Source organism: Pygocentrus nattereri, chromosome 13 (genome assembly GCF_015220715.1).
Source record: "Pygocentrus nattereri isolate fPygNat1 chromosome 13, fPygNat1.pri, whole genome shotgun sequence".
NCBI classification, from domain to species: Eukaryota; Metazoa; Chordata; class Actinopteri; order Characiformes; family Serrasalmidae; genus Pygocentrus; species Pygocentrus nattereri.
Window position 1 is genome coordinate 37238241 of NC_051223.1, and position 72089 is coordinate 37310329.

General features: G+C 44.1%; 4 long non-coding RNA genes across 4 annotated transcripts; all 4 read right to left on the reverse strand.

Annotated features, from left to right (window-relative positions):
* Positions 1 to 13430: 13430 nt before the first annotated feature.
* Positions 13431 to 15005, reverse strand: LOC119264951. Its single transcript, XR_005131294.1, has 4 exons — positions 14902 to 15005; positions 14349 to 14513; positions 13886 to 13953; positions 13431 to 13767 (listed from the first exon to the last, which is right to left on the reverse strand). It is a non-coding gene; the product is annotated as an uncharacterized LOC119264951 (long non-coding RNA).
* Positions 15006 to 36720: 21715 nt separating this feature from the next.
* LOC119264957 lies at positions 36721 to 37224 on the reverse strand. Its single transcript, XR_005131300.1, has 2 exons — positions 37157 to 37224; positions 36721 to 37039 (listed from the first exon to the last, which is right to left on the reverse strand). It is a non-coding gene; the product is annotated as an uncharacterized LOC119264957 (long non-coding RNA).
* An 8737-nt stretch (positions 37225 to 45961) lies between these two features.
* On the reverse strand, positions 45962 to 47877 carry LOC119264954. Its single transcript, XR_005131297.1, has 4 exons — positions 47804 to 47877; positions 47251 to 47415; positions 46400 to 46467; positions 45962 to 46282 (listed from the first exon to the last, which is right to left on the reverse strand). It is a non-coding gene; the product is annotated as an uncharacterized LOC119264954 (long non-coding RNA).
* A 17207-nt stretch (positions 47878 to 65084) lies between these two features.
* LOC119264955 lies at positions 65085 to 67002 on the reverse strand. The gene is made up of 4 exons (XR_005131298.1): positions 66929 to 67002; positions 66376 to 66540; positions 65522 to 65589; positions 65085 to 65405 (listed from the first exon to the last, which is right to left on the reverse strand). It is a non-coding gene; the product is annotated as an uncharacterized LOC119264955 (long non-coding RNA).
* Between the last annotated feature and the right edge of the window lie 5087 nt (positions 67003 to 72089).

Consider the following 72089-nt stretch of genomic DNA (forward strand, 5'->3'; position numbering starts at 1 on the left):
AAGTGGATATTTTGTACTTCTGCACTAATTACATGTCCCTTGTCTTACTGTGTGGAGAGAATGACTTGAAACAATTTGGAAGTGCCAAGGTTTTCTCAGAGATGTTGGAGGATTTAAAAGATTGGGAAGGAAATGGAATTACTGTAGGTGATAAAAACAGTCAAAGGGGCTCTGTGTTGTATTGCTGGTGATAATCTGGGTTCACACAACATTGGCGGGTTTACTGAAAACTTCATTCTCAGTACTTTTGCAGATACTGTAAAATCACACAAAGTGAGTTTCAGACTGATGATCCAAATGTGTGTGGTCCACAGCGCACCCCTAAAAGTTATGATTCTGCTGTTGGTGATCTACAGACTGAAGGTGGAGACAGTCAAGACATCAAAAGGCATAAAGGTAAGCTCTGTTTTCAATACTCTGGCATCATTTCATGTTTGCCTGCCTGGTCTTCCACCTTGTTTAGTTTGCTATGACCTATTTGAAGGCGTGTTATCCTATGATGTTGCACTGTACTTGAAGCATTTCATTGAGAAAAACAAATGGTTTACATATTCAATGTTGAACCAGCGCATCAAGCAGTTCAAGTACAAAGGATCTGATGCCCTTACAAAGCCATGCTCTGTCAACTCTGGGGTCGCCAATCTTTCGGGGCAAGCTATCCAGAACTGGAATTTCTGATTGCTGCCTGTATTAATTGGTGACAAAGTACAAAATCCAGAAGATGATGTGTGGAAGTTAATTCTCCAGCTTAAAGATCTGGTTGATATGATTTGTGCACAGAAGATTTGACACAAGTGGCCTATCTTGACATTTTAATCCAAGAATATTTGGAATCAAGAATGTTTTTCTTTTCAGAGAGTCCACTAAAACCAAAACATGTGACAAAACAGAGTTCAGGGCTGCAATGTCTTAATGTTAACGACTTGGTGGATTTTTATCCATTGCCATCATATGTCGTTAATGGACACAGTCATTCCACTGAAACATAGTGTGTTGTCCACTGTGGAGGAGAAACCAGATTAAAAATCACACGATACACAGAATTGATTTGAAACTCTGTACTGCTGACACACAGCTGGATATTAATATAATTACATAAATAAATGTGTCTTCTTAATAAATTGCTTGGTTATTGTATGCTCAAAGTAGAAGTTCCTCTTATCCGAAGTGCTACTTGACTAAATTTCTTTGAAAGTGAATTTTTCCATGGTTTCAGAAATGACCGACAAGATATTCTAGACTTCAAGACTTTACAGTCCATTGGGGAGGAAACTTTCCACCCCTGATTTTCAGTTTATTGAGGAAGCTGATTTGCTGTCAGTGTTGAGGCCAATTCAAGCCCGCAAAGTCCTGGCAGCTTGGAAGCGGAGAGATGTAAGTAAAGTGTTGCAGTACGGGATGTCACGATTGACCAAAAGGGTCAGCATTTAAGATCAATCTAAATCATTTGTTTGTTGTTTTGTTTTGCAGGCCAGACTCCTGAAACAAGTAGTTCCCCTGTTAGTGCCTCACCAGGACCGCCTGCATTCTTGCCATCAATTTCACCCAGAGGTTCATCCTCAGCCTCTTCCAGCAACTGCCAAAGCCCTGAAATAGGTTGGGTGGATAGCTTTATGATACCGTGGGATAAGTTCCCAGAAGAACTGATTCAGTTATTGGAGAGAGGAAAAAGGCCTAGTCTGCGCATGAGAAGAGAAATGGTCCAAATTGTGGTGCATGAGATGACGCGAAAGAGTTCTTGCATAAGTAAAAGGACCTCTACTGAAGTCAACAAAAAGATGGTAGCAAAATATCCCAAATCTCTACAGGACATAATAGAGGGAGAAGTGGTTGGGCCAGGGTACCACTCTCTTGTCAAGAGGTTGCAATATAGGGTGGAGAATGTAAAGCGGTCTACAGACGAAGTCCCTCCAGAAACAAGAGCAGCAATCCAGGACACATATGGGTGCATTAACTGGGATCTAAAATTTCTGCCCCTTGGAGAGACCCCAGAGAGCCAGCAAGAGAAGAAAAACTAAAGACGATGTTTCAGCAAACCAATGCAAATTCACAGGAGGTCAGATTTCTAATGAGAGCTACTTTCTACACACAGCGTAAACAAGTCAACCAGGGGGAAAATATCAAATATCTTCCGGGAGAGTGGCCGTTTTGGTTTCACGAACCTGACATGGCTATCCACTTTAGGTAACTCACCGGAATTGGGCTCGAAGAAACTTTCACACGAAATGTGGATCTGAAGGGGAAACGGCTCCTGAACTACATGAATACTGTGTGTGAGAACAAAAACAGAAGTTCCTCCAGGCTGTAACAAAGCGCAAAGTGATGAAGGGAGAGCTTAGTGGTTGCTCTGAAGATGTCAAGGAGATGGTGCTGCTTCTGCTGTCTTACTTCAGTGAGAAGGAAGATGTGATGTTCTCTTATGTGGAGGACACATGCCTGGCAGGGGGAGTACAAATGGACCAAGTTCAGCTGACTCCAACCATCGTTGTGTGTGGTAAGTTCTTTTTTTTTTCTTTTTTATATTCGGGTTAAATGCAAGTATTTTAACGTATTTTAATATGTTTGCATTCTCTCCCCTAAACTTGCACACACATTCATTTTTGTAAGGATGGTAACAGACCTTAAAAATTTAAAGTGCTGTATGATTTTGTTAAAACTGTCTTTGTTTGTGGTTTTTGTTTGTTTAGGGTGATCTGGCTGTTCTGCAGGAAGGTTCATGCTGAGATCGAGGCATTGACAACATCCCCTTCTTCATTTCTGCCCTGTGCATGATGATTTTGGAAGCTACATCCATTACCCGTCAGAGCTGGCGTCAACCCTGGAGTTTTTGCGGAGGTGTGGTGTCCCTTGACCAACTAATTTTTTTTTTTAATTGAAACAAAACAATTAGCAGCTGCAGTGACTTGTGGGTTAGAGGAGTTTAATATTAGTGCTTAAAACAGTTTGAATAAAGTAATAAAGGTTAATGGAAGTTTTTATTGCTAGTAAATCTGTTTTTAATTTGGTCATTTGTGTTTCTTCTATTTCTCAAGGTGTTTTTCTCTCCAACCCAGAGAAGGGCGCTAAGGTGGAGAAGACGACCATCTTCCTGTGAACCCTAGAGTGCTTACCTTGATTCAGGAACTTTCAGATCACGAGTGGCATGATGTCTGAATATGGACTGAACAGATTTATGGCATGTGACATGCTCCACTAAACATTTAGTTTCAGCTCAACTGCTTACTTCAAGCTTAAAGGAGAAGTCCAGTGTGAAATGGACTTGGGGTGTCCCCAGCATTTTGTCCCCAGCATTTTAAGGTTCCAGTCCTCTCACATCTGGTTATTTTGTAAACAATAGCTGTTTTGTTTGCTGGCTCTGCTTTTTGGTCTCCTGTCGACGAAGTGTTTTCACACCTAAAAGTCCATACTAAGGTTTGTGTGTTTGTTGCATTGTATAGGTTTATTCCGGTTAGTTTTGGTTTCACACTGGAGATTAGTGAGCAGAATAAAAAGCTTTACTACATTCTGTGGAGTCTCCCTGTATTTTACACTGATTTGTAGAACATGTGTACAGAAATTTGCCTTTTCGGCTATACTGAATGCTGCCTCCCTGACAGAATTCAACACTCCTTTGCATGTACATGCGTCTTGCAGCAGAATAAGCATCAAACTACCCTTGTATTTTTTTTTTTCTGTTAAGGTTTAATCTACCATTACAGTAGATACAGAAATGACCATACTGCTGCTTGATGTGCACGCCAAAGGAAATTTATGTTCAGCACAACAGATGTTCTTATTTTTCTTCTTTAGATACATGAATTTGGCCTTTAAAGCAAGTTTTAGACAAAAGTGAATGTGCATTTATTGATTAGTTTTATTGCTTATATCAAATCAAATCAAATCAAATTTATTTATATAGCGCTTTTTACAACTGATGTTGTCACAAAGCAGCTTTACAAAAATGGGAATCACAGCACAGAGAATCAGACAAAACACTGAACATAATATACAGAATATACAGAACCCCCGTGAGCGCTGAGGCAAGGAAAAACTCCCTCAGAGCTGGAGGAGGAAGAAACCTCGGGAGGACCAAGACTCACATCTAAAGGGGGGACCATCCTACCACTGGTCAGACAACTTATAAGTTAAACATTGAAAAGTCAATTTTACATCCACGCAGTTCTAATATATTCAGGTGTGTATAATCAACAGTGGAAACAATTAGAGTTCATATAGATTTGGATGTGATCTGTAGTGGAGAAGCTGCGTTCCAGAAACTTCCATCAGTCTGGTCAATCAGGGGGACAGGGGGACTTGAGGGTGGGACATCCATCAGTATTGGGCCGGACCGGTGGACAGTCAGTAACTCGGAGGAAGGAAAGATTTAGGAATTAGTTTAGACTGGATTTATGAAGAACAGAAAATGTAAAAAATTATCAGAGTGTGACTAATGACTCCGGCAGGTCTGAATATGACAGCCTAACTAAAGGGAGAGAGCCAGAAGGTAACATAGACACGGAGGCTCCCTGAGACACTGGCATTCACCCACTCCACCGTCCACAAACCTGAGTGACTGCATGTAGTGAGTGACAGCAGCACCAGCATCTCAGTTTACCCACAATTCACTATGTCCATGAACCCCTGGATCTGCAGCCTTATCTAAAGGGAATTAACATTAACTACCAAAAGCTAAACTAAACAAGTAAGTTTTTAGTCTAGACTTAAAGATTGAGACTGTGTCTGAGTCCCGAACATTATCGGGGAGATTATTCCAGAGTTGGGGCGCTTTATAAGAGAAAGCTCTTCCTCCTGCAGAGCTTCTCTGAATTTTGGGAACTACTAGGAAGCCAGCACCCTGTGATCTAAGTAATCGTGGTGGTTCATAATAGGAGATAAGGTCTCTCAGATACTCAGGAGCGAGCCCATGTAGGGCTTTATGCGTTAACAGGAGAATTTTATAGTCTATGCGGAATTTGACTGGAAGCCAGTGAAGAGCTGATAGGACTGGACTAATATGGTCAAATTTTCTAGTTTTAGTAAGGACCCTGGCTGCAGCATTTTGAACTAGCTGAAGTTTATTTAAGTTACTGCTAGAACATCCTGACAGTAGCGCATTACAGTAGTCTAGCCTTGACGTAATGAAGGCATGTACTAATTTTTCTGCGTCATGTAAGGATAAAGCATTTCTTAGCTTGGCGATGTTACGGAGATGTAGAAAAGCTGTTTTAGTAACATTAGATATGTGTTTATCAAATGCTAGATCTGAATCTATGATAACGCCAAGATTTTTAGCTGTTGAACCAGGTGTGACTGAGAAGTCGGCCAGATTCAACATTAGGTGTGATAATTTATTTCTAGCAGCTTTAGGGCCTAATAGAAGAACTTCTGTTTTATCACTATTTAATAGAAGAAAGTTGTGTGACATCCATGATTTCACATCTTTTACGCAATCCTCCATTTTCTTTATTCTCTGTTTGTCATCAGGTTTGGCTGATATGAAGAGCTGCGTGTCGTCTGCATAACAATGAAAATTAACATTATGTTTTCTAATAACTTTGCCCAGGGGGAGCATGTATAACGTAAATAATAACGGTCCTAAGATAGAGCCTTGTGGAACTCCATATCTAACCTTTGTATAATTGGAGGGTATATTATTTACCCTCACAAACTGAAAACGATCGGTCAAGTATGATTTGAACCATGATAAGGCAGTTCCAGTTATACCGACCATTTTCTCTAATCTTTCTAGGAGGATATTATGATCTATTGTATCAAAAGCTGCGCTCAGATCAAGAAGTACCAGTAAAGAAACGCAGCCTTGGTCAGCGGCAAGAAGCAGATCATTTGTTATCTTAACTAGAGCTGTCTCAGTGCTATGATGAGGCCTAAATCCAGATTGGAATTTTTCATAGATCTGGTTTCTTTGCAGATAAGAGCCAAGTTGTTGGGCCACGGCCTTTTCTAAAATCTTAGAAATAAATGGTAAATTTGAAATAGGTCTATAGTTAGATAGTACACTAGGATCAAGATTTGGTTTCTTGATCAAAGGTTTAATTACTGCTAGTTTAAAGGCTTTGGGAACATACCCCAGGTTTAATGATGAGTTTACTATTGTTAATAGTGGTTTAATTATGTCTGGTAATACCTGTTTTAATAGTTTTGTGGGAACTGCATCAAGTGTACAGGTTGTGCAGTTTGATGAGGAGATAATTTTCTCCAGTTCTAAATGATGTAGTGGGTTAAAAACTTCCAACCTGACTTCGGTAGCTGGATTTTGTTCTATATCAGCCACACCAGATGACAGACAAGCTGTGCTATTTATCTGTTGAATTTTGTCCCGAATATTTTCGATTTTATTATCAAAATAGTCCATAAAAGCATTGCTAGTGTGGATTGCTGGAATCTGAGGATCAGTACCTGCCTGATTTTTAGTCAGTTTAGAAATAACACTAAAGAGAACTCTAGGGTTGTTTTTATTAATCTCGATCTGAGAGGCCAGATACTCTGAGCGGGCTTTATTAATTTCTCTTCTATATTCAACAATACTGTCTTTCCAAGCAGAGTGGAATACTTCCAGTTTGGTTGATCGCCATTTTCGCTCAAAATTTCGTACTAATTGCTTTAAAGTACGAGTTTGGTCGTTATACCACAGCGCAAGTTTTTTCTGTCTCTCTTTTTTGTGTTTAAGTGGTGCTACACCATCTAAAGTAGACCGGAAGGTATTTTCTAAACAATCAGTTAGTTTGTCTAGTTCTGCTGGGTTACCTGGAGAGTACACTATGGTTGATAAATCAGGAAGGTTATCAGTAAATTGTTGAGCGGTAAAGGGCGTTATTGAACGTTTCATAGAGTAGCTGGGGGATGTACGTATATTATGACTAAGATGAAGTTTAAAAGAAATAAGATAATGATCTGAGATTACTGAGGTTTGAGAAAGAATATCTAGGTTATCTATGCTAACACCCAGGGTCAAAACCAGATCCAGAGTATGATTACAGTAATGCGTAGGTCCTGTTACATTTTGAGCAATACCAACTGAGTCTAGAATTGATGCAAAAGCCTTTTTTAATGAGTCATCAACTTTTTCAAAATGAATGTTGAAGTCTCCTACTATAATTACTTTATCACTACAAACTGCTAAATCTGCAGCGAAATCACTAAATTCTTTTAAAAATTCTACATAGGGTCCTGGTGGTCTGTAAATATTAATTAAAGAAAATGCATTCTGTTTTGTAATTGGATTAATTATATTGATGTAAAGAAGCTCAAAAGAAGTGAAATTATCATAGTGTTTCTGATTGACAGCTAGGGAATTTCTAAAAATTATGCAGACCCCGCCTCCTCTACCGGACGATCTGGGGTTGTGTATATAATTATAGCCTGCAGGGGTGGCTTCGTTTAATGCTAAATATTCATCGGGTCTAATCCAGGTTTCAGTGAGGCACAACACATCAAATTTCTGATCAGTTATGATTTCATATATTTCCTCATTCACATTTCAAACTGGGGTAGACAAGTGGTTGAAGACATTTGTTTGTATGTTCTAATGTAGTAATCTCTTGTTGATTTTATATGTGACCTAGGGCCATGTCTTGTTCGTCTCGGAATTCATCTGGAATTGAGGCGCTGGGTGGATCAGTGTGTGCCGGCGTAAGCGTGCTGCAGCACCGGGGAATGATCGCTCTGGGGTATTGAGAACGCAGAAGTTACCGAAAGTCAAGGACTGCGGCAGGTTGGTGCGATAAAGCGGACTGGAAGAACGATAGAGAAGCACTGCCTGAGATTGGGGTACCTCGTGCCACAATTTGGCGTAGTTGGTTTGACACTAGGCAGTTGGGGTCCCCGTGCCACATATAAATGGTTAATTGTTCTTATGACAGTTTCAGAAGGAATATCTAACTTTTTTTTAATGATTGTCATGTCTATAAGGCTCTATGAACATTCATGACATACTATAATGCATTCATAAGGTGTGTGTATATAATGTGTATGTTAAAATATATCTAATATAATAAGTATATATCTATCATTAATAATCTATGCCCATAATGAAAGTCTGTCACTTCATTTGGAGTGCACAGACATGTTGTAATACATCATAAATAATATTATACTCAAGTCTAATTCATGAGTGGTTAAAATAATAGCATTATACAGATTGTGTTTATCAGTAGCAATGTTTATAATGCCTTATGAATGCATTATGTGTTGTGAATGTGTTTGTAGTCTTGTATGCATGACATTTCTTAGAAGGTGTTACCGTAAGGTCTTTGATCAATTTCCTGCAGTGTCTTTTATTCCATCAGCTTTCGTCAGTTATTTGTTACTTTTCTCATCTTTATTACCTTTATTATCTCTTTTATAATCTTTATTATCCCTAATCTGTCACTGTAGTACATATGCTGAAGAACTGCAGATTGAGGAGCTGCTGTGAGGTCAACAAAATCTTGGAAAGGCAAGTTATTGCCTTCTGACCAAGATGGCGGCGCGTGAACAACGCGAGGCTCAGCGTCTCTCCAGAATCTGCTTTTTAACGGTTTTCTATCTACTTCTGACTGGACTATTTATCTCGAATTGCTCGGCGTTTCTGTTCTACAGCAGACAGGAGCTTCTGGACATCAATACTCAAACCTCCGACAGTTTTATCGCCGATCTCCGACTCATTCCAGAGATCTCCAGAACACCGGAGGCTGCATACTCCTCCCGGCCGGGCGGAAGTGCACGCAGACGGCGCCGAGAACGTAAACAAAGGCGAGGTAGGCGCGGAGGGCTACGAGCTAAGCTACGAGCTAAGCTAAAGCTTATACCACACCGGCTGCCCTTACCCAGCATTTTCCTCGCCAATGTTCGTTCTCTGGCTAACAAAATGGACGAAATACGGCTCTGCATCACCAACGACAGACGGATTATGGACTCAAACGTCATGATTTTCACCGAAACATGGCTAAACAACAGCTGCCCGGACAACGCTATTGAGTTAGCAGGACGACATATACACCGAGCTGATAGGATAGCAGAAGACTCCGGCAAGACCAGAGGTGGAGGTTTGTGCATTTATATTAACAAAGCTTGGTGCACAAACTCTGCTACTACCGAGAGTCAATGCTCACCTAATGTGGAATTTATAATGGTCAAATGCAGACCTCATTATCTCCCAAGAGAAATAAACTGCATCATAATCACTGTAGCGTATGTACCCCCGGACGCTAATGCTAAGCTGGCTATGAAAGAACTTCATGCAGCCATTAGCAAACAACAGACCAAACACCCTGAGGCTGCTTTTATTGTTGCTGGTGACTTCAACCACTCCAACCTGAAAACAGTCCTCCCCAGATTCCACCAACATGTCTCCTGCCATACCAGAGGGGACAAGACTTTGGACCATGTTTATTCCAACCTGCATGGGGCATACAAAGCAACACCCCTCCCCCACATTGGACAATCTGACCATCTCTCCCTTTTCCTCACACCTCAATACTCACCACTCATCCAACGCGTGAAACCCACTGTGAGAACAATAAAAGTGTGGCCAGAGGGGACAGACGCCGTGCTCCAGGACCGGTTTAAAAACACAGATTAGAATATGTTCTCTGACACAGACTTGGATCAGTACGCCTCATCTGTACTGGACCACATCTCCACCACTATAGACAGTGTCACCACCCAGAAACAGATCACCATGTACCCCAACCAAAAGCCTTGGATGAACCGGGATGTTCGTCTCCTGCTGAAGGCCCGCAACATCACCTTCAGGTCGGGAGATGCACAGGCCTACAGTGCAGCCAGGGCTGAGCTGAAGAAGGGCATCAAAAAGGCCAAACACCACTACAAAGGGAAGGTAGAAGAACACTTCTCCAACTCCGATCCCCGGCGTATGTGGCAAGGACTCCAGATTATGACAGATTACAAGACCACCAACCCCTCCCCCGCCTCCTCTGATGTTTCCAACAACTGCAACCAAGGCAGATGTGTCTGCAGACCACCAACCACTGACTCTTTCTCCCACCGACGTAGGAGTGGCGCTGGGCAGGATTAAAGCCCACAAGGCTGCGGGTCCTGATGGCATCCATGGACGTGTTCTCAGAACATGTTCTGGTGAGCTGGCAGGAGTGCTGACGGACATATTCAACCTGTCCTTGGCCCGTGCTGTGGTACCAAGCTGCTTCAAAACCACCTCCATCGTTCCGATACCCAAAAACTCCAAACCATCACGACTGAATGACTACCGCCCGGTAGCCCTCACCCCCATCATCACAAAGTGCTTTGAGCGGTTGGTCCTAGCACAGCTCCAATCCTGTCTCCCCCCCTCCCTGGACGCCCACCAATTTGCATACCGCCAGAACAGGAGCACAGAAGATGCAGTCTCCATAGCATTGCACTCTGTCCTCTCACACCTGGACAATAAAAATACCTCCATCAGGATGCTGTTCGTGGATCGTCTGGCTGAGTGGTGCGACACTAACAACCTTCTGCTCAACGCTGAGAAAACTAAGGAGCTCATTGTGGACTTCAGAAGGAATGCTGACCCACATCCACCCATCCACATCAAGGGGACGGCAGTGGAGCGTGTGAACAGCTTCAAGTTCCTTGGTGGCCACATCTCCAAGGATCTCACCTGGACAACCAGCTGCTCCAAGCTGGTAAAGAAGGCTCACCAGTGCCTCTTCTTTCTGAGGAGGCTGAGGATGAATCACCTGTCCTCAGACATCCTGGTGAACTTCTATCGCTGCACCTTTGAGAGCATCCTGACCAACTGCATCACAGTATGGTACGGGTGCTGCTCTGCCTCAGACCGGAAGGCGCTGCAAAGAGTGGTGAAAACTGCCCAGCGCATCATCGGTGCACCACTTCCTGCCATAGAGGACATCAACAGGAAGCGGTGTCTGAAGAGGGCTGGGAAAATCATCAAAGATCCCAGTCACCCAGCACACAGACTCTTCACCCCCCTGCCCTCTGGGAGGCGCTACAGGAGCCTCCGGACTAAGACCACCAGGTACCGGAATAGCTTCTTCCCAACAGCTGTCACACTCCTGAACTCTGCCTCCTGACATCTAAATAACAATGGACTGTACACACAGACTTACACACCACTCAACACACACTTACCGGCACTTACATCTGCTGTATATACTGCCCATTATTGTATATACTGTGTAAATACTCTACCTGTTCATAAGTACTTACTTATCCCCCTTCATATTTATAACCTGTTCACAGTACTTTATACCCCCTCATATTTATAACCTGTTCATAGTACTTATACCCCTCATATTTATAACCTGTACATTCTTGTTTATAACCTGTATAACCTCCTTCATGTTCATACCCCCTCATATTTTTTTTTAACCTGTATATACTATAATTACTGTACATTGTAAGATATATATTTATATTGCTGCTAAGCACTTCTGGATGGATGCAAACTGCATTTCGTTGCTTTGTACCTGTGACATATACGCAATGACAATAAAGTTGAATTCTATTCTATTCTATTCTATTGGTGTTTTTTTCACTATATTTTAAATGCTTAATCTGTTAACACTAGGTTGCATTTTTTACATTTTAGGTCATCAAATGTATATGAAGGCAGTGCACATCAGGTTTGCAATAGGCCTATTAGAAATATAACTACATTTTACTAAAAGAAATCTGTGTTTAGATGTTGTCACTGAAATTTTGCAATTAATAGACCAAAAAATTACATTAAATAATCCACTGTCAAGTAGCATTAGCAGAACATCAGTTAAATGACAGTGTTATGATGAAGATTTTACAGTTAAATAATGTTTGTTTTGTATTTTTCAGTGAAATTGAATAGAATAAATGCTTGTAAACAGCACTGAAAGAATTTGTCTAATAGCAGTGTAATTGTGCTAATTCAGCGAAAAAGGGCTGTTGAGTTTATTAGTTTAAAATGTACTTTTTTTGTAAAATAACCGTTTAAAACTGTACTATATACTGGTAGTACTGTAAAGTCATTTACATGTATGCTGTATTTTCTACAGAATTATCCTAGCAACCACAGCCGCCAAAATTTTGTAAAAACAAGTTTTGTTTTTTTTTACTGTGTGGATTCTGAGACATTCCAGCTAAACTCCTAACAATTCACCGTTACAAGAAACAAGCCATGAAATGATTGAGTTTTTTCCTAAAAATCTCCTGGAACCAGCACAATATTACAGAACCAAGAGGACCATTTTATTGCTCTAATGTTGATCCATGACGGTTTATACTGGATATAAAATGAGCATCTCAGAGAGGCGGAGTCTTTCAGAAGTAAAGATGAGGAGGGGTTTACCACACTATACTGCATGAGTAAATTGTGCAATAATTCAACAATATCGTTTCTCAACGTAAAATAGCAAAGAACTTTTGCTTTGCATTGTCTATGGTACATAAGATCACTAAAGAAACAGACATGATTCTGTAGTGGAAATCAATGCATGGGCTCAGGGACACTTCTGAAACCCATTGTCTGTGAAAACATCACTGCATCAACAAATGCAAGTTAAAACTCAAACACAAAAATGAAACCAGATATAAACAGAATCCAGAAACGCTGCCACCTTCTCTGGGCCCGAGCTCATTTAAAATGGGAAGAGGGAAGAGGCAACACCCGGTTAAACAGCAGGAGGTACCGTCACAATATTCCTAACTGCTTAAAGCAGTTTCCAAATGTTTCTATTTAGCCACAAATATCAATATAAAACTAAAGTGGTTTTAAAAAAAAGAGAAAAGAAAAAAACCCACTACACACACACACACACACACACACACACACACACACACACACACACACACCAACCTCTGTTTAGCTAAATAACAATGTTTTACATTGTTTTGATTACGTTTGAGTTTCAGCTGTATGTAATATTGGTTGCTTAGTAACAGAAATAACCAGATTATTGACCTTGAGTACTTTACGATTCCCTAAATCGTTGCCATGAGTAGTGATCGACTCTGCAGAAAGTTGGTGACCTCTGCGCATTATGCCCCTCAGCATCCGCTGACCCCGCTCTGTCATTTTACGTGGCCGACCTCTTCTTGGCTGAGTTGCTGTCGTTCCCAATCGCTTCCACTTTGTTATAATCCCACTGACAGTGGACTGTGGAATATTTAGTTGTGAGAAAATTTCACGACTGGACTTGTTGTACAGGTGGAGTCCGATCACGGTACCACACCGGCACAGACTGAGGTTGCAAGGCGACAGGAGGTCTTAGAGCTTCCTCAGCCATTTCAGAAAATTCAGACACTTCCCCAGATTGACACTTCAATTCAGCTAATCATCATCTCTCTTAAATGTGGCAGCACTTCATAAGACCACACCCCTTTAATTAGCAGACTATTCATGATCTCACTGCTTCTTAATGATGGAGGAAAACTCCATAATAGTTTGCATTACAATTATTATTCACCATTTGCTCAAAGACACAAATAAACAAAACCACTGGTGATGTTTTTCAGGAATGTTGTTTATTTAAGTGTAATGAGTAAAAGGGCCCAATTCATTACCAGAAAGATTCTGATTAGAGTTACTATAAAACCTATTAATAAAGAAACATGTATACATTATTAAGTAGCATGACAGTAAATTACTGCTTAATGTAAATGATACGAGGTCCCACAGACACCATGGAATAACACAGACACAATCCCTTCACTCTTTAATGGGTCTTTAAAAGTCAAAAACAACTGAGAGATCTGACATCACAGCAGGTGAAGCTGGAACTCAGCACTCGTGGTGTTTCTTCAGAAGTTCAGTATGAGTAATGAATTTTATTGGTGACCCTGATTAGAAAAAAAAGCGTTAATGAACAACACTAGTCACACATTGCTGAGTATTTGAATTGTAAAGGGATTTTTTTGTTTTTAATGTTTTTGTTTTAATTTTGACTTAATTACTTACCGGACTCGCCGGAGTCCAGAAGAAGTCTGCACAATGATCCACTTACTCTGCGTAACAGAAATTTCTGCCTGCACAGAGAGAGAGCGAGAGAGAGAGAGAGAAAGAAAGAGAGAGAATGAAAGAAAGAGAGTGAGAGGGGGGGTTGTAGAGAGAGAGAGAGAGGGAGGGAGAGAGAGAGAGAAAGAGCAAGAGAGAGAGAGAGAGAGGGAGAGAAAGAGAGGGGGTGGAGAGAGAGAAAAAAAAGAGAGAGAGAGAGGGGGAGAGACAGAGAGTAAGAGAGAAAGAGTGAGACAGAGAGAGAGAGAGAGAGAGTAACAGAAAGAGTGTGAGAGAGAGAGAGGGAGAGAGAGAGAGCGAGAGGGAGAGAGAGAGCGAGAGGGAGAGAGAGAGAGAGATTTTTCTTGATGAGTCAAGAGGGAAAATAAAGTTAGTCCTCCAGGTGAGTTTAGGTTAAAGAAATCACCTCCTCCTTGGGGTCGCTGAACATTTCTGACATCATGTTGGACGGTCCTGGCTGGCACACTTGCATTTGAGTGTTATATGGGACCATCATGCCTTCTTGTTGTTTTCCACCGCAATTGTGACAATGTGACACGTGACACTTGCAGAAGTTCATTTTTCTTTTGTTCTGTAAAGATGATTATAATAAAATATTTTAATCTACAAATCTGAAACGATGTGGGCAACACTGATCGTGCAGCATTCACGCACCAACATGACAGCATTTCTCAGGCAGTTTGATAAGATGAGGGACAAAACATTCAGTCTGTACAATAAAAAAACTGTTTCAAGTTTAAAAATAACGCTGAGATTTATGGTACACCTGCTGTTCGTTCTTCAGTGCTTGTGGCTGTTTCATATAAATGTTCTATTTCTTTCACAAAAGTACCTCAAAATCCGTCACACCTCAGTACAACTAGCCATCGTTCCGTTTCTTTCAAGGTGTTTCTGGTAATACAGACTATTTTACCCCTTGAGAGACACAAGATCCTTAAAACCTGAACAGAGACTCTTACCTGTATCAGCTCACCTGTGGCCACGGGAATGGAGTGTATGTGCAGGTTTTCACAGACTGCGCAGGATTTTATGCCTCGTCTTTTGCTTTCACTTCCTTTCAGGGTTGTTCATTCATACGTAGAAGTTCTTCTTTTTTACATGTGTGTTGGAAACATTCCAGCTGGCCGAGTTCTCACTGCAGTTCAGTCTGTAACGTGGGAATGAACACGTCACTCAAACACACTGGAGAATTCACATTCCACACGAGCTCTGCACCAAATATCAGAGATTAATGATCAAATGAAAGCAGCGTGATCGATGAAGTCTCTGAGATCTTCAGGGTAAATCAGCCTCGTGTGTCTTTCTGCTCTCAGAGCGGCTCATGTTGGACAGACCAACCCAGTTATGAGCTCATGATGTGAGTCAGCAGATCAACTAATTCACCTTGACTGGTGACTCCATCAGTGCCGGACAGCAGTCGAAATCTCTTTGTTTATCTCGCTCAGACTGGAGGACGGCTTCTAAAAAACTTGGTTGAATACTTTAAATATATAACATCCATCCATCCTAAGCAATGAGGCCCAGACCTCCCTTTCCCCAGCCACTTCCACTAGCTCTCCAAGGGGGATTCCGAGGCTCTCCCAGGCCAGCTGGGCGATATAGTCATGCCAGCGTGTCCTGGGTCTTCCCCGGGGTCTCCTTCCAGGTGGACTTGCCAGGAGGCATCCTAACCAGATGCCCGAACCACCTCAGCTGACTCCTCTCGACGTGAAGAAGCAGTGGCTCTACTCCGAGTTCCTCAAGGATAACCGAACTTCTCACCCTATCTTTAAGGGAGAGTCTAGACACCCTGCGGAGGAAACTCATTTCGGCCGATTGTATTCGCAATCTTATTCTTTCGGTCATTACCCAAAGCTACCCATAACCCACCAAACCGGACAGCCTCCATCCCCTGACTGCGCCTAGAAATTCTATCCATAAAAATTATGAATCGGTGACAAAGGGCAGCCCTGACGGAGTCCAAATCTCACTGGGAACGAGTCTGACTTACTGCAGGCTATGCGAACCAAACTCCAGCTTTGTTTGTACAGGGCCTGAACGGCTCATAGCACAGAGCCATGTACCCCATACTCCCGAAGCACCTCCCACAGAATACCCCGGAGAACACAGTCGAATGCCTTCTCCAGATCCACAAAGCACATGTGGACTGGTTGGGCAAACTCCTGTGAACCCTCCAGAATCCTGGAGAGGGTGAAGAGTTGGTCCAGTGTTCCACGACCAGGGCGGAACCCGCACTGCTCCTCCTGGATCCGAGGTTCGACTATAAGCCAGACTCTCTTCTCCAGTACCCCTGCATAGACCTTGCCAGGGAGGCTGAGGAGTGTGATTCCCCTGTAGTTGGAACACACCCTCCGCTCCCCTTTTTTAAAAAGAGCCACCACCACCCCAGTCTGCCAGTCCAGTGGCACCGCCCCAGATGTCCACGCAATGTTGAAAAGCCGTGTCAGCCAAGACAGCCCCACAAAATACAGAGCCTTGAGGAACTCAGGGCGGATCTCATCCACCCCTGGAGCATTGCCACCAAGGAGCTTCTTAACTACCTTCGTGACTTCGGCCTCAGTAATGGACAAGCCTATTCCCATGTCCCCAGACTCTGCCTCTTCACTGGAGAACATGTTGGTGGGATTGAGAAGGTCCTCAAAGTATTCCTTCCACCGCCCAATGACGTCTTCAGTCGAAGTCAGCAGCACACTATATATCTCCACTATATACAGTGCTTGTGGCACACTGCTTTCCCCTTCTGAGTTGCCTGACGGTTTGCCAGAATCAGAGGATTACCGCCCCGAAAGGCACCAACTACCTTACGGCCACAGCTACAGTCAGCCGCTTCAACAATGGAGGAACGGAACATGGCCCATTCTGAGTCAATGTCCCCCACCTACCCCGATATCTGGTCAAAGTTCTGACGGAGGTGTGAGTTGAAGATCAATCTGACAGGTTCTTCGGCGAGACGTTCCCAGCAAACCCTCACTATACGTTTGGGCTTGCTTGGTCTGACCGGCATCTTCCCCCACCACCTGATCCAACTCACCACCAGGTGGTGATCAGTTGACAGCTCAGCTCCCCTCTTTACCCGAGTGTCCAAAACACATGGCCGCAAGTCTGATGACACGACTACAAAGTCAATCATTGAACTACGGCCTAGGGTGTCCTGGTGCCATGTGCACTTATGGACATCCTTGTGTTCAAACATGGTGTTCGTGATGGACAAACTGTGGTTTGCACAGAAGTCCAAAAACTGAACACCACTCGGGTTCAGATCAGAGAGGCCATTCCTCCCAATCACACCCCTCCAGGTCTCACTGTCATTGCCCACGTGAGCGTTAAAGTCCCCCAGTAGGACAATAGAGTCTCCAGGAGGAGCACTTTCAAATCACCCTTCCCAAGGACTCTAAGAAGGCTGGGTACTCTGAACTGCTGTTCAGTGCATAAGCACAGACAGCAGTCAGGACCCGTTCCCCAACCCGAAGGCGTAGGGAAGCTACCCTCTCGTCCAACGGAGAAAACCCCAACATACAGGCACAGAGTCGAAGGGCTATGAGAAAGCCCACACCTGCCCGCCGCCACTCACCATGGGCAACTCCAGAAAAGAATAAAGTCCAGCCCCTCTCAAGGAGATTGGACCCAGAGCCCAAGCTGTGTGTTGAGGTGAGCCCGACTATATCTAGCCGGTATTTCTCAACCTCGCGCACCAACTCAGGCTCCTTCCCCGCCAGTGAGGTAACGTTCCAAAAGCCAGTTTCAGCAACCGAGGATCAGAACGCCAAGGCCCACGCCTTCGGACACTGCCCGAACCACAAAGCCCTACTACTGCCCCTCCCATTGGTTTTGGGTCGATGGGAGGGGGGACTCATGTAACTCCTTCGGGCTGGGCCCGGCCGGGCACCATGAGTAAATGCCCGGCCACCAGACACTCGCTGGAGTCATGATTCTCAACTGATAAAGGCATCATGATTCTCAACCGCTGCTTATTTAGTCAACCTCACTGAAGTCAATTTGTTTAAATCAACTGTTTTGCCTGTTCGTCCAACATTAAGCTGCCAATATCGTTTATTTCCAAAAGAGGAAATTTAGAAAGATATTCAGATGTAGCGTCTGAATTTTTGCCTAAGGACTTTTTTTCTTGTCCAAGCAGGGAATCAAACCCCATTCTGCTGTTTTACGTCTTGGTATTTAGAATTTTAAACATTTTTACACTGAACTTGACATTTTATCTAGTATGAATTAATGACTGTATAAGTTTAAGGGTTAACTAAACGCCTTCATGATCTTAATTATGAATTATGTGCTCATGCAAGCAGGAGATAAAAGCTCAACACGTCCATCTTCTAACACCGGACTAACGTGCAGGTCAGAAACAATGAGGGAATGTGGTGTTTCTGCTTATTATGGGGTGTTGCAGTATTTCTACAGGTCATTCTTTGAGCCTGCAGTGACGTCCACGTCATCACAGCGCTGACAAGAAGCAACGGCTGAGACCATCTGGACCTTTCAACACACGTTGAATAGCTTTCTGAAATATTTGTCAGATGTCTCTGCAAACGTTTCAGTTCCTGAGCAACTTCTAATGGTGTTTTTTAGTCTGCACTACTTTGAAACCTTGTGTTCATTTATTGAGGACGGCGTGTAATTTCAAATGATTTAGTTCATTTTTGACTGTCTCAGCCCTCGTCCCTCACACACACACACACACACACACACACACACACACACACACACCATCAACACCATCAACAACCTTTGGCTTTATCACCTTCTTGACTGTCAGACATGTGTAATGTGTCAAAGATTGTAGTTTATAGGTTATTTAAATTGTTAATAGTTATTTAAGCATTACTTCAAAAGTGTGTGTTGATCTCTTGAGCAGTGAACTGGTGTGTAAAATCAGTTAATTTAGTAGTTCATTCATTCTGCTTATGTTAAGTACAATAGAAAGCCCACAATATTGAAATGTTTTTGGCCGATATGCTTCCCCAATTAAACTCCTAATAAAGGTGACGATAAAATAAAATAAAAACATAACAAGGAATGCATTAAGTCCATCCATTCATTTTCTAAGCCGCTTCTCCTTCATGGTCGTGGGGGGGGTGGTTGGTGGTGGTGCCGGTGCCTATCCCAGCAGTCATAAGGCAGGATATACCAGGGACAGGTCACCAGTCCATCGCAGGGCAGACAGACAGTCACTCACACCCAGGGGCAGCTTAGCATGTCCAATTGGCCTGACTGCATGTCTTTGGACTGTGGGAGGAAACCAGAGGAAACCCACACAGACACGGGGTGAACATGCAAACACCACACAGAGAGGACCCCGGTCATCCAGCCAGGGAATCAAACCCAGGCCCTCCTCACTGTGAGGCGACAGCACCACGAACCACGCCACCGTGCTGCCCCTACTGCTCAAGTCGATTCTCTTGAAATATCGGTCTCAAATTTCAGAGTTTCACTAACTAAGGCAACAGAAAAAGTGCTTCCGATTGAAAAAAACAAAGTGCTGAAAAGTCACAAAGTGCAGTAGCTTCAGAAAAATAAAGATAATGCAGAACAAAGTATAAAAGCAAAAGTTATTAAAGTTAAGTTATTAAAAGGGAAAAGTCCATTTAAAAATCACCAGCACATTTGAAGCACATCTAAGACCGTCTGGCACTTTGTTCCAATCGTTTTGCAGCATGGCAGCTAAACGCTGCTACACCCTGCGATCACAGGTAGAGCAACATTCTTTGAGTAAGTCCCGATACATGATCATGTCTGGGAACTTCACCGATGTAATTGTTCAAAACTCGTGAAATCGTGATCAGGAAAAAGACATTTTAGAAAAATGTCAAAAATCAGTCAGAATGTTTGGCTCTTCTGATGTTTAAAGCTGCGGTCACTCTGGCGTTTTCCAGTTTGCATTGCCATATTGCTGCAGTTAGTAAGCCAACAGTGAGGGGCGTAACTAGACCTTTCAGAAAGGGGCAGCCAGGTGTGACCGTACGTTAGCGTACGTTGTCTCTGTGCATAACCAAGCCTTCCATTCATTTCCACAGGAGTAAAACGTTACATCAGTACCACTTTTGCCAAAAGTAAACAAAAACATGACATCACATGAAGGCATGATGTTCAATGCACATCATTAAGAAGAATATTTCATATAAACAGGCCATAGAAATTCATTTAGATTCATTTAGGTTGCCATCACTACAGGCTACACGTGAGTCTAACAATGAGAAGGCAGTGTATCAGGTAATATACAACACGTGTGTATTCAACACACACAAGCCACTTATCCTTCTGGGTCATGGGGGGAGCTGGAGCCTATCCCAGCTGTTATTGGAGGGAAGGCAGGATACACCCTGGACAGGTCGCCAGTCCATCACAGGGCAGACACACACACACACACACACACACACACAGAAACAAAGGGGCAATTTAGTATCTCCAATAAGCCTGACTGCATGTCTTTGGACGGTGTGAGGAAACCGGAGCACCCAGAGGAAACCAACACAGACACGGGGAGAACATCCTCCACACAGATAGGACCCTGGTAGCGACAGCGCTACCCACAGTGCCACCATGCCGCCCATTTATTCAACAGTAAAAAGTTAGTTAGCATGATAAACGAGTGTAGCAGACCAACTCATCTCATCATCGAATGGCCTGGTTTATAGTGTAGATCACAGAGCAGCTCTGCTAAAGGCACCCAGTGCACATTGGCTCAGCCGTTTGCCGAGTAAGCTGGCCCATCACCGCAGGATACACGAATTATGAAACACAGCATCATCAGACTCTCTTGATTGATTAAACACCCTGATGCATTTCTCATAATCCATGCTTCATTAAATCATGAACTGATGGCTGACTGTCTCTGGCCATACTTGCTTCCAGGTTGGCATTGGCCACCTTTAGCCATGCCATGGCTAAATCTGCTAACAGCGATGACAAATTGGGCATAATTATTTTAGATAATTATACTCCTGGGTGGGTAGCGCTGTCGCCTCACAGTGAGGAGGGCCTGGGATCGATTCCCCGGCCGGGTGACCAGGGTCCTCTCTGTGTGGAGTTCCCCCACGGGTTTCCTCCGGGTTCTCCGGTTTCCTCCCACAGTCCGAAGACATGCAGTCAGGCCGGTTGGAAATGCCCCTAGGTGTGAGTTATACAGATATTATACAGATAACTGGTGTGGTCGGCAATGATGGGGTGGCTCGTTACTTTTCCAGCTTTCAGAAACAGGCAGAGTATCGATCCCAGTGAGGCCTCCTGTGTTCGGTAACTCTTACAGCCGAAGCCAATGACGATTTACCAAATCCTTTACTGTTCCAGATGAATCCGCCAGCCTCTGTGCCTCAGAGTGTAAACCAGGATGGTATGTTGATGTGTTAATGGCTATTTTTAGATTTTTTTGTATTTATAGAGATTTCAACATTAATATTAGCTTCTAATAGCCTATCATTTATGCAAGTGGTCACAGAAAAAAAAAAGTGTTCATTTTTCACATTCAGCAGAGAATTGAAGTGTTTGATTCTAGTGGGACATCCAAATTACACGCTTTAGAGTAAACAAGACCATTAAGTCATTTAACATGGTCATCATTGATGAAGCAGAATTAGAGTCAGAGCCAGGATTAGAAAGGTAAGTACAGCTGGTTGATCTTTGGATCAGTTGTGACTTCTGTTTTAACCTTTAGCCGTTCTACTGAGAAGAGAGAGTGCTGTGCTTATTAAGTAACTGTCAGGCAGCATAAGAAGAAGTTCACTAAAGCTGGAACGTGATATTTATTAATATTGCAAAACAGTGGATTCATTTTTGAGATGTAATGTTTCCTAACTCTGCAGTTAAAACAGACACTGTACACACGCTCCTGTTCCCACTATACTGGCTGATGTTAATGAACAATTAAATGAAATATGACAGCGATGGCAGTGAATAGTGAAGAGAAAGAGTTGAATGTGTTGCTGTTTATTAGGATTGACAGTAGCGCAGCTTACGTGCTGTGTTTGGGAAAAGGCAAGTGGCAACACCCTGTTAAACAGCAGGAGGTACCGTCACAATATTCCTAACTGCTTAAAACAGTTTCCAAAAGTTTTTCACCACGCTACATATTGATTTTTTTTACAGTGATTAAAAATGAATAAATAAATATTAGGAGCTAAGTAACAATGTTCTACGTTGCTTTGATTGATTGTTTCAGCTGTGTGTAATATCGGTTGCTTAGTAACAGACATAACCAGATCATTGACCTCAAGTGCTTTACGATTTCCTAAATTGTTGCTGTAAGATCAGAAATAACTCCCACATGAAGATTTACTTCTTTAATACAAATGTAAAAAAAATATATTTATTTTTACCTATTTTGATCTTAAATGTAGGACAAAACATACGTTCCTGTAACACTGCCTCTGGACTGCGCAGCCTTCTGATTGGACTTCATTCACTGAAAGAAATTCAGTCCGAGCCGTGTTTAATCTGTATATGGGAAACAGGCTTATTGGATTAGCATATTTCATCAGTTCAACTGTAAATTTAGATCTATGCTGAACATCTGAAGTTGCTCAAATGCTGAAGTTTTGATCAGCAGAGAATGACGTCTCTGTGAAAGAATTCGGCCAAACCATTTATAAGAAACGGGTGGCTTCTTCTTGCCGCCTTATCTTGTCCTTTGCTTTTCGTTGTTCTGAAAGAATTTCTTGTGAAAGCTGCAACAGGCAGGTGTTGAAAGGCATCTTGTTTGTGTCTGTCTGTTCATAAATGACATGTGTCTTTTTGCTAGAATGAAAGTAAAAAAAACTTCTGATTTCTGAGAACCGACATCACCTCTCAGACGAGACACCACAGAGAAGAGTCTGTGCTAACGTTGAGCTGTACTGTAAAAAATGTCGGTGAAATTAACAGTTAAATGCAGTAAAATCATGACAATAAAACTAAGTTGAAACAGTAAAGTTGTGTGTAATTTACAGTTCACTGTAGTAAAATTCTAAACCAAACATAGCTGTAAATTTTACTGTAAAAACATGTAGAAAGAAGCAGATTTCTTTGTATACTTTACAGTTTACTGTGATTAAACACAGAAAACCTGTAATACAAAAAGCAATACAATACCGTTAAAATGACACTTTTTCCTGGTAGAATTTCTTTAGTACAGAACAAAATTGTATTACATTTTACATTAGATAAGCATATGTACAAATACAGTAAAAGTTCATGTGAAGTGTCAAAAACAGGTGAAACGGTTTAGTAAGTTAGTACAAAAAGATATATGAACTAGTTTTATTGCCTAATTAAAAAAACATTTCAGTGTTTAGTTTAAACCTGCACTTTACACACACAAGTGCATGTGACTGAAATGAACATGGAATATGTTGAGACAGATAAATATTACATTTAATATTAGGTAAATGAATATCATGGCAATGGCAATTAAGTTATTTTATCTTTTTAGATATTGATATATTTTTTTAATAAGGGTACTTTAAATAAAACCGTCTGTCCTACAATAATAAATGTATGATTTTTTTTTTAAACTAAATGAGCTCTGACTGGTCCAATTGCGGAGAAGTAGAGTTCATTTCTGCTGTTTTATTGGCTGTGTGATTATTGGCTGTGTGATTATGGTGGGAGCAGTCATTTTGTGGTAGAGGCTGAGTGTGAAGACGCAGAGAGAGTATTAACGATTCAGTTAGTTCAAACTTTAAATTCTTTAAATAGCTGTCGTTTGTAGGCAGACAAACACAAGCTTGTTGGTGGTGGAGGGGGTAGAGCAGGCTGACCGGGGTTAATTTAGTTTGGGGAGTATCCTGCTAGGCTAAATTAAGAGACCCTTATTAGTCCCACAACGGGGAAATTCCACCTCTGCATTTAATCCATCCGTGAAATGAAACACCACACACACTAGGGGGCAGTGAGCACACTTACCCAGAGCGGTAGGCAGCCCAATCCGCAGCGCCCAGGGAGCAGTTGGGGTTTAGGTGTCTTGCTCAAGGACACCTCAGTCGTGTGCTGTCGGCTCTGGGGATCGAACCAGCGACCTTCCAGTCATGAGGCTGGTCCCCTAACCTCCAGCCCACGACTGCCCCTTGTGGGCAGATGTGCTTTGGTATGTTTGGTAAATGCGCTTTGGTATGTTTTTTCATGCTGTTGAGGAGGCTAAAACATTAAAACTGGCAGATTAAAAGTGATTACCTGCCGTTTTTGTGGCAAATCACTTGGGACTTTGAAGGGTTATGTGCTGCACTGTAGTTAAACGAACCCCAATGTTTTTTGGCGCTGACTGCAAGTGGATATTTTGTACTTCTGCACTAATTACATGTCCCTTGTCTTACTGTGTGGAGAGAATGACTTGAAACAATTTGGAAGTGCCAAGGTTTTCTCAGAGATGTTGGAGGATTTAAAAGATTGGGAAGGAAATGGAATTACTGTAGGTGATAAAAACAGTCAAAGGGGCTCTGTGTTGTATTGCTGGTGATAATCTGGGTTCACACAACATTGGCGGGTTTACTGAAAACTTCATTCTCAGTACTTTTGCAGATACTGTAAAATCACACAAAGTGAGTTTCAGACTGATGATCCAAATGTGTGTGGTCCACAGCGCACCCCTAAAAGTTATGATTCTGCTGTTGGTGATCTACAGACTGAAGGTGGAGACAGTCAAGACATCAAAAAGCATAAAGGTAAGCTCTGTTTTCAATACTCTGGCATCATTTCATGTTTGCCTGCCTGGTCTTCCACCTTGTTTAGTTTGCTATGACCTATTTGAAGGCGTGTTATCCTATGATGTTGCACTGTACTTGAAGCATTTCATTGAGAAAAACAAATGGTTTACATATTCAATGTTGAACCAGCGCATCAAGCAGTTCAAGTACAAAGGATCTGATGCCCTTACAAAGCCATGCTCTGTCAACTCTGGGGTCGCCAATATTTCGGGGCAAGCTATCCAGAACTGGAATTTCTTAAGATTGCTGCCTGTATTAATTGGTGACAAAGTACAAAATCCAGAAGATGATGTGTGGAAGTTAATTCTCCAGCTTAAAGATATTGTTGATATGATTTGTGCACAGAAGATTTGACACAAGTGGCCTATCTTGACATTTTAATCCAAGAATATTTGGAATCAAGAATGTTTTTCTTTTCAGAGAGTCCACTAAAACCAAAACACCATTTCTTGCGTCACCATCCGGCACGGATTCTGAAATTTGGCCCCTTGAGCAGGTTGTTGACAATGCGCTTCGGAAGTAAACACAGTTACTTCAAGGAGGTGCACTAGGCATTTGAAAAACTTCAAAAACATCTGCCTAACGTTACCTGAAAGACATCAGCTGTTTCAGGCATTTCTTTTAGCTGGGCCAGGATGTAGTCAGCTTCTGCAAGTCAAAGACAGCTTTCTACCCCAACCTGTACAGTGATGCAATTACACATGCAGTGAGAGAGTTTGGCTTTTCAGAACACAATACTAGTGTTTCCACAGATGTGCAGTATAAGGGTACATCACATAAAAAAGGGCATTTCCTTGTGTCTGAAAATGATGAGCACATGGAGTTTGGAGAACTTCTCATTATTTTAATTCTGAATGATACAGCTGTGTATTTTGTGATGGAAATACATAAAGCTGACTTTATTTCTGAATACCATCTGTACTCTGTGACAAAACAGAGTTCAGGGCTGCAATGTCTTAATGTTAACGACTTGGTGGATTTTTATCCATTGCCATCATATGTCGTTAATGGACACAGTCATTCCACTGAAACATAGTGTGTTGTCCACTGTGGAGGAGAAACCAGATTAAAAATCACACGATACACAGAATTGATTTGAAACTCTGTACTGCTGACACACAGCTGGATATTAATATAATATATAATTATAATATAATATAAAATATAATAATATAATCATATAAATATAATGTCTTCTTAATAAATTGCTTGGTTATTGTATGCTCAAAGTAGAAGTTCCTCTTATCTGAAGTGCTACTTGACTAAATTTCTTTGAAAGTGTTTATTTTTCCATGGTTTCAGAAATGACCGACAAGATATTCTAGAAGAGACTTTACAGTCCATTGGGGTGGAAACATACCACCCCTGATTTTCAGTTTATTGAGGAAGCTGATTTGCTGTCAGTGTTGAGGCCAATTCAAGCCCTGCAAAGTCCTGGCAGCTTGGAAGCTGAGAGATGTAAGTAAAGTGGTTGCAGTAAGGATGTCACGATTGACCAAAAGGGTCAGCATTTAAGATCAATCTAAATCGTTGGTTTGTTGTTTTATTTTGCAGGCCAGACTCCTGAAACAAGTAGTTCCTCTGTTAGTGCCTCACCAGGATCGCATTGTAGGAAGCATTCTTGCCATCAATTTCACCCAGAGGTTCATCCTCAGCCTCTTCCAGCAGCTGCCAAAGCCCTGAAATAGGTTGGGTGGATAGCTTTATGATACCGTGGGATAAGTTCCCAGAAGAACTGATTCAGTTATTGGAGAGAGGAAAAAGGCCTAGTCTGCGCATGAGAAGAGAAATGGTCCAAATTGTGGTGCATGAGATGATGCGAAAGAGTTCTTGCATAAGTAAAAGGACCTCTACTGAAGTCAACAAAAAGATGGTAGCAAAATATCCCAAATCTCTACAGGACATAATAGAGGGAGAAGTGGTTGGGCCAGGGTACCACTCTCTTGTCAAGATGTTGCAATATAGGGTGGAGAATGTAAAGCGGTCTACAGACGAAGTCCCTCCAGAAACAAGAGCAGCAATCCAGGACACATATGGGTGCATTAACTGGGATCTAAAATTTCTGCCCCTTGGAGAGACCCCAGACAGCCAGCAAGAGAAGAAAAACTAAAGACGATGTTTCACCAAACCAATGACCGCACAGGAGGTCAGACTTCTAATGAGAGCTACTTTCTACACACAGCGTAAACAAGTCAACCAGGGGGAAATATCAAATATCTTCCGGGAGAGTGGCCGTTTCGGTTTGACGAACTTGGCATGGCTATCCACTTTAGGGAACTCACCGGAATTGGGCTCGAAGTAACTTTCACACGAAATGTGGATCTGAAGGGGAAACGGCTCTTGAACTACATGAATACTGTGTGTGAGAACAAAAACAGAAGTTCCTCCAGGCTGTAACAAAGCGCAAAGTGATGAAGGGAGAGCTTAGTGGTTGCTCTGAAGATGTCAAGGAGATGGTGCTGCTTCTGCTGTCTTACTTCAGTGAGAAGGAAGATGTGATGTTCTCTTACGTGGAGGACACATGCCTGGCAGGGGGAGTACAAATGGACCAAGTTCAGCTGACTCCAACCATCGTTGTGTGTGGTAAGTTCTTTTTTTTTCTTTTTTATATTCGGGTTAAATGCAAGTATTTTAACGTATTTTAATATGTTTGCATTCTCTCCCCTAAACTTCCACACACATTCATTTTTGTAAGTATGGTAACAGACCTTAAAAATTTAAAGTGCTGTATGATTTTGTTAAAACTGTCTTTGTTTGTGGTTTTTGTTTGTTTAGGGCGATCTTGCTGTTCTGCAGGAAGGTTCATGCTGAGATCGAGGCATTGACAACATCCCCTTCTTCATTTCTGCCCTGTGCATGATGATTTTGGAAGCTACATCCATTACACGGCAGAGCTGGCGTCAACCCTGGAGTTTTTGCGGAGGTGTGGTGTCCCTTGACCAACTAATAATTTATTTTTTTTAATTGAAACAAAACAATTAGCAGCTGCAGTGACTTGTGGGTTAGAGCAGTTTAATATTAGCGCTTAAAACAGTTTGAATAAAGTAATAAAGGTTAATGGAAGTTTTTATTGCTAGGAAATCTGTTTTTAATTTGGTCATGTGTGTTTCTTCTATTTCTCAAGGTGTTTTTCTCTCCAACGTAGAGAAGGGCGCTAAGGTGGAGAAGACGACCACCTTCCTGTGAACCCTAGAGTGCTTACCTTGATTCAGGAACTTTCAGATCACGAGTGGCGTGATGTCTGAATATGGACTGAACAGATTTATGGCACGTGACATGCTCCACTAAACATTTAGTTTCAGCTCAACTGCTTACTTCAAGCTTAAAGGAGAAGTCCAGTGTGAAATGGACTTGGGGTGTCCCCAGCATTTTGTCCCCAGCATTTTAAGGTTCCAGTCCTCTCACATCTGGTTATTTTGTAAACAATAGCTGTTTTGTTTGCTGGCTCTGCTTTTTGGTCTCCTGTCGACGAAGTGTTTTCACACCTAAAAGTCCAGACTAAGGTTTGTGTGTTTGTTGCATTGTATAGGTTTAGTCCGGTTAGTTTTGGTTTCACACTGGAGATTAGTGAGCAGAATAAAAAGCTTTACTACATTCTGTGGAGTCTCCCGGTATTTTACACTGATTTGTAGAACATGTGTACAGAAATTTGCCTTTTCGGCTATCCTGAATGCTGCCTCCCTGACAGAATTCAACACTCCTTTGCATGTACATGATTAAAAGTGATTACAAATCAAGTTTAGTTTTTAATAGGAAATTTGAATTTGATGAAATGTTTCAGTTGGGACAGGGACAAAAAAAAAAAATCATCTGGTGGTTAATTGGTAACAAGTCAGTAACATGACTAGGTATAAAATGAGCATCTCAGAGAGGCGGAGTCTTTCAGAAGTAAAGATGAGGAGGGGTTTACCACTCTATACTGCATGAGTAAATTGTGCAATAATTCAACAATATCGTTTCTCAACGTAAAATAGCAAAGAACTTTTGCTTTGCATTGTCTATGATACATAAGAGCACTAAAGAAACAGCCATGATTCTGTAGTGGATATCAATGCATGGGCTCAGGGACACTTCTGAAACCCATTGTCTGTGAAAACATCACTGCAACAAATGCAAGTTAAAACTCAAACACAAAAATGAAACCAGATATAAACAGAATCCAGAAACGCTGCCACCTTCTCTGGGCCTGAGCTCATTTAAAATGTACTGAGGGGAAGTGGAAAAGTGTCCTGTGGTCTGATCAATCAACAATTGAAATTCTTTGTGGAAATAATGGACACTCCTCCAGGCTAAAGACCACTCCGCTTATCAGCTCAGACTTCAAAAGGCAGTATTCATTATGGTATTAGATGGGGCATTAGTGCACATGACATGCACATCTGTAAAGGCATCATTAACACTGAATTATGTGTACATGTCTTGGCAACATATGCTGCCATCCAGATGACGTCTTTTTCAGGGAAGGGCTTGCTTATTTGGGTAAGATGCCAAACCACATTCATGCATTACAACAGTGTTGCTCTGTATTAAGAGTCTGGGTGCCAAGTTGGCTTATAAACACTAAAATGGGTCTATATTTTTCAAAAAAAGCAGTTTGAATATTTGTCTTGGAACTATGTTGAAAGGAACTATGTTGAATGAAAGAGTTTACATGATTTGCACATCACTGCATTTTGTTTACACTTTGCACAGCATCCCAACATTTTTGGAAATGGTTGTAAAAATATTGGTTCAAAGTTCACATTGACTAAACGTTTCTTGCCAGATGTGAGAAAAGTGGCTACAGCTGACCTAAAATGGTTAATGCAGAGCAAAGTAGGTCTGCGTTTTCATTAGATTTTTAGCCTGAACTGGAATGGACAGAAAACTTTGCGGCTCCCAAGGTGTCATTTTTGTTGAAAGGACAAAAGGCTCTTCCTAACATTTAGGTTGTGACGTCTGAGCCAAGCCTACTAGTAACACATGATCAGCACGGGACCGGTTGCTCAAACTGTCCGCAGCTTAGTCAGGACTGCACAATCGCCACCTGCCCAGTAAACGACCACGTTCTGTGGCTCAAATTTTGCCCGAATTGCCTGAAACCTGTAGCGAAAATTAATCACTATAGCTACACAAATCTGTAGGCACTACAGATATTAGCTACACTTCATAAAAGCACACAAATTGAGGCATTGCTAATTTAATCCCTGTATCTATCTTAAGTGTCTGCAATTCACAGTTCCTGCAACAGCAGTGGTTCTATACAAACTACCCACCTACAATCTGACAGCACTTCAAAGAAAGATGTTGGATTTGATCACCCATATGGACAGTCTGCCAGGAGGTGATTTGAATGATTTTTTTCCATAAATACAATTAGTCGTGTCACGCAGTGTCATGGATACACTCAAGTTGTATAAGATGCCACCACTGAAAGTGGCACCTTGAACAATCATGTATATAATCAAAAGGTATTGTCAGTGAGAAAGTCAGCTTTACCAAAATCAACCTATTTCAGCTGCTATGAATGTTTTACTAGACTGCCTTCATTTGATTTAGCACACAGAGACCCATCGTCCACTTAAGAAGAGTGGGATTCAGGGGTATACTTCTAATGGACGGCCCCTGTGGGTATGTCTCAGAGAGCTGAAGGTACAGTAGATAGGGTCCCAGAACTTGTACTACTCAGTCTACTCTTATTCAGTCATGTTGGTTGATCTGCAAGTGAATGTACACTACATTTCCAAAAGTATTCAGTCGTCATCTGCCTTCACACACATGAAACTGAGTGACATTCTTAATCCATAGGGTTTAATATGATGTCGGCCCACCCTTTGCAGCCATAACAGCTTCCACGCTTCTGGGAAGGCTTTCCACAAGGGTTAGGAGTGTGTTGATGGGAATTTTTTTTACCATTGTTCCAGAAGTACATTTGTGAGGTCAGACACTGATGTTGGACGAGAAGGCCTGGCTCACAGTCTCCGCTCTAATTCATCCCAAATGTGTTCTATCGGGTTGAGGTCAGGACTCTGTGCAGGCCAGTTAAGTTCTTCCTCACCAAACTCGCTCATCCATGTCTTTATGGACCTGCTTCGTGCACTGGTGCGCAGTCATGTTGGAACAGGAAGGGGCCGTCCCCAAACTGTTCCCACAAAGTTGGATGCATGAAATTGTCCAAAATCTCTTGGTGCTGAAGCTTTAAGAGTTCCTTTCACTGGAACTAAGGGGCCGAGCCCAACTCCTGAAAAACAACCCCACACCATAATCCCCCTGTCATATATATATATATATATATATATATATATATAAGTAATAAGAGTAAGAGCGCACTGTGAGCTGCTACCGTGTACTACAACTTTACGACACTGTATTGCTTTAAGGCGCTAGACTGCTTTATGGTAGATGAAACCCGCGAGCTGAGTGCACCGTGTGTTATGCCCATGCCATGCCAGCCTTGTTACTGTTGTTCTGCTAAATAAAGACACTTTATAGAATTAAACCATCACTCGATCATTCTACATGGTGTCAGAAGTGACCCGGACCTGACAGTCGCCAATTACAAAGAAGTATAAGCGGACTCGGAGCCATGGCAAAGTTTAATCCTCCCACGAACTTTCCTTTCGACAAGCCAACAGACTGGCCGGAGTGGAAACAGCGTTTTCAGCGCTACAGGATCGCTACTAAGCTTAACAAAGAAGACGGAGAGGTGCAGGTGAGCTGCCTCATTTATGCCATGGGCAATGACGCCGAGAACATTTTTAAGTCATTGACGTTTGCGGAGGGAGAGGACCGAAATGACATGACCGTAGTAATGGCGAAGTTCGATGACTACTTTTTCCCGTGGAGGAATGTTATACATGAAAGAGTATGCTTTCATCAGCGAGTCCAGCGGCCAGGCGAGAGAGCAGAAAGCTTTATACGAGCCCTGTATGAGTTATCCGAACACTGTGAGTTCGGGGCTTCCAGAGAGGAGCACATCCGCGACTGGATCGTGGTCGGGATACTGGATAGGGAACTCTCGCGCAGACTGCAGCTAATGTCGAACCTCACACTGGCGCTCACAATTCAGACCGTGAGGCAATCGGAGGAGGTAGCGGCGCAAGTGAGTTTGCAAGGGGACCCAGCGGCGTCCGTGCAGGAGGTGCGGACCAAACAAAAACACACAAACTGGAAACCTCAACAACGACAACAAGGCAAGTCACAAACAGGCAGAACATGGGGAGAGAGAAAAAATTGTGGTAAATGTGGCAAAACACAACACAGGGGAGATGAAAAGTGCCCAGCTTCAAAAGCTACATGTCATAACTGTCACAAAATGGGACATTGGGCCAAGGTGTGTCGTAACCGCAGGTAAGTGAATGAAGTCACAGAGACTGACAAAGGTGAGCAGACCTCATATTTTCTAGGCTCAGTGTGCAATGCAAAAGAGAAAAGTGAGGCGTGGACTGTGGTACTTAATGTAGATTCTGTTCCAGTGGAATTTAAAATTGACACGGGAGCTGATGTTAACGTCATAAATGAAGACACATTCCACAAAATTACCCCTGAAAGACCATTAAAACCATCAGATCTCCCTCTTAACAGCCCAGGTGGAGAGCTGTTGTGCCTCGGATGCTTTAATGTGACTGTAAGCTACAAAGGCAAAGAATATCTATCCAAAATGTATGTAGTCCGTGGGCACAAAGTCAATAACCTACTCAGTTGCTCCTTGTCAGTTGAGATGAATCTTGTGAGGCGAGTAGATGAGGTTACACCAAACCTAAGCAGGCACAAGCAGCCTTATGGGGAACATGGCACGCTAAAAACAGAACCAGTTGAGATACAGCTAAGAGAGGATGCAGTGCCTTATGTGGTGCACACTGCACGCCGTGTGCCTTTTCCCATGTTGCAAAAGGTAAAAGACGAACTACTCAGAATGGAAGAAAATGGTGTCATTGAAAGGGTGACACAACCCACTGAATGGTGTGCTCCCATGGTCCCTGTCCTAAAAAGACACACAGGCCAAGCAAGAATCTGTGTTGACCTCACAAAGCTAAACAAATCAGTCAAAAGAGAGCGCTATATCCTACCTACTTCGGATGAGATAACCTCCAAACTAAGTGGTGCAACAGTGTTCTCTTCCCTTGATGCTGCCAGCGGATTCTGGCAGATTCCCCTCCATCCCAACAGTTGCTTACTGACAACTTTTATAACACCGTTTGGCAGATATTGTTTTAAAAAAACTACCTTTCGGTATTACAAGTGCACCTGAAATCTTTCAGCGAAAGATGCTGGAGACCCTGGAAGGCTTGGAGGGTGTGGAAGTCTTCATGGATGACATCTTGGTCTATGGGGCCACCATGCAAGAACACGATGCTCGATTGGACAAAGTGCTAAGTCGTATAGAGTCTACTGGCCTCAAGCTTAACAAAGAAAAGTGCTCCTTGAGGCAGAGTCAATTAAGGTTCCTAGGTCATCTAATTGATCGCTCTGGAGTAAGGCCAGACCCTGAGAAAGTTGAGGCCATCAAACAGTTGCCCTCACCACAAAACGTGCAAGAGCTAAAAAGACTGCTAGGCATGGTCAATTATCTTGGCAAATACATCCCTGACCTTGCCACAGTTGGCCAACCCTTGTACGAACTGCTCAGGACTAAAAACGTATGGACCTGGGGCCACTCTCAACAGTCAGCCTTTGAGAACGTTAAAAGAAGGCTAACAACAGCACCAGTTCTCACATTTTATGACATCGCAAAGCCAACTACAGTGTCTGCCGACGCCAGTAGCTATGGTTTAGGAGCTGTGTTACTCCAACTCCATGGAGAACAGTGGAAACCAGTCGCCTACTGCTCCAGACGTCTCACTGAGGCCGAGACAAGATACGCCCAGATAGAGAAAGAGTGTCTGGCGAGTGTATGGGCGTGCGAAAAGTTCGATAAGTACCTGTGTGGCTTAGATCAGTTCAGACTGGAGACTGATCACAGACCGCTAGTGCCACTCGTTAACAGCCGGAGCTTAGACAATGTTCCCCTGAGGTGCCAGCGTCTCCTAATGCGGCTCATGAGATACAAACCAGAGGCTGTCTACGTTCCAGGTAAAACCCTTGTAGTAGCTGATGCCTTGTCACGTAGTCCACAGATTCACACCGAAGAAAAGACTGACACACATAGCGTGGTAGAGCATTACATAGCCACTGTAATGCAAAGCATCCCAGCTTCTCAGAGCCGAATGGACAGTATCAAAGCAGCCACCACAACAGATTGTGAACTACAAACCGTCATAAGGTACATAAGAAACGGATGGCCAGAATACAGAGATAAAGTTCCACTAGATGTCAGAGCATATGTGAAAGTGAAAAATGAACTATCAGAGACAAATGGCCTAGTCATACGAGGATGCAGAATTGTCATTCCAAAATCACTAAGAGCAGAGATTCTCAAGAAAATACATGATGGACACCAAGGACTTACAAAGTGCAGGGACCGGGCAAACTCCTCTGTATGGTGGCCGGGGCTCTCCGCTGAGCTCAAAGAGACTGTAATGCAATGCCACACTTGCCAAGAGCTAAGACGGACACAGCAAAAAGAGCCACTCATCTCAACACCTCTGCCTGGTCGACCCTGGAAACGTATTGCGCTAGATCTCTGTGAATACAACAAGAATGACTACCTCATAGTATCAGACTACTACTCTCGTTTCCTAGAGATACTGCACTTGCCTTCCACAACAAGTGCTCAGGTTATTCAGCGACTGAAAACAACCTTCGCTAGATTTGGGATCCCTGATGAGGTGGTGAGTGACAATGGACCTCAGTTTTCCAGTGCTGAATTCAAAGAACTAGCACAACAAATGGACTTTAAACATCTAACCTCAAGTCCTCACCATCCTCAGGGAAATGGTCATGCGGAGAGAGCAGTACAGACCGCTAAGAGAATCCTTAAACAGGAAGATCCACTCCTGGCTCTTATGTGTCATCGGTCAACGCCCTGTACTACAACAGGAGTCAGTCCAGCTGAACTCCTCATGGGGAGAAAGATCAGAACAACTCTCCCTATCCTGGAGAAAAATCTTCAGCCTAAATGGCCCAACAGAAAGGCTGTCATGCAAAAGGATGCCGTGGAAAAGGCCAAACAGGCTTTCTACTACAATCGCCGCCACGGGGCCAGACTACTTCCTCCACTACGACCAGGTGGCGCAGTTGTCACCAAGCTGGATCAGGAGAAAACTTGGGTGACACCTGCAGTTGTTTCCGCGGAATGTGTTACCCCAAGATCTTACCTCATCTGCACACCGCAGGGAGCAGTGTTCCGGAGGAATCGCCGCCATCTTCGTCAGGAGTATTCCCCACTGCCTGCCACTGCTTCCCTTCCTCCTCCAGCTGAGTGTACTGCGGTGGGACCGTCTCAGTCCGCAGGTACCCTCGCTCCTGAGACTGCCCCCTCTAACACTAGTCAGGATGTCACGCACACATCTATGGACTCACCGGTGCAAGTTCGTACCAGATCTGGACGTGTGTGCAAACCGGTTATGAGACTGGACCTTTAGACTTTATGCCGTCTGCTCTGTGGCCTTTGGGGGGTGGGTGAAAGAGAGACTTTACATGTTAATATGCTGTTCTTGAGATGCTTGACTGTAGAGTAATTAGTTGATAATAATAGAGTACCTTGATACCTGTACTGTGTTATACTTTAAATGGGTTTTATGTTAAAAGAAAAAGAAAAGCTTTAAGTTTGAAGGTGATACTTGGTACTGCATTTTGTTGTTGAGAGTTAACCCTGTTTTGTGGATTGCACATATATGTTTACAAGATCTGTTCACAAATGCTAGGAAAGCAAATTACATAGTCTACGTTTGAATAATAATAATCCAGTATGGTTGTGATTTATGCTAATTAACAGGAATTGTGTTGATCTGATACTGTTTGAACACACTTTTGATATGGGGAAGTAACGCAAAAAGGGCGGGGAGATGTCATATAAATATATATATATAAGTAATAAGAGTAAGAGCGCACTGTGAGATGCTACCGTGTACTACAACTTTACGACACTGTATTGCTTTAAGGCGCTAGACTGCTTTATGGTAGATGAAACCCGCGAGCTGAGTGCACCGTGTGTTATGCCCATGCCATGCCAGCCTTGTTACTGTTGTTCTGCTAAATAAAGACACTTTATAGAATTAAACCATCACTCGATCATTCTACACCCCCCTCCACCAAACTTTACACTAGGCACAATGCAGTCAGACAAGTACCGTTCTCATCTGTCGGATTGCCAGATGGAGAAGCGTGATTGGTCACACCAGAGAACACGTCTACACTGCTCTAGAGTCCATTGGTGGCGCTTTACACCACTGCATTCCACTCTTTGCATTGCTCTTGGTGATGTAAGGCTTGGAAGCAGCTGCTCGGCCATGGAAACCCATTCTCTCTATGCTGTTCTTGAGCAGATCTGAAGGCCACATGGAGTTTGGAGGTCTGTAGTGATAGACTCTGCAGAAAGTTGGTGACCTATGAAAGTTGGTGTGCACTATGACCCTCAGTATCCGCTGACCCCACTCTGTCATTTTATGTGGCAGACCTCTTCATGGCTGAGTTGCCGTCATTCCCAATCGCTTCCACTTTGTTATAATCCCACTCACAGTGGACTGTGGAATATTTAGTAGTGAGAAAATTTCACGACTGTACTTGTTGCACAGGTGGCGTCCGATCACGGTACCACGCTGGAATTCACTGAGCTCCTGAGAGCGACCCATTCTTTCACTAATGTCTGTAGAAGCAGTCTGCAATTTACAAACAGAACCCAAGACTGAGCACTGATGACCTTGAGGGGGCTCCTGAAGGTGGGCTTGGCCAGCTGTTCAGAGACTCCCTGACTGAGGTTGCAAGGCGGCAGGAGGTCTTAGAGCTTCCTCAGCGATTTCAGAAAATTCAGACACTTCCCCAGATTAACACTTCAATTCAGCTAATCATCATCTCTCTTAAATGTGGCAGCACTTCATAAGACCACACCCCTTTAATTAGCAGACTAATCATGATCTCACTGCTTCTTAATGATGGAGAAAAACTCCATAATAGTTTTGCATTACAATTATTATTCACCATTTGCTCAAAGACACAAATAAACAGAAACACTGGTGATGTTTTTCAGGAATGTTGTTTATTTAAGTGTAATGAGTAAAAGGGCCCGATTCATTACCAGAAAGATTCTGATTAGAGTTACTATAAAACCTATTAATAAAGAAACATGTATACATTATTAAGTAACATGACAGTAAAATACTGCTTAATGTAAATGATACGAGCTCCCACAGACACCATGGAATAACACAGACACAATCCCTTCACTCTTTAATGGGTCTTTAAAAGTCAAAAACAACTGAGATCTGACATCACAGCAGGTGAAGCTGGAACTTCTTCAGAAGATCAGGATTTTAAATGAAATTCATTGGTGACCCTGATTAGAAAAAAAAGCGTTAATGAACAACACTAGTCACACATTGCTGAGCATTTTAATTGTAAAGGGATTTTTTGTTTTTAATGTTTTTGTTTTAATTTGGACTTAATTACTTACCGGACTCGCCGGAGTCCAGAAGAAGTCTGCACAATGATCCACCCACTTTGCGTAATAGAAAATTCTGCCTGCACAGAGAGAGTGAGAGAGAGAGAGAGAGAGAGAGAGAGAGAGAGAGAAAGAGAGCGAGAGCGAGAGAGAGAGAGAGAGAGAGAATGAAAGCAAGAGAGAGGGGGGGTTGGAGAGAGAGAGAGAGAGTGAGAGAGAGAGAGAGAAAGAGAGAGCGAGAGAGAGAGAGAGTGAGAGAGAGAGAAAGAGAGAGAGAGAAAGAGAGAGAATGAAAGCGAGCGAGAGAGAGAGAGGGGGGTTGGAGAGAGAGAAGGGGGGAGAGAGAAAGAGAGCAAGAGACAGAGAGAGAGACAGAGCGAGCGTGAGAAAGAGAGAGAGAGCGAGAGAGAGCGAAAGGGAGAGAGAGAGGGAGAGAGAGAGAACGAGAGAGGGAGAGAGAGATAGAGGGAGAGAGAGAGAGAGCGAGAGAGAATGAAAGCGAGAGAGAGGGGGGGTTGGAGAGAGAGAGGGGGAGAGAGAAAGAGAGCAAGAGAGAGAGCGAGAGAGAGAGTGAGAGAGAGAGAGAAAGAGAGAGAGAATGAAAGCGAACGAGATAGAGAGAGCGGGGGTTGGAGAGAGAGAGAGGGGGGAGAAAGTGAGAGAGAGAGAGAAAGAGAGAGAGAAAGAGAGCGAGAGAGAGAAAGGGAGAGAGAAAGAGAGAGAGAGAAAGAGAGAAAGGGAGACAGAGCGAGAGAGAGAGCGAGAGGGAGAGATAGAGGGAGAGAGAGCGAGAGATAGAGGGAGAGAGAGAGAGAGAGAGAGCAAGAGAGAGAGAGAGGGAGAGAGAGAGCGAGAGGGAGATAGAGAGAGAGAGAGAGAGAGAGATTTTTCTTGATGAGTCGAGAGGGAAAATAAAGTTAGTCCTCCAGGTGAGTTTAGGTTAAAGAAATCACCTCCTCCTCAGGGTCGCTGAACATTTCTGACATCATGTCGTACAGTAGTCCTGGCTGCAACATTTGCATTTGAGTGTTATATGGGACCATCATTCCTTGTTGATGTTTGCAATTGTGACAACGTGACACCTGACACATGCAGAAGCTCATTTTTCTTTCGTTCTGTAAAGATGATTATAATAAAATATTTTAATCTACAAATCTGAAACGATGTGGGCAACACTGATCGTGCAGCATTCACGCACCAACATGACAGCATTTCTCAGGCAGTTTGATAAGATGAGGGACAAAACATTCAGTCTGTACAATAAAAAAACTGTTTCAAGTTTAAAAATAACGCTGAGATTTATGGTACACCTGCTGTTTGTTCTTCAGTGCTTGTGGCTGTTTCATATAAATGTTCTATTTCTTTCACAAAAGTACCTCAAAATCCGTCACACCGCAGTACAACTAGCAATCGTTCCGTTTCTTTCAAGGTGTTTCTGGTAATACAGACTATTTTACCCCTTGAGAGACACAAAATCCTTAAAACCTGAACAGAGACTCTTACCTGTATGAGCTCACCTGTGGCCACGGGACTGGAGTGTATGTGCAGGTTTTCACAGACTGCGCAGGATTTTATGCCTCGTCTTTTGCTTTCACTTCCTTTCAGGGTTGTTCATTCATACGTAGAAGTTCTTCTTTTTTACATGTGTGTTGGAAACATTCCAGCTGGCCGAGTTCTCACTGCAGTTCAGTCTGTAACGTGGGAATGAACACGTCACTCAAACACACTGGAGAATTCACATTCCACACGAGCTCTGCACCAAAGACCAGAGATTAATGATCAAATGAAAGCAGCGTGATCGATGAAGTTTCTGAGATCTTCAGGGTAAATCAGCCTCATGTGTCTTTCTGCTTTCAGAGCGGCTCATGTTGGACAGACCAACCCAGTTATGAGCTCATGATGTGAGTCAGCAGGTCGACTAATTCACCTTGACTGGTGACTCCATCAGTAAAGGACAGCAGTCGAAATCTCTTTGGTTATCTCGCTCAGACTGGAGGACGGCTTCTAAAAAACTTGGTTGAATACTTTAAATATATAACATCCATCCATCCTAAGCAATGAGGCCCAGACCTCCCTTTCCCCAGCCACTTCCACTAGCTCTCCAAGGGGGATTCCGAGGCGCTCCCAGGCCAGCTGGGCGATATAGTCATGCCAGCGTGTCCTGGGTCTTCCCCGGGGTCTCCTTCCAGGTGGACTTGCCAGGAGGCATCCTAACCAGATGCCCGAACCACCTCAGCTGACTCCTCTCGATGTGAAGAAGCAGTGGCTCTACTCCGAGTTCCTCAAGGATGACCAAACTTCTCACCCTATCTTTAAGGGAGAGTCTAGACACCCTGCGGAGGAAACTCATTTCGGCCGCTTGTATTCGCAATCTTATTCTTTCGGTCATTACCCAAAGCTCATGACCATAGGTGAGGGTGGGAACGTAGATCGACCGGTAAATCGAGAGCCTTGCCTTATGGCTCAGCTCTTTCTTTACCACAACAGACCGGTAAAGAGCCCGCATCACTGCTGACCCAGCACCAATCCGCCTGTCAATCTCCCGCTCCCTTGTACCATCACTTGTGAACAAGACCCCGAGATACTTGAACTCCTCCACTTCAGGCAAGAGCCTATCCCCGACCCAGAGAGGGCTCTCCACCCTTTTCCGCCTGAGAACCATGGTCTCGGATTTAGAGGTACTGATTCTCATCCCGGCCGCTTCATACTCGGCTGCAAACCGATCCAGCGAAAGCTGAAGTTTGCGGCCTGATGTCCCCAATAGGACCACATCATCTGCAAACAGCAGCGATGTGACCCTGAGGTCACCAAACTGGACAGCCTCCATCCCCTGACTGCGCCTAGAAATTCTATCCAAAAAAATTCTGAATTGGTGACAAAGGGCAGCCCTGACGGAGTCCAACTCTCACTGGGTACAAGTCTGACTTACTGCCGGCCATGCGGACCAAACTCCAGCTTTGTTTGTACAGGGCCTGAATGGCTCGTAGCAAAGAGCCATGTACCCCGTACTCCAGAAGCACCTCCCACAGAATACCCCGGGGAACACAGTCGATTGCCTTCTCCAGATCCACAAAGCACATGTGGACTGGTTGGGCAAACTCCCGTGAACCCTCCAGAATCCTGGAGAGGGTGAAGAGTTGGTCCAGTGTTCCACGACCAGGGCGGAACCCGCACTGCTCCTCCTGGATCCGAGGTTCGACTATAAGCCGGACTCTCTTCTCCAGTACCCCTGCATAGACCTTACCAGGGAGGCTGAGGAGTGTGATTCCCCTGTAGTTGGAACACACCCTCCGCTCCCCTTTTTTAAAAAGAGTCACCACCACCCCAGTCTGCCAGTCCAGTGGCACCGCCCCAGATGTCCACGCAATGTTGAAAAGCCGTGTGAGCCAAGACAGCCCCACAAAATACAGAGCCTTGAGGAACTCAGGGCGGATCTCATCCACCCCTGGAGCATTGCCACCAAGGAGCTTCTTAACTACCTTCGTGTCTTCGGCCTCAGTAATGGACAAACCTATTCCCATGTCCCCAGACTCTGCCTCTTCACTGGAGAACATGTTGGTGGGATTGAGAAGGTCCTCAAAGTATTCCTTCCACCGCCCAATGACGTCTTCAGTCGAAGTCAGCAGCACACTATATATCTCCACTATATACAGTGCTTGTGGCACACTGCTTTCCCCTTCTGAGTCGCCTGACGGTTTGCCAGAATCTTTTCGGAGCTGACTTAAATTCACTTTCCAAGGCCTCACCGAACTCCTCCCATACACGGGTTTTTGCCTTGGCGATGACTGAAGCCGCAGATCGCTTGGCCTATCGATACCTGCCAGCTGTCTCTGGTGTCCCACAGGCCAACCATGCCTGGTAGGACTCCTTCTTCAGCTTGACGGCATCTCTCACCTGGGGTGTCCACCACCGGGTTCGAGGATTACCGCCCCGAAAGGCACCAACTACCTTACGGCCACAGCTACAGTCAGCCGCTTCAACAATGGAGGAACGGAACATGGCCCATTCTGAGTCAATGTCCCCCACCTCCCCCGATATCTGGTCAAAGTTCTGACGGAGGTGTGAGTTGAAGGTCAATCTGACAGGTTCTTCGGCGAGACGTTCCCAGCAAACCCTCACTATACGTTTGGGCTTGCTTGGTCTGACCGGCATCTTCCCCCACCACCTGATCCAACTCACCACCAGGTGGTGATCAGTTGACAGCTCAGCTCCCCTCTTTACCCGAGTGTCCAAAACACATGGCCGCAAGTCTGATGACACGACTACAAAGTCAATCATTGAACTACGGCCTAGGGTGTCCTGGTGCCATGTGCACTTATTGACATCCTTGTGTTCAAACATGGTGTTCGTGATGGACAAACTGTGGTTTGCACAGAAGTCCAAAAACTGAACACCACCTGGGTTCAGATCAGAGAGGCCATTCCTCCCAATCACAACCCTCCAGGTCTCACTGTCATTGCCCACGTGAGCGTTAAAGTCCCCCAGTAGGACAATAGAGTCTCCAGGAGGAGATCTTTCAAATCACCCTTCCCAAGGACTCTAAGAAGGCTGGGTACTCTGAACTGCTGTTCGGTGCATAAGCACAGACAGCAGTCAGGACCCGTTCCCCAACCCAAAGGCGTAGAGAAGCAACCCTCTCGTCCACCGGAGAAAACCCCAACATACAGGCACAGAGTCAAGGGGCTATGAGAAAGCCCACACCTGCCCGCCGCCACTCACCATGGGCAACTCCAGAAAAGAATAAAGTCCAGCCCCTCTCAAGGAGATTGGACCCAGAGCCCAAGCTGTGTGTTGAGGTGAGCCCGACTATATCTAGCCAGTATCTCTCAACCTCGCGCACTAACTCAGGCTCCTTCCCCGCCAGTGAGGTAACGTTCCAAGTTCCAAAAGCCAGTTTCAGCAACCGAGGATCAGAACGCCAAGGCCCACGCCTTCGGACACTGCCCGATCCACAAAGCCCTACTACTGCCCCTCCCATTGGTGGTGGGTCGATGGGAGGGGGGACTCATGTAACTCCTTCGGGCTGGGCCCGGCCGGGCACCATGAGTAAATGCCCGGCCACCAGACGCTCGCTGGAGTCATGATTCTCAACTGATAAAGGCATCATGATTCTCAACCGCTGCTTATTTAGTCAACCTCACTGAAGTCAATTTGTTTAAATCAACTGTTTTGCCTGTTCGTCCAACATTAAGCTGCCAATATCGTTTATTTCCAAAAGAGGAAATTTAGAAAGATATTCAGATGTAGCGTCTGAATTTTTGCCTAAGGACTATTTTTCTTGTCCAAGCAGGGAATCAAACCCTATTCTGCTGTTTTACGTCTTGGTATTTAGAATTTTAAACATTTTTACACTGAACCTGACATTTTATCTAGTATGAATTAATGACTGTATAAGTTTAAGGGTTAACTAAACGCCTTCATGATCTTAATTATGAATTATGTGCTCATGCAAGCAGGAGATAAAAGCTCAACACGTCCATCTTCTAACACCGGACTAACATGCAGGTCAGAAACAATGAGGGAATGTGGTGTTTCTGCTTATTATGGGGTGTTGCGGTATTTCTACAGGTCATTCTTTGAGCCTGCAGTGACGTCCACGTCATCACAGCGCTGACGAGAAGCGACGGCTGAGACCGTCTGGACCTTTCAACACACGTTGAATAGCTTTCTGAAATATTTGTCAGATGTCTCTGCAAACGTTTCAGTTCCTGAGCAACTTCTAATGGTGTTTTTTAGTCTGCACTACTTTGAAAGCTTGTGTTCATTTATTGAGGACGGCGTGTAATTTCAAATGATTTAGTTCATTTTTGACTGTCTCAGCCCTCGTCCCTCACACACACACACGCACACACACACACACACACACACACACACACACACACACACACACACACCATCAACACCATCAACAACCTTTGGCTTTATCACCTTCTTGACTGTCAGACATGTGTAAAGTGTCAAAGATTGTAGTTTATAGGTTATTTAAATTGTTAATAGTTATTTAAGCATTACTTCAAAAGTGTGTGTTGATCTCTTGAGCAGTGAACTGGTGTGTAATATCAGTTAATTTAGTAGTTCATCCATTCTGCTTATGTTAAGTACAATAGAAAGCCCACAATATTGAAATATTTTTGGCCGATTTGCTTCCCCAATTAAACTCCTAATAAAGGTGAAGATAAAATAAAATAAAAACATAACAAGAAATGCATTAAGTCCATCCATTCATTTTCTAAGCTGCTTCTCCTTCATGGTCGTGGGGAGCGGGGGTTGGTGGTGGTGCCGGTGCCTATCCCAGCAGTCATAAGGCAGGATACACCAGGGACAGGTCACCAGTCCATCGCAGGGCAGACAGACAGTCACTCACACCCAGGGGCAGCTTAGCATGTCCAATTGGCCTGACTGCATGTCTTTGGACTGTGGGAGGAAACCAGAGGAAACCCACACAGACACGGGGTGAACATGCAAACACCACACAGAGAGGACCCCGGTCACCCGGCCAGGGAATCAAACCCAGGCCCTCCTCACTGTGAGGCGACAGCACCACGAACCACGCCACCGTGCTGCCTCTTCAGAAAAATAAAGATAATGCAGAACAAAGTATATAAGCAAAAGTTATTAAAGTTAAGTTAAGTTATTAAAAGGGAAAAGTCCATTTAAAAATCACCAGCACATTTGAAGCACATCTAAGACCGTCTGGCACTTTGTACCAATCGTTTTGCAGCATGGCAGCTAAACGCTGCTACACCCTGCGATCACAGGTAGAGCAACATTCTTTGAGTAAGTCCCGATACATGATCATGTCTGGGAACTTCACCGATGTAATTGTTCAAAACTCGTGAAATCGTGATCAGGAAAAAGACATTTTATAAAAATGTCAAAAATCAGTCAGAATGTTTGGCTCTTCTGATGTTTAAAGCTGCGGTCACTCTGGCGTTTTCCAGTTTGCATTGCCATGTTGCTGCAGTTAGTAAGCCAACAGTGAGGGGCGTAACTAGACCTTTCAGAAAGGGGCAGCCAGGTGTGACCGTACGTTAGCGTACGTCGTCTCTGTGCATAACCAAGCCTTCCATTCATTTCCACAGGAGTAAAACGTTACATCAGTACCACTTTTGCCAAAAGTAAACAAAAACATGACATCACATGAAGGCATGATGTTCAATGCACATCATTAAGAAGAATATTTCATATAAACAGGCCATAGAAATTCATTTAGATTCATTTAGGTTTCCATCACTACAGGCTACACGTGAGTCTAACAATGAGAAGGCAGTGTATCAGGTAATATACAACACGTGTGTATTCAACACACACAAGCCGCTTATCCTTCTGGGTCATGGGGGGAGCTGGAGCCTATCCCAGCTGTTATTGGAGGGAAGGCAGGATACACCCTGGACAGGTCGCCAGTCCATCACAGGGCAGACACACACACACACACACACAAACACAGAAACAAAGGGGCAATTTAGTATCTCCAATAAGCCTGACTGCATGTCTTTGGACGGTGTGAGGAAACCGGAGCACCCAGAGGAAACCAACACAGACACGGGGAGAACATCCTCCACACAGATAGGACCCTGCTAGCGATAGCGCTACCCACAGCTCCACCATGCCACCCATTTATTCAACAGTAAAAAGTTAGTTAGCATGATAAACGAGTGTAGCAGACCAACTCATCTCATCATCGAATGGCCTGGTTTATAGTGTAGATCACAGAGCAGCTCTGCTAAAGGGACCCAGTGCACATTGGCTCAGCCGTTTGCCGAGTAAGCTGGCCCATCACCACAGGATACACAAATTATTAAACACAGCATCATCAGACTCTCTTGATTGATTAAACACCCTGATGCATTTTTCATAATCCATGCTTCATTAAATCATGAACTGATGGCTGACTTTCTCTGTCCATACTTCCTTCCAGGTTGGCATTGGCCACCTTTAGCCACGCCATGGCTACATCTGCTAATATTAGCTTCTAATAGCCTATCATTTATGCAAGTGGTCACAGAAAAAAAAAGTGTTCATTTTTCACATTCAGCAGAGAATTGAAGTGTTTGATTCTAGTGGGACTTCCAAATTACACGCTTTAGAGTAAACAAGACCATTAAGTCATTTAACATGGTCATCATTGATGAAGCAGAATTGATCTGATCTGAAGGCCACATGGAGTTTGGAGGTCTGTAGTGATTGACTCTGCAGAAAGTTGGTGACCTCTATGCACTATGACCCTCAGCATCCGCTGACCCCACTCTGTCATTTTACATGGCCGACCTCTTCATGGCTGAGTTGCTGTTGCTCCCAATTGCTTCCACTTTTTTATAATCCCACTGACAGTGGACTGTGGAATATTTAGTAGTGAGGAAATTTCACGACTGGACTTGTTGCACAGGTGGCGTCTGATCACGGTACCACGCTGGAATTCACTGAGCTCATTCTTTCACTACTGTCTGTAGTGCAGAAGCAGTCTGCACTTTACAAACAGAACCCAAGACTGAGCACTGATGACCTCGAGGGGGCTCCTGAAGGTGGGCTTGGCCAGCTGTTCAGAGACTCCCTGACTGAGGTTGCAAGGCGACAGGAGGTCTTAGAGCTTCCTCAGCCATTTCAGAAAATTCAGACACTTCCCCAGATTGACACTTCAATTCAGCTAATCATCATCTCTCTTAAATGTGGCAGCACCTCATAAGACCACACCCCTTTAATTAGCAGACTAATCATGATCTCACTGCTTCTTAATGATGGAGGAAAACTCCATAATAGTTGTGCATTACAATTATTATTCACCATTTGCTCAAAGACACAAATAAACAGAAACACTGGTGATGTTTTTCAGGAATGTTGTTTATTTAAGTGTAATGAGTAAAAGGGCCCGATTCATTACCAGAAAGATTCTGATTAGAGTTACTATAAAACCTATTAATAAAGAAACATGTATACATTATTAAGTAACATGACAGTAAATTACTGCTTAATGTAAATGATACGAGCTCCCACAGACACCATGGAATAACACAGACACAATCCCTTCACTCTTTAATGGGTCTTTAAAAGTCAAAAACAACTGAGAGATCTGACATCACAGCAGGTGAAGCTGGAACTTCTTCAGAAGATCAGGATTTTAAATGAAATTCATTGGTGACCCTGATTAGAAAAAAAAGCTTTAATGAACAACACTAGTCACACTTTGCTGAGTATTTTAATTGTAAAGGGATTTTTTGTTTTTAATGTTTTTGTTTTAATTTTGACTTAATTACTTACCGGACTCGCCGGAGTCCAGAAGAAGTCAGCACAATGATCCACCCACTTTGCGTAATAGAAAATTCTGCCTGCACAGAGAGAGAGAGAGAGAGAGAGAGAGAGAGAGAGAGAGAAAGAGAGAGAGAGAGAGAGAGAGAGAGAATGAAAGTAGGAGAGAGGGGGGGTTGGAGAGAGAGAGAGAGAGAGAGAGTGAGAGAGAGAGAGAAAGAGAGAGAGAGAAAGAGAGAGAATGAAAGCGAGCGAGAGAGAGAGAGGGGGATTGGAGAGAGAGAAGGGGGGAGAGAGAAAGAGAGCAAGAGACAGAGAGAGAGACAGCGAGCGTGAGAAAGAGAGAGAGAGCGAGAGAGAGCGAAAGGGAGAGGGAGAGAGAGAGGGAGAGAGAGAGAACGAGAGAGGGAGAGAGAGATAGAGGGAGAGAGAGAGAGAGCGAGAGAGAATGAAAGCGAGAGAGAGGGGGGGTTGGAGAGAGAGAGGGGGAGAGAGAAAGAGAGCAAGAGAGAGAGCGAGAGAGAGAGTGAGAGAGAGAGAAAGAGAGAGAGAATGAAAGCGAACGAGATAGAGAGAGCGGGGGTTGGAGAGAGAGAGAGGGGGGAGAAAGTGAGAGAGAGAGAGAGAAAGAGAGAGAGAAAGAGAGCGAGAGAGAGAAAGGGAGAGAGAAAGAGAGAGAGAGAAAGAGAGAGAGGGAGACAGAGCGAGAGAGAGAGCGAGAGGGAGAGATAGAGGGAGAGAGAGCGAGAGATAGAGGGAGAGAGAGAGAGAGCGAGAGGGAGAGAGAGAGAGAGATTTTTCTTGATGAGTCGAGAGGGAAAATAAAGTTAGTCCTCCAGGTGAGTTTAGGTTAAAGAAATCACCTCCTCCTCAGGGTCGCTGAACATTTCTGACATCATGTCGTACAGTAGTCCTGGCTGCAACCTTTGCATTTGAGTGTTATATGGGACCATCATTCCTTGTTGTTTGCCACCGCAATTGTGACAACGTGACACCTGACACATGCAGAAGCTCATTTTTCTTTCGTTCTGTAAAGATGATTATAATAAAATATTTTAATCTACAAATCTGAAACGATGTGGGCAACACTGATCGTGCAGCATTCACGCACCAACATGACAGCATTTCTCAGGCAGTTTGATAAGATGAGGGACAAAACATTCAGTCTGTACAATAAAAAAACTGTTTCAAGTTTAAAAATAACGCTGAGATTTATGGTACACCTGCTGTTCGTTCTTCAGTGCTTGTGGCTGTTTCATATAAATGTTCTATTTCTTTCTCAAAAGTACCTCAAAATCCGTCACACCGCAGTACAACTAGCCATCGTTCCGTTTCTTTCAAGGTGTTTCTGGTAATACAGACTATTTTACCCCTTGAGAGACACAAAATCCTTAAAACCTGAACAGAGACTCTTACCTGTATCAGCTCACCTGTGGCCACGGGACTGGAGTGTATGTGCAGGTTTTCACAGACTGCGCAGGATTTTATGCCTCGTCTTTTGCTTTCACTTCCTTTCAGGGTTGTTCATTCATACGTAGAAGTTCTTCTTTTTTACATGTGTGTTGGAAACATTCCAGCTGGCCGAGTTCTCACTGCAGTTCAGTCTGTAACGTGGGAATGAACATGTCACTCAAACACACTGGAGAATTCACATTCCACACGAGCTCTGCACCAAATATCAGAGATTAATGATCAAATGAAAGCAGCGTGATCGGTGAAGTCTCTGAGATCTTCAGGGTAAATCAGCCTCGTGTGTCTTTCTGCTTTCAGAGCGGCTCATGTTGGACAGACCAACCCAGTTATGAGCTCATGATGTGAGTCAGCAGGTCGACTAATTCACCTTGACTGGTGACTCCATCAGTGCCGGACAGCAGCCGAAATCTCTTTGGTTATCTCGCTCAGACTGGAGGACGGCATCTAAAAAACTTGGTTGAATACTTTAAATATATAACATCCATCCATCCTAAGCAATGAGGCCCAGACCTCCCTTTCCCCAGCCACTTCCACTAGCTCTCCAAGGGGGATTCCGAGGCGCTCCCAGGCCAGCTGGGCGATATAGTCATGCCAGCGTGTCCTGGGTCTTCCCCGGGGTCTCCTTCCAGGTGGACTTGCCAGGAGGCATCCTAACCAGATGCCCGAACCACCTCAGCTGACTCCTCTCGACGTGAAGAAGCAGTGGCTCTACTCCGAGTTCCTCAAGGATGACCGAACTTCTCACCCTATCTTTAAGGGAGAGTCTAGACACCCTGCGGAGGAAACTCATTTCGGCCGCTTGTATTCGCAATATTATTCTTTCGGTCATTACCCAAAGCTCATGATCATAGGTGAGGGTGGGAACGTAGATCGACCGGTAAATCGAGAGCCTTGCCTTATGGCTCAGCTCTTTCTTTACCACAACAGACCGGTAAAGAGCCCGCATCACTGCTGACCCAGCACCAATCCGCTTGTCAATCTCCCGCTCCCTTGTACCATCACTTGTGAACAAGACCCCGAGATACTTGAACTCCTCCACTTCAGGCAAGAGCCTATCCCCGACCCAGAGAGGGCTCTCCACCCTTTTCCGCCTGAGAACCATGATCTCGGATTTAGAGGTACTGATTCTCATCCCGGCCGCTTCACACTCGGCTGCAAACTGATCCAGCGAAAGCTGAAGTTCGTGGCCTGATGTCCCCAATAGGACCACATCATCTGCAAACAGCAGCGATGTGACCCTGAGGTCACCAAACCGGACAGCCTCCATCCCCTGACTGCGCCTAGAAATTCTATCCATAAAAATTACGAATCGGTGACAAAGGGCAGCCCTGACGGAGTCCAACTCTCACTGTGTACAAGTCTGACTTACTGCCGGCCATGCGGACCAAACTCCAGCTTTGTTTGTACAGGGCCTGAATGGCTCATAGCAAAGAGGCATGTACCCCGTACTCCAGAAGCACCTCCCACAGAATACCCCGGGGAACACAGTCGATTGCCTTCTCCAGATCCACAAAGCACATGTGGACTGGTTGGGCAAACTCCCGTGAACCCTCCAGAATCCTGGAGAGGGTGAAGAGTTGGTCCAGTGTTCCACGACCAGGGCGGAACCCGCACTGCTCCTCCTGGATCCGAGGTTCGACTATAAGCCGGACTCTCTTCTCCAGTACCCCTGCATAGACCTTACCAGGTAGGCTGAGGAGTGTGATTCCCCTGTAGTTGGAACACACCCTCCGCTCCCCTTTTTTAAAAAGAGTCACCACCACCCCAGTCTGCCAGTCCAGTGGCACCGCCCCAGATGTCCACGCAATGTTGAAAAGCCGTGTCAGCCAAGACAGCCCCACAAAATACAGAGCCTTGAGGAACTCAGGACGGATCTCATCCACCCCTGGAGCATTGCCACCAAGGAGCTTCTTAACTACCTTCGCGACTTCGGCCTCAGTAATGGACAATTCTTTTCCCATGTCCCCAGACTCTGCCTCTTCACTGGAGAACATGTTGGTGGGATTGAGAAGGTCCTCAAAGTATTCCTTCCACCGCCCAATGACGTCTTCAGTCGAAGTCAGCAGCACACTATATATCTCCACTATATACAGTGCTTGTGGCACACTGCTTTCCCCTTCTGAGTCGCCTGACGGTTTGCCAGAATCTTTTCAGAGCCGACTTAAAGTCACTTTCCAAGGCCTCACCGAACTCCTCCCATACACGGGTTTTTGCCTTGGCGATGACTGAAGCCGCAGATCGCTTGGCCTATCGATACCTGCCAGCTGCCTCTGGTGTCCCACAGGCCAACCATGCCTGGTAGGACTCCTTCTTCAGCTTGACGGCATCTCTCACCTGGGGTGTCCACCACCGGGTTCGAGGATTACCGCCCCGAAAGGCACCAACTACCTTATGGCCACAGCTACAGTCAGCTGCTTCAACAATGGAGGAACGAAACATGGCCCATTCTGAGTCAATGTCCCCCACCTCCCCCGATATCTGGTCAAAGTTCTGACGGAGGTGTGAGTTGAAGATCAATCTGACAGGTTCTTCGGCGAGACGTTCCCAGCAAACCCTCACTATATGTTTGGGCTTGCTTGGTCTGACCGGCATCTTCCCCCACCACCTGATCCAATTCACCACCAGGTGGTGATCAGTTGACAGCTCAGCTCCCCTCTTTACCCGAGTGTCCAAAACACATGGCCGCAAGTCTGATGACACGACTACAAAGTCAATCATTGAACTACGGCCTAGGGTGTCCTGGTGCCATGTGCACTTATGGACATCCTTGTGTTCAAACATGGTGTTCATGATGGACAAACTGTGGTTTGCACAGAAGTCAAAAAACTGAACACCCCTCGGGTTCAGATCAGAGAGGCCATTCCTCCCAATCACACCCCTCCAGGTCTCACTGTCATTGCCCACGTGAGCGTTAAAGTCCCCCAGTAGGACAATAGAGTCTCCAGGAGGAGCACTTTCAAATCACCCTTCCCAAGGACTCTAAGAAGGCTGGGTACTCTGAACTGCTGTTCGGTGCATAAGCACAGACAGCAGTCAGGACCCGTCCCCCAACCCAAAGGCGTAGGGAAGCTACCCTCTCGTCCACCGGAGAAAACCCCAACATACAGGCACAGAGTCGAGGGGCTATGAGAAAGCCCACACCTGCCCGCCGCTGCTCACCATGGGCAACTCCAGAAAAGAATAAAGTCCAGCCCCTCTCAAGGAGATTGGACCCAAAGCCCAAGCTGTGTGTTGAGGTGAGCCCGACTATATCTAGCCGGTATCTCTCAACCTCGCGCACCAACTCAGGCTCCTTCCCCGCCAGTGAGGTAACGTTCCAAGTTCCAAAAGCCAGTTTCAGCAACCGAGGATCAGAACGCCAAGGCCCACGCCTTCGGACACTGCCCGATCCACAAAGCTCTACTACTGCCCCTCCCATTGGTGGTGGGTCGATGGGAGGGGGGACTCATGTAACTCCTTCGGGCTGGGCCCGGCCAGGCACCATGAGTAAATGCCCGGTCACCAGACGCTCGCTGGAGTCATGATTCTCAACTGATAAAGGCATCATGATTCTCAACCGCTGCTTATTTAGTCAACCTCACTGAAGTCAATTTGTTTAAATCAACTGTTTTGCCTGTTCGTCCAACATTAAGCTGCCAATATCGTTCATTTACAAAAGAGGAAATTTAGAAAGATATTCAGATGTAGCGTCTGAATTTTTGCCTAAGGACTTTTTTTCTTGTCCAAGCAGGGAATCAAACCCCATTCTGCTGTTTTACGTCTTGGTATTTAGAATCCATCCATCCATCCATCCATCCATCCATGTTCTAAGCCGCTTCTCCGTCAGGGTCGCGGGGGGGATGCTGGAGCCTATCCCAGCAGTCTTCGGGCGAAAGGCAGGATACACCCTGGACAGGTCGCCAGTCCATCGCAGGGCAGACAGACAGACACAGACAGTCACTCACACACTCCTAGGGGCAATTTAGCACGTCCAATTGGCCTGACTGCATGTCTTTGGACTGTGGGAGGAAACCGGAGAACCCAGAGGAAACCCACGCAGACACGGGGAGAACATGCAAACTCCACACAGAGAGGACCCTGGCCGCCCGGCCGGGGAATCGAACCCATGCCCTCCTCACTGTGAGGCGACAGCGCTACCCACCACGCCACCGTGCCGCCCGGTATTTAGAATTTTAAACATTTTTACACTGAACTTGACATTTTATCTAGTATGAATTAATGACTGTATAAGTTTAAGGGTTAACTAAATGCCTTCATGATCTTAATTATGAATTATGTGCTCATGCAGCAGGTGATAAAAGCTCAACACATCCATCTTCTAACACCGGTCTAACGTGCAGGTCAGAAACAATGAGGGAATGTGGTGTTTCTGCTTATTATGGGGTGTTGCAGTATTTCTACAGGTCATTCTTTGAGCCTGCAGTGACGTCCACGTCATCACAGCGCTGACGAGAAGTGACAGCTGAGACCGTCTGGACCTTTCAACACACGTTGAATAGCTTTCTGAAATATTTGTCAGATGTCTCTGCAAACGTTTCAGTTCCTGAGCAACTTCTAATGGTGGTTTTTAGTCTGCACTACTTTGAAAGCTTGTGTTCAAATGATTTAGTTCATTTTTGACTGTCTCAGCCCTCGTCCCTCACACACACACACACACACACACACACACACACACACACCATCAACACCATCAACAACCTTTGGCTTTATCACCTTCTTGACTGTCAGACATGTGTAATGTGTCAAAGATTGTAGTTTATAGGTTATTTAAATTGTTAATAGTTATTTAAGCATTACTTCAAAAGTGTGTGTTGATCTCTTGAGCAGTGAACTGGTGTGTAATATCAGTTAATTTAGTAGTTCATCCATTCTGCTTATGTTAAGTACAATAGAAAGCCCACAATATTGAAATGTTTTTGGCCGATATGCTTCCCCAATTAAACTCCTAATAAAGGCGAAGATAAAATAAAATAAAAACATAACAAGTCCATCCATTCATTTTCTAAGCCGCTTCTCCTTCATGGTCGTGGGCAGACATCGCAGGGCAGACAGACAGTCACTCACACCCAGGGGCAGCTTAGCATGTCCAATTGGCCTGACTGCATGTCTTTGGGAGGAAACCAGAGGAAACTCACACAGACACGGGGTGAACATGCAAACACCACACAGAGAGGACCCCGGTCACCTGGCCAGGGAATCAAACCCAGGCCCTCCTCACTGTGAGGCGACAGCACCACGAACCACGCCACCGTGCTGCCCCTACTGCTCAAGTCAATTCTCTTGAAATATTGGTCTCAAATTTCAGAGTTTCACTAACTAAGGCAACAGAAAAAGTGCTTCCGATTGAAAAAAACAAAGTGCTGATAAGTCACAAAGTGCAGTAGCTTCAGAAAAATAAAGATAATGCAGAACAAAGTATAAAAGCAAAAGTTATTAAAGTTAAGTTATTAAAAGGGAAAAGTCCATTTAAAAATCACCAGCACATTTGAAGCACATCTAAGACCGTCTGGCACTTTGTTCCAATCGTTTTGCAGCATGGCAGCTAAACGCTGCTACACCCTGCGATCACAGGTAGAGCAACATTCTTTGAGTAAGTCCCGATACATGAACATGTCTGGGAACTTCACCGATGTAATTGTTCAAAACTCGTGAAATCGTGATCAGGAAAAAGACATTTTATAAAAATGTCAAAAATCAGTCAGAATGTTTGGCTCTTCTGATGTTTAAAGCTGTGGTCACTCTGGCGTTTTCCAGTTTGCATTGCCATGTTTCTGCAGTTAGTAAGCCAACAGTGAGGGGCGTAACTAGACCTTTCAGAAAGGGGCAGCCAGGTGTGACCGTACGTTAGCGTACGTCGTCTCTGTGCATAACCAAGCCTTCCATTCATTTCCACAGGAGTAAAACGTTACATCAGTACCACTTTTGCCAAAAGTAAACAAAAACATGACATCACATGAAGGCATGATGTTCAATGCACATTATTAAGAAGAATATTTCATATAAACAGGCCATAGAAATTCATTTAGATTCATTTAGGTTGCCATCACTACAGGCTACACGTGAGTCTAACAATGAGAAGGCAGTGTATCAGGTAATATACAACACGTGTGTATTCAACACACACAAGCCGCTTATCTTTCTGGGTCATGGGGGGAGCTGGAGCCTATCCCAGCTGTTATTGGGGGGAAGGCAGGATACACCCTGGACAGGTCGCCAGTCCATCACAGGGCAGACACACACACACACACACACAAACACAGAAACAAAGGGGCAATTTAGTATCTCCAATAAGCCTGACTGCATGTCTTTGGACGGTGTGAGGAAACCGGAGCACCTAGAGGAAACCAACACAGACACGGGGAGAACATCCTCCACACAAATAGGACCCTGGTAGCGACAGCGCTACCCACAGCGCCACCATGCCGCCCATTTATTCAACAGTAAAAAGTTAGTTAGCATGATAAACGAGTGTAGCAGACCAACTCATCTCATCATCGAATGGCCTGGTTTATAGTGTAGATCACAGAGCAGCTCTGCTAAAGGGACCCAGTGCACATTGGCTCAGGTGATGGGCCGAGTAAGCTGGCCCATCACCACAGGATACACGAATTATTAAACACAGCATCATCAGACTCTCTTGATTGATTAAACACCCTGATGCATTTTTCATAATCCATGCTTCATTAAATCATGAACTGATGGCTGACTGTCTCTGGCCATACTTCCTTCCAGGTTGGCATTGGCCACCTTTAGCCACGATATGGCTACATCTGCTAATATTAGCTTCTAATAGCCTATCATTTATGCAAGTGGTCACAGAAAAAAAAAGTGTTCATTTTTCACATTCAGCAGAGAATTGAAGTGTTTGATTCTAGTGGGACATCCAAATTACACGCTTTAGAGTAAACAAGAGCATTAAGTCATTTAACATGGTCATCATTGATGAAGCAGAATTAGAGTCAGAGCCAGGATTAGAAAGGTAAGTACAGCTGGTTGATCTTTGGATCAGTTGTGACTTCTGTTTTAACCTTTAGCCGTTCTACTGAGAAGAGAGAGTGCTGTGCTTATTAAGTAACTGTCAGGCAGCATAAGAAGAAGTTCACTAAAGCTGGAACGTGATATTTATTAATATTGCAAAACAGTGGATTCATTTTTGAGATGTAATGTTTCCTAACTCTGCAGTTAAAACAGACACTGTACACACGCTCCTGTTCCCACTATACTGGCTGATGTTAATGAACAATTAAATGAAATGTGACAGCGATGGCAGTGAATAGTGAAGAGAAAGAGTTGAATATGTTGCTGTTTATTAGGATTGACAGTAGCGCAGCTTACGTGCTGTGTTTGGGAAAAGGCAAGTGGCAACACCCTGTTAAACAGCAGGAGGTACCGTCACAATATTCCTAACTGCTTAAAACAGTTTCCAAAAGTTTTTCCCCACGCTTCATATCGATTTCTTTTTAGTGATTAAAAATGAATAAATAAATATTAGGAGCTCAGTAACAATGTTCTACGTTGCTTTGATTGATTGTTTCAGCTGTGTGTAATATCGGTTGCTTAGTAACAGACATAACCAGATCATTGACCTCAAGTGCTTTACGATTTCCTAAATTGTTGCTGTAAGATCAGAAATAACTCCCACATGAAGATTTACTTCTTTAATACAAATGTAAAAAAATATATTTATTTTTACCTATTTTGATCTTAAATTTAGGACAAAACATACGTTCCTGTAACACTGCCTCTGGACTGCGCAGCCTTCTGATTGGACTTCATTCACTGAAAGAAATTCAGTCCGAGCCGTGTTTAATCTCTATATGGGAAACAGGCTTATTGGATTAGCATATTTCATCAGTTCAACTGTAAATTTAGATCTATGCTGAACATCTGAAGTTGCTCAAATGCTGAAGTTTTGATCAGCAGAGAATGACGTCTCTGTGAAAGAATTCGGCCAAACCATTTATAAGAAACGGGTGGCTTCTTCTTGCCGCCTTATCTTGTCCTTTGCTTTTCATTGTTCTGAAAGAATTTCTTGTAAAAGCTGCAACAGGCAGGTGTTGAAAGGCATCTTGTTTGTGTCTGTCTGTTCATAAATGACATGTGTCTTTTTGCTAGAATGAAAGTAAAAGAAAACTTCTGATTTCTGAGAACCGACATCACCGCTCAGACGAGACACCACAGAGAAGAGTCTGTGTTAACGTTGAGCTGCACTGTAAAAAATGTCGGTGAAATTAACAGTTAAATGCAGTAAAATCATGACAATAAAACTAAGTTGAAACAGTAAAGTTGTGTGTAATTTACAGTTCATTGTAGTAAAATTCTAAACCAAACATAGCTGTAAATTTTACTGTAAAAACATGTAGAAAGAAGCAGATTTCTTTGTATACTTTACAGTTTACTGTGATTAAACACAGAAAACCTGTAATACAAAAAGCAATACAATACCGTTAAAATGACACTTTTTCCTGGTAGAATTTCTTTAGTACAGAACAAATTGTATTACATTTTACATTAGATAAGCATATGTACAAATACAGTAAAAGTTCATGTGAAGTGTCAAAAACAGGTGAAACGTGTTTAGTAAGTTCGTACAAAAAGATATATGAACTAGTTTTATTGCATAATTTAAAAACATTTGAGTAATTAGTTTAAACCTGCACTTTACACACACAAGTGCATGTGATTGAAATGAACATGGAATATGTTGAGACAGATAAATATTACATTTAATATTAGGTAAATGAATATCATGGCAATGGCAATTAAGTTATTTTATCTTTTTAGATATTGAAAGAAAAATCAACATTATTGCCCCATTGCTTTTTAAGTTCTTTATTTTTGCATCATATTAATTGCTAAACAACTGGCAATGATGAAATAAAAAGGTTCATTTTTCATAACTGAATAATGTAATTTCATATATTTTTTTAATAAGGGTACTTTAAATAAAACCGTCTTTCCTGCAAAAATAAATGTATGATTTTTATTTTAAAACTAAATGAGCTCTGACTGGTCCAATTGCGGAGAAGTAGAGTTTGTTTCTGCTGTTTTATTGGCTGTGTGATTATTGGCTGTGTGATTATGGAGGGAGCAGTCATTTTGTGGTAGAGGCTGAGTGTGAAGACGCAGAGAGAGTATTAACGATTCAGTTACTTCAAACTTTAAATTCTTTAAATAGCTGTCGTTTGTAGGCAGACAAACACCAGCTTGTTGGTGGTGGAGGGGGTAGAGCGGGCTGACCGGGGTTAATTTAGTTTGGGGAGTATCCTGCTAGGCTAAATTAAGAGACCCTTATTAGTCCCACAACGAGGAAATTCCACCTCTGCATTTAATCCATCTGTGAAATGAAACACCACACACACTAGGGGGCAGTGAGCACACTTGCCCAGAGCGGTGGGCAGCCCAATCCACAGCACCCAGGGAGCAGTTGGGAATTAGGTGTCTTGCTCAAGGACACCTCAGTCGTGTGCTGTCGGCTCTGGGGATCGAACCAGCGACCTTCCGGTCATGAGGCTGGTTCCCTAACCTCCAGCCCACGACTGCCCCTTGTGGGCAGATGTGCTTTGGTATGTTTGGTAAATGCGCTTTGGTATGTTTTTTCATGCTGTTGAGGAGGCTAAAACATTAAAACTGGCAGATTAAAAGTGATTACCTGCCGTTTTTGTGGCAAATCACTTGGGACTTTGAAGGGTTATGTGCTGCACTGTAGTTAAACGAACCCCAATGTTTTTTGGCGCTGACTGCAAGCGGATATTTTGTACTTCTGCACTAATTACATGTCCCTTGTCTTACTGTGTGGAGAGAATGACTTGAAACAATTTGGAAGTGCCAAGGTTTTCTCAGAGATGTTGGAGGATTTAAAAGATTGGGAAGGAAATGGAATTACTGTAGGTGATAAAAACAGTCAAAGGGGCTCTGTGTTGTATTGCTGGTGATAATCTGGGTTCACACAACATTGGCGGGTTTACTTAAAACTTCATTCTCAGTACTTTTGCAGATACTGTAAAATCACACAAAGTGAGTTTCAGACTGATGATCCAAATGTGTGTGGTCCACAGCGCACCCCTAAAAGTTATGATTCTGCTGTTGGTGATCTACAGACTGAAGGTGGAGACAGTCAAGACATCAAAAGGCATAAAGGTAAGCTCTGTTTTCAATACTCTGGCATCATTTCATGTTTGCCAGCCTGGTCTTCCACCTTGTTTAGTTTGCTATGACCTATTTGAAGGCGTGTTATCCTATGATGTTGCACTGTACTTGAAGCATTTCATTGAGAAAAACAAATGGTTTACATATTCAATGTTGAACCAGCGCATCAAGCAGTTCAAGTACAAAGGATCTGATGCCCTTACAAAGCCATGCTCTGTCAACTCTGGGGTCGCCAATCTTTCGGGGCAAGCTATCCAGAACTGGAATTTCTTAAGATTGCTGCCTGTATTAATTGGTGACAAAGTACAAAATCCAGAAGATGATGTGTGGAAGTTAATTCTCCAGCTTAAAGATATGGTTGATATGATTTGTGCACAGAAGATTTGACACAAGTGGCCTATCTTGACATTTTAATCCAAGAATGTTTTTCTTTCCAGAGAGTCCACTAAAACCAAAACACCATTTCTTGCGTCACTATCCGGCACTGATTTTGAAATTTGGCCCCTTGAGCAGGTTGTTGACAATGCGCTTCGGAAGTAAACACAGTTACTTCAAGGAGGTGCACTAGGCATTTGAAAAACTTCAAAAACATCTGCCTAACGTTACCTGAAAGACATCAGATGTTTCAGGCATTTCTTTTAGCTGGGCCAGGATGTAGTCAGCTTCTGCAAGTCAAAGACAGTTGTGCTTTCTACCCCAACCTGTACAGTGATGCAATTACACATGCAGTGAGAGAGTTTGGCTTTTCAGAACACAATACTAGTGTTTCCACAGATGTGCAGTATAAGGGTACATCATATAAAAAAGGGCATTTCCTTGTGTCTGAAAATGATGAGCACATGGAGTTTGGAGAACTTCTCATTATTTTAATTCTGAATGATACAGCTGTGTATTTTGTGATGGAAATACATAAAGCTGACTTTATTTCTGAATACCATCTGTACTCTGTGACAAAACAGAGTTCAGGGCTGCAATGTCTTAATGTTAACGACTTGGTGGATTTTTATCCATTGCCATCATATGTCATTAATGGACACAGTCATTCCACTGAAACATAGTGTGTTGTCCACTGTGGAGGAGAAACCAGATTAAAAATCACACGATACACAGAATTGATTTGAAAATCTGTACTGCTGACACACAGCTGGATATTAATATAATTACATAAATAAATGTGTCTTCTTAATAAATTGCTTGGTTATTGTATGCTCAAAGTAGACGTTCCTCTTATCTGAAGTGCTACTTGACTAAATTTCTTTGAAAGTGTTTATTTTTCCATGGTTTCAGAAATGACCGACAAGATATTCTAGAAGAGACTTTTCAGTCCATTGGGGTGGAAACATACCACCCCTGATTTTCAGTTTATTGAGGAAGCTGATTTGCTGTCAGTGTTGAGGCCAATTCAAGCCCGCAAAGTCCTGGCAGCTTGGAAGCTGAGAGATGTAAGTAAAGTGTTGCAGTACAGAATGTCACGATTGACCAAAAGGGTCAGCATTTAAGATCAATCTAAATCGTTGGTTTGTTGTTTTATTTTGCAGGCCAGACTCCTGAAACAAGTAGTTCCTCTGTTAGTGCCTCACCAGGATCGCCTGCATTCTTGCCATCAATTTCACCCAGAGGTTCATCCTCAACCTCTTCCAGCAGCTGCCAAAGCCCTGAAATAGGTTGGGTGGATAGCTTTATGATACCGTGGGATAAGTTCCCAGAAGAACTGATTCAGTTATTGGAGAGAGGAAAAAGGCCTAGTCTGCGCATGAGAAGAGAAATGGTCCAAATTGTGGTGCATGAGATGATGCGAAAGAGTTCTTGCATAAGTAAAAGGACCTCTACTGAAGTCAACAAAAAGATGGTAGCAAAATATCCCAAATCTCTACAGGACATAATAGAGGGAGAAGTGGTTGGGCCAGGGTACCACTCTCTTGTCAAGAGGTTGCAATATAGGGTGGAGAATGTAAAGCGGTCTACAGACGAAGTCCCTCCAGAAACAAGAGCAGCAATCCAGGACACATATGGGTGCATTAACTGGGATCTAAAATTTCTGCCCCTTGGAGAGACCCCAGAGAGCCAGCAAGAGAAGAAAAACTAAAGACGATGTTTCAGCAAACCAATGCAAATTCACAGGAGGTCAGACTTCTAATGAGAGCTACTTTATACACACAGCGTAAACAAGTCAACCAGGGGGAAATATCAAATATCTTCCGGGAGAGTGGCCGTTTCGGTTTGACGAACTTGGCATGGATATCCACTTTAGGGAACTCACCGGAATTGGGCTCGAAGAAACTTTCACACGAAATGTGGATCTGAAGGGGAAACGGCTCCTGAATTACATGAATACTGTTTGTGAGAACAGAAACAGAAGTTCCTCCAGGCTGTAACAAAGCGCAAAGTGATGAAAGGAGAGCTTAGTGGTTGCTCTGAAGATGTCAAGGAGATGGTGCTGCTTCTGCTGTCTTACTTCAGTGAGAAGGAAGATGTGCCTGGCAGGGGGAGTACAAATGGACCAAGTTCAGCTGACTCCAACCATCGTTGTGTGTGGTAAGTTGTTTTTTTTTTCTTTTTTATATTCGGGTTAAATGCAAGTATTTTAACGTATTTTAATATGTTTGCATTCTCTCCCCTAAACTTGCACACACATTCATTTTTGTAAGTATGGTAACAGACCTTAAAATTTTAAAGTGCTGTATGATTTGTTAAAACTGTCTTTGTTTGTGGTTTTTGTTTGTTTAGGGCGATCTTGCTGTTCTGCAGGAAGGTTCATGCTGAGATCGAGGCATTGACAACATCCCCTTCTTCATTTCTGCCCTGTGCATGATGATTTTGGAAGCTACATCCATTACCCGTCAGAGCTGGCGTCAACCCTGGAGTTTTTGCGGAGGTGTGGTGTCCCTTGACCAACTAATAATTTATTTTTTTAATTGAAACAAAACAATTAGCAGCTGCAGTGACTTGTGGGTTAGAGCAGTTTAATATTAGCGCTTAAAACAGTTTGAATAAAGTAATAAAGGTTAATGGAAGTTTTTATTGCTAGGAAATCTGTTTTTAATTTGGTCATGTGTGTTTCTTCTATTTCTCAAGGTGTTTTTCTCTCCAACCCAGAGAAGGGCGCTAAGGTGGAGAAGACGACCATCTTCCTGTGAACCCTAGAGTGCTTACCTTGATTCAGGAACTTTCAGATCACGAGTGGCGTGATGTCTGAATATGGACTGAACAGATTTATGGCACGTGACATGCTCCACTAAACATTTAGTTTCAGCTCAACTGCTTACTTCAAGCTTAAAGGAGAAGTCCAGCGTGAAATGGACTTGGGGTGTCCCCAGCATTTTGTCCCCAGCATTTTAAGGTTCCAGTCCTCTCACATCTGGTTATTTTGTAAACAATAGCTGTTTTGTTTGCTGGCTCTGCTTTTTGGTCTCCTGTCGACGAAGTGTTTTCACACCTAAAAGTCCAGACTAAGGTTTGTGTGTTTGTTGCATTGTATAGGTTTAGTCCGGTTAGTTTTGGTTTCACACTGGAGATTAGTGAGCAGAATAAAAAGCTTTACTACATTCTGTGGAGTCTCCCAGTATTTTACACTGATTTGTAGAACATGTGTACAGAAATTTGCGGCTATACTGAATGCTGCCTCCCTGACAGAATTCAACACTCCTTTGCATGTACATGATTAAAAGTGATTACAAATCAAGTTTAGTTTTGAATAGAAAATTTGAATTTGATGAAATGTTTCAAAAGTTGGGACAGGGACAAAAAAAAACCCATCTGGTGGTTAATTGGTAACAAGTCAGTAACATGACTAGGTATAAAATGAGCATCTCAGAGAGGCGGAGTCTTTCAGAAGTAAAGATGAGGAGGGGTTTACCACTCTATACTGCATGAGTAAATTGTGCAATAATTCAACAATATCGTTTCTCAACGTAAAATAGCAAAGAACTTTTGCTTTGCATTGTCTATGGTACATAAGATCACTAAAGAAACAGCCATGATTCTGTAGTGGATATCAATGCATGGGCTCAGGGACACTTCTGAAACCCATTGTCTGTGAAAACATCACTGCAACAATGCAAGTTAAAACTCAAACACAAAAATGAAACCAGATATAAACAGAATCCAGAAACGTTGCCACCTTCTCTGGGCCTGAGCTCATTTAAAATGTACTGAGGGGAAGTGGAAAAGTGTCCTGTGGTCTGATGAATCAACAATTGAAATTCTTTGTGGAAATAATGGACACTCCTCCAGGCTAAAGACCACTCCGCTTATCAGCTCAGACTTCAAAAGGCAGTATTCATTATGGTATTAGATGGGGCATTAGTGCACATGACATGCACATCTGTAAAGGCATCATTAACACTGAATTATATGTACATGTTTTGGCAACATATGCTGCCATCCAGATGACGTCTTTTTCAGGGAAGGGCTTGCTTATTTGGGTAAGATGCCAAACCACATTCATGCATTACAACAGTGTTGCTCTGTATTAAGAGTCTGGGTGCCAAGTTGGCTTATAAACACTAAAATGGGTCTATATTTTTCAAAAAAAGCAGTTTGAATATTTGTCTTGGAACTATGTTGAAAGGAACTATGTTGAATGAAAGAGTTTACATGATTTGCACATCACTGCATTTTGTTTACATTTTGCACAGCATCCCAACATTTTTGGAAATGGTTGTAAAAATATTGGTTCAAAGTTCACATTGACTAAACGTTTCTTGCCAGATGTGAGAAAAGTGGCTACAGCTGACCTAAAATGGTTAATGCAGAGCAAAGTAGGTCTGCGTTTTCATTAGATTTTTAGCCTGAACTGGAATGGACAGAAACTTTGCGGCTCCCAAGGTGTCATTTTTGTTGAAAGGACAAAAGGCTCTTCCTAACATTTAGGTTGTGACGTCTGAGCCAAGCCTACTAGTAACACATGATCAGCACGGGACCGGTTGCTCAAACTGTCTGCAGCTTAGTCAGGACTGCACAATCGCCACCTGCCCAGTAAACGACCACGTTCTGTGGCTCAAATTTTGCCCGAATTGCCTGAAACCTGTAGCGAAAATTAATCACTATAGCTACACAAATCTGTAGGCACACAAATTGAGGCATTGCTAATTTAACCCCTGTATCTATCTTAAGTGTCTGCAATTCACAGTTCCTGCAACAGCAGTGGTTCTATACAAACTACCCACCTATAATCTGACAGCACTTCAAAGAAAGCTGTTGGATTTGATCACCCATATGGACAGTCTGCCAGGAGGTGATTTGAATGATTTTTTTTCCATAAATACAATTAGTCGTGTCACGCAGTGTCATGGATACACTCAAGTTGTATAAGATGCCACCACTGAAAGTGGCACCTTGAACAATCATGTATATAATCAAAAGGTATTGTCAGTGAGAAAGTCAGATTTACCAAAATCAACCTATTTCAGCTGCTATGAATGTTTTACTAAACTGTCTTCATTTGATTTAGCACACAGAGACCCATCGTCCACTTAAGAAGAGTGGGATTCAGGGGTATACTTCTAATGGACGGCCCCTGTGGGTATGTCTCAGAGAGCTGAAGGTACAGTAGATAGGGTCCCAGAACTTGTACTACTCAGTCTACTCTTATTCAGTCATGTTGGTTGATCTGCAAGTGAATGTACACTACATTTCCAAAAGTATTCAGTCGTCATCTGCCTTCACACACATGAAACAGAGTGACATTCTTAATCCATAGGGTTTAATATGATGTTGGCCCACCCTTTGCAGCCATAACAGCTTCCACGCTTCTGGGAAGGCTTTCCACAAGGGTTAGGAGTGTGTTGATGGGAATTTTTTTACCATTGTTCCAGAAGTACATTTGTGAGGTCAGACACTGATGTTGGACGAGAAGGCCTGGCTCACAGTCTCCGCTCTAATTCATCCCAAATGTGTTCTATCGGGTTGAGGTCAGGACTCAGGCCAGTTAAGTTCTTCCTCACCAAACTCGCTCATCCATGTCTTTATGGACCTGCTTCGTGCACTGGTGCGCAGTCATGTTGGAACAGGAAGGGGCCGTCCCCAAACTGTTCCCACAAAGTTGGATGCATGAAATTGTCCAAAATCTCTTGGTGCTGAAGCTTTAAGAGTTCCTTTCACTGGAACTAAGGGGCCGAGCCCAACTCCTGAAAAACAACCCCACACCATAATCCCCCCTCCACCAAACTTTACACTAGGCACAATGCAGTCAGACAAGTACCGTTCTCGTCTGTCGGATTGCCAGATGGAGAAGCGTGATTGGTCACACCAGAGAACACGTCTCCACTGCTCTAGAGTCCAGTGGCGGCGCTTTACACCACTGCATTCCACTCTTTGCATTGCTCTTGGTGATGTAAGGCTTGGAAGCAGCTGCTCGGCCATGGAAACCCATTCTCTCTATGCTGTTCTTGAGCAGATCTGAAGGCCACATGGAGTTTGGAGGTCTGTAGTGATAGACTCTGCAGAAAGTTGGTGACCTCTGTGCACTATGACCCTCAGCATCCGTTGACCCCACTCTGTCATTTTACGTGGCAGACCTCTTCATGGCTGAGTTGCCGTCATTCCCAATCGCTTCCACTTTGTTATAATCCCACTCACAGTGGACTGTGGAATATTTAGTAGTGAGAAAATTTCACGACTGTACTTGTTGCACAGGTGGCGTCTGATCACGGTACCACGCTGGAATTCACTGAGCTCCTGAGAGCGACCCATTCTTTCACTAATGTCTGTAGAAGCAGTCTGCACTTTACAAACAGAACCCAAGACTGAGCACTGATGACCTCGAGGGGGCTCCTGAAGGTGGGCTTGGCCAGCTGTTCAGAGACTCCCTGACTGAGGTTGCAAGGCGGCAGGAGGTCTTAGAGCTTCCTCAGCGATTTCAGAAAATTCAGACACTTCCCCAGATTGACACTTCAATTCAGCTAATCATCATCTCTCTTAAATGTGGCAGCACTTCATAAGACCCCACCCCTTTAATTAGCAGACTAATCATGATCTCACTGCTTCTTAATGATGGAGAAAAACTCCATAATAGTTTTGCATTACAATTATTATTCACCATTTGCTCAAAGACACAAATAAACAGAAACACTGGTGATGTTTTTCAGGAATGTTGTTTATTTAAGTGTAATGAGTAAAAGGGCCCGATTCATTACCAGAAAGATTCTGATTAGAGTTACTATAAAACCTATTAATAAAGAAACATGTATACATTATTAAGTAACATGACAGTAAATTACTGCTTAATGTAAATGATACGAGCTCCCACAGACACCATGGAATAACACAGACACAATCCCTTCACTCTTTAATGGGTCTTTAAAAGTCAAAAACAACTGAGAGATCTGACATCACAGCAGGTGAAGCTGGAACTTCTTCAGAAGATCAGGATTTTAAATGAAATTCATTGGTGACCCTGATTAGAAAAAAAAGCGTTAATGAACAACACTAGTCACACTTTGCTGAGTATTTTAATTGTAAAGGGATTTTTTGTTTTAATGTTTTTGTTTTAATTTTGACTTAATTACTTACCGGACTCGCCGGAGTCCAGAAGAAGTCAGCACAATGATCCACCCACTTTGCGTAATAGAAAATTCTGCCTGCACAGAGAGAGAGAGAGAGAGAGAGAGAGAGAGAGAAAGAGAGAGAGAGAGAGAGAGAGAGAGAATGAAAGTAGGAGAGAGGGGGGGTTGGAGAGAGAGAGAGAGAGAGAGAGAGAGAGAGAGAGAGAAAGAGAGAGAGAGAAAGAGAGAGAATGAAAGCGAGCGAGAGAGAGAGAGGGGGGTTGGAGAGAGAGAAGGGGGGAGAGAGAAAGAGAGCAAGAGACAGAGAGAGAGACAGCGAGCGTGAGAAAGAGAGAGAGAGCGAGAGAGAGCGAAAGGGAGAGGGAGAGAGAGAGGGAGAGAGAGAGAACGAGAGAGGGAGAGAGAGATAGAGGGAGAGAGAGAGAGAGCGAGAGAGAATGAAAGCGAGAGAGAGGGGGGGTTGGAGAGAGAGAGTGGGAGAGAGAAAGAGAGCAAGAGAGAGAGCGAGAGAGAGAGTGAGAGAGAGAGAAAGAGAGAGAGAATGAAAGCGAACGAGATAGAGAGAGCGGGGGTTGGAGAGAGAGAGAGGGGGGAGAAAGTGAGAGAGAGAGAGAGAAAGAGAGAGAGAAAGAGAGCGAGAGAGAAGGGGGTTGGAGAGGGAGAGAGAAAGAGAGAGAGAGAAAGAGAGAGAGGGAGACAGAGCGAGAGAGAGAGCGAGAGGGAGAGATAGAGGGAGAGAGAGCGAGAGAGAGAGGGAGAGAGAGAGAGAGCGAGAGGGAGAGAGAGAGAGAGATTTTTCTTGATGAGTCGAGAGGGAAAATAAAGTTAGTCCTCCAGGTGAGTTTAGGTTAAAGAAATCACCTCCTCCTCAGGGTCGCTGAACATTTCTGACATCATGTCGTACAGTAGTCCTGGCTGCAACCTTTGCATTTGAGTGTTATATGGGACCATCATTCCTTGTTGTTTGCCACCGCAATTGTGACAACGTGACACCTGACACATGCAGAAGCTCATTTTTCTTTCGTTCTGTAAAGATGATTATAATAAAATATTTTAATCTACAAATCTGAAACGATGTGGGCAACACTGATCGTGCAGCATTCACGCACCAACATGACAGCATTTCTCAGGCAGTTTGATAAGATGAGGGACAAAACATTCAGTCTGTACAATAAAAAAACTGTTTCAAGTTTAAAAATAACGCTGAGATTTATGGTACACCTGCTGTTCGTTCTTCAGTGCTTGTGGCTGTTTCATATAAATGTTCTATTTCTTTCTCAAAAGTACCTCAAAATCCGTCACACCGCAGTACAACTAGCCATCGTTCCGTTTCTTTCAAGGTGTTTCTGGTAATACAGACTATTTTACCCCTTGAGAGACACAAAATCCTTAAAACCTGAACAGAGACTCTTACCTGTATCAGCTCACCTGTGGCCACGGGACTGGAGTGTATGTGCAGGTTTTCACAGACTGCGCAGGATTTTATGCCTCGTCTTTTGCTTTCACTTCCTTTCAGGGTTGTTCATTCATACGTAGAAGTTCTTCTTTTTTACATGTGTGTTGGAAACATTCCAGCTGGCCGAGTTCTCACTGCAGTTCAGTCTGTAACGTGGGAATGAACATGTCACTCAAACACACTGGAGAATTCACATTCCACACGAGCTCTGCACCAAATATCAGAGATTAATGATCAAATGAAAGCAGCGTGATCGGTGAAGTCTCTGAGATCTTCAGGGTAAATCAGCCTCGTGTGTCTTTCTGCTTTCAGAGCGGCTCATGTTGGACAGACCAACCCAGTTATGAGCTCATGATGTGAGTCAGCAGGTCGACTAATTCACCTTGACTGGTGACTCCATCAGTGCCGGACAGCAGCCGAAATCTCTTTGGTTATCTCGCTCAGACTGGAGGACGGCATCTAAAAAACTTGGTTGAATACTTTAAATATATAACATCCATCCATCCTAAGCAATGAGGCCCAGACCTCCCTTTCCCCAGCCACTTCCACTAGCTCTCCAAGGGGGATTCCGAGGCGCTCCCAGGCCAGCTGGGCGATATAGTCATGCCAGCGTGTCCTGGGTCTTCCCCGGGGTCTCCTTCCAGGTGGACTTGCCAGGAGGCATCCTAACCAGATGCCCGAACCACCTCAGCTGACTCCTCTCGACGTGAAGAAGCAGTGGCTCTACTCCGAGTTCCTCAAGGATGACCGAACTTCTCACCCTATCTTTAAGGGAGAGTCTAGACACCCTGCGGAGGAAACTCATTTCGGCCGATTGTATTCGCAATATTATTCTTTCGGTCATTACCCAAAGCTCATGATCATAGGTGAGGGTGGGAACGTAGATCGACCGGTAAATCGAGAGCCTTGCATTATGGCTCAGCTCTTTCTTTACCACAACAGACCGGTAAAGAGCCCGCATCACTGCTGACCCAGCACCAATCCGCTTGTCAATCTCCCGCTCCCTTGTACCATCACTTGTGAACAAGACCCCGAGATACTTGAACTCCTCCACTTCAGGCAAGAGCCTATCCCCGACCCAGAGAGGGCTCTCCACCCTTTTCCGCCTGAGAACCATGATCTCGGATTTAGAGGTACTGATTCTCATCCCGGCCGCTTCACACTCGGCTGCAAACTGATCCAGCGAAAGCTGAAGTTCGTGGCCTGATGTCCCCAATAGGACCACATCATCTGCAAACAGCAGCGATGTGACCCTGAGGTCACCAAACCGGACAGCCTCCATCCCCTGACTGCGCCTAGAAATTCTATCCATAAAAATTACGAATCGGTGACAAAGGGCAGCCCTGACGGAGTCCAACTCTCACTGTGTACAAGTCTGACTTACTGCCGGCCATGCGGACCAAACTCCAGCTTTGTTTGTACAGGGCCTGAATGGCTCATAGCAAAGAGCCATGTACCCCGTACTCCAGAAGCACCTCCCACAGAATACCCCGGGGAACACAGTCGATTGCCTTCTCCAGATCCACAAAGCACATGTGGACTGGTTGGGCAAACTCCCGTGAACCCTCCAGAATCCTGGAGAGGGTGAAGAGTTGGTCCAGTGTTCCACGACCAGGGCGGAACCCGCACTGCTCCTCCTGGATCCGAGGTTCGACTATAAGCCGGACTCTCTTCTCCAGTACCCCTGCATAGACCTTACCAGGTAGGCTGAGGAGTGTGATTCCCCTGTAGTTGGAACACACCCTCCGCTCCCCTTTTTTAAAAAGAGTCACCACCACCCCAGTCTGCCAGTCCAGTGGCACCGCCCCAGATGTCCACGCAATGTTGAAAAGCCGTGTCAGCCAAAACAGCCCCACAAAATACAGAGCCTTGAGGAACTCAGGACGGATCTCATCCACCCCTGGAGCATTGCCACCAAGGAGCTTCTTAACTACCTTCGCGACTTCGGCCTCAGTAATGGACAATTCTTTTCCCATGTCCCCAGACTCTGCCTCTTCACTGGAGAACATGTTGGTGGGATTGAGAAGGTCCTCAAAGTATTCCTTCCACCGCCCAATGACGTCTTCAGTCGAAGTCAGCAGCACACTATATATCTCCACTATATACAGTGCTTGTGGCACACTGCTTTCCCCTTCTGAGTCGCCTGACGGTTTGCCAGAATCTTTTCAGAGCCGACTTAAAGTCACTTTCCAAGGCCTCACCGAACTCCTCCCATACACGGGTTTTTGCCTTGGCGATGACTGAAGCCGCAGATCGCTTGGCCTATCGATACCTGCCAGCTGCCTCTGGTGTCCCACAGGCCAACCATGCCTGGTAGGACTCCTTCTTCAGCTTGACGGCATCTCTCACCTGGGGTGTCCACCACCGGGTTCGAGGATTACCGCCCCGAAAGGCACCAACTACCTTATGGCCACAGCAACAGTCAGCTGCTTCAACAATGGAGGAACGAAACATGGCCCATTCTGAGTCAATGTCCCCCACCTCCCCCGATATCTGGTCAAAGTTCTGACGGAGGTGTGAGTTGAAGATCAATCTGACAGGTTCTTCGGCGAGACGTTCCCAGCAAACCCTCACTATATGTTTGGGCTTGCTTGGTCTGACCGGCATCTTCCCCCACCACCTGATCCAATTCACCACCAGGTGGTGATCAGTTGACAGCTCAGCTCCCCTCTTTACCCGAGTGTCCAAAACACATGGCCGCAAGTCTGATGACACGACTACAAAGTCAATCATTGAACTACGGCCTAGGGTGTCCTGGTGCCATGTGCACTTATGGACATCCTTGTGTTCAAACATGGTGTTCATGATGGACAAACTGTGGTTTGCACAGAAGTCAAAAAACTGAACACCCCTCGGGTTCAGATCAGAGAGGCCATTCCTCCCAATCACAACCCTCCAGGTCTCACTGTCATTGCCCACGTGAGCGTTAAAGTCCCCCAGTAGGACAATAGAGTCTCCAGGAGGAGCACTTTCAAATCACCCTTCCCAAGGACTCTAAGAAGGCTGGGTACTCTGAACTGCTGTTCGGTGCATAAGCACAGACAGCAGTCAGGACCCGTCCCCCAACCCAAAGGCGTAGGGAAGCTACCCTCTCGTCCACCGGAGAAAACCCCAACATACAGGCACAGAGTCGAGGGGCTATGAGAAAGCCCACACCTGCCCGCCGCTGCTCACCATGGGCAACTCCAGAAAAGAATAAAGTCCAGCCCCTCTCAAGGAGATTGGACCCAAAGCCCAAGCTGTGTGTTGAGGTGAGCCCGACTATATCTAGCCGGTATCTCTCAACCTCGCGCACCAACTCAGGCTCCTTCCCCGCCAGTGAGGTAACGTTCCAAGTTCCAAAAGCCAGTTTCAGCAACCGAGGATCAGAACGCCAAGGCCCACGCCTTCGGACACTGCCCGATCCACAAAGCTCTACTACTGCCCCTCCCATTGGTGGTGGGTTGATGGGAGGGGGGACTCATGTAACTCCTTCGGGCTGGGCCCGGCCAGGCACCATGAGTAAATGCCCGGTCACCAGACGCTCGCTGGAGTCATGATTCTCAACTGATAAAGGCATCATGATTCTCAACCGCTGCTTATTTAGTCAACCTCACTGAAGTCAATTTGTTTAAATCAACTGTTTTGCCTGTTCGTCCAACATTAAGCTGCCAATATCGTTCATTTACAAAAGAGGAAATTTAGAAAGATATTCAGATGTAGCGTCTGAATTTTTGCCTAAGGACTTTTTTTCTTGTCCAAGCAGGGAATCAAACCCCATTCTGCTGTTTTACGTCTTGGTATTTAGAATCCATCCATCCATCCATCCATCCATCCATGTTCTAAGCCGCTTCTCCGTCAGGGTCGCGGGGGGGATGCTGGAGCCTATCCCAGCAGTCTTCGGGCGAAAGGCAGGATACACCCTGGACAGGTCGCCAGTCCATCGCAGGGCAGACAGACAGACACAGACAGTCACTCACACACTCCTAGGGGCAATTTAGCACGTCCAATTGGCCTGACTGCATGTCTTTGGACTGTGGGAGGAAACCGGAGAACCCAGAGGAAACCCACGCAGACACGGGGAGAACATGCAAACTCCACACAGAGAGGACCCTGGCCGCCCGGCCGGGGAATCGAACCCATGCCCTCCTCACTGTGAGGCGACAGCGCTACCCACCACGCCACCGTGCCGCCCGGTATTTAGAATTTTAAACATTTTTACACTGAACTTGACATTTTATCTAGTATGAATTAATGACTGTATAAGTTTAAGGGTTAACTAAATGCCTTCATGATCTTAATTATGAATTATGTGCTCATGCAGCAGGTGATAAAAGCTCAACACATCCATCTTCTAACACCGGTCTAACGTGCAGGTCAGAAACAATGAGGGAATGTGGTGTTTCTGCTTATTATGGGGTGTTGCAGTATTTCTACAGGTCATTCTTTGAGCCTGCAGTGACGTCCACGTCATCACAGCGCTGACGAGAAGTGACAGCTGAGACCGTCTGGACCTTTCAACACACGTTGAATAGCTTTCTGAAATATTTGTCAGATGTCTCTGCAAACGTTTCAGTTCCTGAGCAACTTCTAATGGTGGTTTTTAGTCTGCACTACTTTGAAAGCTTGTGTTCAAATGATTTAGTTCATTTTTGACTGTCTCAGCCCTCGTCCCTCACACACACACACACACACACACACACACACACACACCATCAACACCATCAACAACCTTTGGCTTTATCACCTTCTTGACTGTCAGACATGTGTAATGTGTCAAAGATTGTAGTTTATAGGTTATTTAAATTGTTAATAGTTATTTAAGCATTACTTCAAAAGTGTGTGTTGATCTCTTGAGCAGTGAACTGGTGTGTAATATCAGTTAATTTAGTAGTTCATCCATTCTGCTTATGTTAAGTACAATAGAAAGCCCACAATATTGAAATGTTTTTGGCCGATATGCTTCCCCAATTAAACTCCTAATAAAGGCGAAGATAAAATAAAATAAAAACATAACAAGAAATGCATTAAGTCCATCCATTCATTTTCTAAGCCGCTTCTCCTTCATGGTCGTGGGCAGACATCGCAGGGCAGACAGACAGTCACTCACACCCAGGGGCAGCTTAGCATGTCCAATTGG